Genomic DNA, 72089 nt, shown 5'->3' on the forward strand with positions numbered 1-72089 from the left:
CATCCAAAGGCTCCAGCAATTTTCTGCGGAGGACTACTAATGTTGCTTTTAAACAGCTGTAGCAGATGGTATGATTCACTTATCTCAAAATACAAGAGCTCAGGGAACCTGATGATATTATCAGGCATCAAGTTAGAACAAATAAAAGAAGTGCCTTTCATGCAAATAGTGAAACTATGGATATCATGTTGCAGGGAAAAGGCTAATATCTAACACTTTTTTTTTTTTTTTGAGATCAAACTTGAAAACAGACTATTCTGGTAATATTACACAAATGCAGCCCTCAACTTTTTTTTTTTCTTTCCTCCCTCAAGGATGTCCTTAAACTACTGTTGGAGCATTAAAGGTAATGCAAGATAGAAAAACAATCATTCTCTATCTCCCCCTTCTGCTGCTGTTGGCCACCGCCAGTGACTGGACACCTGGTCAGGTATAAATCTGATGTGAACCAGTACTGTATTACTGATGATCTTGTGATTTAGCAAGATCTTTAGATCTATAGAGCTTATGAGAGAGGAAAAACTGCTCACAAGGAAAAGAATATGTAAACAAAACATCTTCTACCTCCTCAAGTCTCTAGAAAGACATTTCTTCACCATCCCAGTTTCAGTATTTATCACATATGACAATTGCAGACAATTTCTGAAAGTTCAAAAATATCGTCTCAAAGGTTTTAAAAATAAGAAACGCAGTTGCAAAGACAGCAACCATCCATTCAAGTTTTCACTCCTCAATCCTCAGATGGAGCAAGCAGGAGTCATACACAAAGCCAGCAAGGGTTTTTTTAATAATGCAAATGATTTAAAAAATAATAATAAATCAAACCATGCTTTTCTGTCAAGACCCTGAGGCTGTGGATTTTCTTCTCTTAATGAAAGACAGACAGCTTTAAGACATGTCCTGTTCCCCACTGCCCCTCATCTAGCTCTTTGCCTCCCCAAGCTGTACCATGGAAAGAAACACACACACCAAGAACTGAACAACAAGAGGAAGTCAGGCTCCAACGATATTGTAAATCACTGCCATCATCTGGGGATGATGGGCAGGCACTGGGATAAAAAAAAAAAAAAAGCCATTCATTACTATAAAATGGGGTACAAGACAAGATGAACATTAGAAATGAAAACTAGCAAAACTGAAAATGTAATCTGAAGGTCAACAAAAAATACACTTTTTAATTTTTAAGAAGTTTTGCATAATGCTTACAAAAGTTTAGGAAAAGTAAAAAAATATTCATCAGTGCTAATAGGACAGTTTTAATGAAGAAAACGTTAAAAAAATCCTCAAAGGACTCTAAACATCTGTAAATCCACAGGCATGGTAAAGAGGATAATTACCGAATATGTAACCTAAAAAGGGAAAAAAATTATAAATTAAAGCAAGTACTATAAAAATCATAAAGAGGATAGTAAAAGATAATGGCAATGGCAGGTCTATTCAACAGAAACAAGATCTTAAAACATACTCATTTTAACAGCAAAGAACAATTAATGTAAGTTGCTAAAAACAAAATACTTCAGTGGGATGTCAATCAGTAACACAGAGCTGACAACTGTGCTTTAATTAAATTTGAGACTGTTACCAATTAGTTAGTCTAGAGCACTACAGGCTTCATGCTGCCTATGACTCAGTGCACTGACTCATCCAGTAAAACTTTTCTTACAGAACTATCCAGGCACCCACAAGGATGCAAGATCAAAAGGAAAGTAGTTTCATTGACCTTCTTAGCAAAAGTCTTGTTTTAAATTTAGATGACCAAAAGTATATACTGACACAACTGCTCAAATAGGTTCATGAGGAGGAAATTTCAGGAGCGTTGTTTTAACTCCATTTCAGATAGACATCTTAAAAAAAAAAACCCAAAACACAAGTAATGCTTTGTACAGTCTGAAGCTGAAGCAGCAGATTTTAAATCTGCTTTTTTGTAAACTGCTCAAGTAGCATTATTTATTATTAATAAAATCTGTCATTTTTCATTGAAAGACCCTGTTTTCTGCTGCTTAGAGCAGAAAAATCCTGACTGATTTTAACAATGGGAGGTCTTCAGCTGATGGGGGATGGGAAAGTGTGACAAAAAGTCTTCAGCCATGTCCCTGTTCAGGGAAAAAAAAACCAAACATGTTTGCTTAGTTTTTAAAATTATAACAATTCTACCACTGCACCAATCAGCAATGGCATTTTCAAGTTTTGAAATAAAAACAATGGAAGAATAGTTCTGAGTGATAGACTCTTCTACTGCTATTCTCATGGACCTCAAAAAACATTAGATTTAAAAGCAAGACTTCTCTCCCAGCTGTTCTTTGTGAATGCTCAGGCTACGATATCTAAGCTGCCAAGTGCAGAAATCTCAGAAAAGGAAAGCTGGCTCTTGCTCGCTCAGATTCCGCTCCAATTCTTCCAAAACAGAGGGAGCAATCAAAAAACAGTGGATGAGAAGTGTCCAGAACCAAGACAGGAAACCTGTTGCAGAGAAGCCTGACCATACATGTGTACAAACTGATGTAAACAGCCCATTGTTTCTCAAAACAACTGGCTGCTCGCTATCATCCTAAGTGCTAGCTGCACACTGGTACTGTAGTCATAGGTGGAATCAGCTCCCTTTTTCACCTGAAAAATCAATGGTAAGTAAATTGACAGTTTTGGTGTGAGCTCACTTCATGGCTGTGCAATCAGCAGAGCAAGAGAAGATGCAAGAACGTATACCCAGATAGCAGTGTGTGCAGTGCAGTTTGACATGAGTTAGGCCATCTGATAAGCAGGGCCAGACAAACTTGAAAAAGAGTTGTATTTTACGCCTGGAGCCAAGGGTGGAAGAGGTAAAGCTCTTGAGGGTTAAAATTATAGAATGGTTACAGTTGGAAGGGATTTTAAAGATCAATGTAGTTCCAAGGCCCCTGCCATGGACACAGACACGTTGCACTAGAGCAGGTTGCTCAAAGCCCTATCCAACCTGGCCTTGAGGATAAAACAAGCATGAATGTTGCAATTAAGAAAGAATCTTAAATTAAAGTATGTTTTCTCCAGATCCTACACTAGGATCTACAAATCTCAGTATTTAACATTCACTTTTAGCAACTGAAAAAGCTGGAACTTCTCTGTGAACAGGCATACTTCATCTCCTTGTCACAGCGAAGACAAAGAATGACAACCTACCAAAGATCAGTACTAAGAGTATGGTTCCACAAGGTGCTAACTATTGGGGGGACGAAAAAAAAGGAGAAATTCTGCACTATATTCTCACATGCAAGTCTTCCTCCTTCTAGTTCATTTCTCACAGCACTGGTGAGCACTGGCTTCTTCCATAAGCCAATTTACCAGCATGTCATAGGAAACTAATACAGAAGAAAAAGCTGTATTGTTTCCTGCCATATTCACGTCTTTAACTGATTTGCAGAATGACCAGGGAGGGACAGGGAGATGGAGATTTGTGGGGAGCAGGGAAGCTGGACTTGCCCCCTTCAGTGGCAGCAAGACATTTCACTGGCTTACCTGTTCAGCCTGGCTCTTCCAGCAAACCCTGTAGGAATTAACTAACTGCTTCAATTTGAGCTTTCATTTCAAAACCAAAGCAACATTGGAAATTGCAACATCCAGCACAGTAATTAAGAAATGCTCTCATGAACACGAACACTGGAACGTCTGCCATACAGCTCTTGTGTGATTCTCAGAAGTCACCCTACCAAGCAGGTAGGTCACATTATTGCTTCTCATTCTTATGGCTATAAAACTTAGGAAGTCTGGATCTGCTTCCCAGACATACTATGATCACATTATTGCTTCTCATTCTTACGGCTATAAAACTTAGGAAGTCTGGATCTGCTTCCCAGACATACTATGATCTCAGCAACTACAAGTGGGTGTTCACTCCAATGCATTTCAAAGCTTTAAACCAAATGTTTAACTCAAAACGTTAACTTCTTTGAAAAAGCAGAAAAGGGAGCATTTCCACTTGGGCACCCAAAGCATAATTTTGCTATTGATGCCTTTAAGTTCCACAAAGTATTAGTAGTATTACTGTGCTACCTTATAGGACAGCTGTAAAGATAAATTCCATGTAATGAATTCAAATGAAACAATTTATCTATGAAGACATGCGAAGAATTCAAATGTTGTAGGGATATAATTCAAGAGATAAAAGTCTGAATTCAAAAAACAAAATAAATAGCTTATTCACCCACTCTCTAGCTATGCCTACCTTAGCAGGCCAGTGGAAGATTCTCAAAGGGAAGAACATCTGTTCTGTGAGACACGTGTCCCAGTGCAACTTTCTTCAGCCCATTTCTACTTTGGTTCTTGAGGCTGAATATTTATTACCAGTTGGAATATAAAGGTGCACTCTCAGAATCCATCTCCTGGCTCAGTCTGAAGAAACCCAGTTTGTGCACTGCAGTGTGAACCATCTGCTTCAAGCAGGGACAATCAATACATTCTCTCAAAAGCAGATTCTGTACTCAGGAACTGACACACTAATACAGATGAACCCTCTATTGTGCTAGAAAAAAAGTGGAGTTTGAAATGTAATAATTTAAAATATAATTTTAAAACATAATTATGTTTTAAAATTTATTTTTTTAAATGTAATCTAAAAGTATTTTCCAAAGGAAGCTCACAAAATACAGACACGATGCAATTTGGAAAACCTTTCAATGCCATAATTGTAAGTGACAATTAAATATTTCTGTTATGTCTACCACATTACTGAAACCCTACAAATTGAAAAACAGATGATGTAAATTATATCTATCATGCCAAGATTCATTTTTCATGTATTTAGTTTAGTATTTTGTAATACATATATGATGTTCCCAGTCAACTTCCTTTCTCCTGATAGAGTTAAGACTGGATATAAAATACAGACGACTGTGTAATACAACTTTTGTTAGGTCTGTATCTGTACAAACAATACCTGTTCAACCATAAACCAATGGTTAGACTGGTAGATGTATATAGTCTTGGGTTTAAAAAAAAAAAAAGTATTTTTTACAAGTTTGCTGTAAACAAGATCTTATTAATGCCTCCAGTATACAAACTACAGAAATCCAAAAATACTGCAGTATGTCATCCTAAATATTACTTTTATTTCCATAAGCCAAGTTCTTAAATATTTTTGCTATAGAAATCTAGTGTATTACATGTTTCTTCATGGTTTTATTATACCAGATCAAAACTGTCTGTAGTGAATAACCATTTAACTTATATTAAGCCCTGCTCAAAACATCTGAAGAAATTCATAAACCAAATTCTTTACAAAAATTAAGGTAAACTTTTCAATGTCTCACCAAGAAGTAATTAAAGAACTACAGCAGACCTTAATTACCTGTCTGCAAAATTCTTCAAAAAGAAGTCAAACCATATCATCTCACCATGATAAAATAATCCAGATAAGTCTGCAAATATTTTTGACTCCTTAAAACATTACAATGAATCGCATCTTGGACATTATCCCAAATGACCTATGCAATACGAAGGAATCCTATCAGTGTTAGAAAATGTGTATACTAGAAAGCTCTCTAAAGAAGATAAAAGTACCCTAATATTGAGTAAAAAAACCTGCATAACTAATTAAGTGCTAGTTATGGCCAAGTAAGAGCTTACTACTTCAGAAATTAGTGGTTTACATTCTACTAAGCAGGGCTTTTCAACAGGACACCATTTCCCAAGGTCACTTTGTCATTGCTATACCTTCCCTAGATAACTGTTTGCTTCAAGGCCAGTAAAGAGGTCTGCGTTCAGTCCTGCTGAACAATTAACCATCTACAAAACTCTTTATTAAAAGATAAAATCCCTCTACTCTGTGTAAGCTCACCTCAGACTTCACAATAGCCATATTGCTGTTTTCAAAAAAATGGCATTTGTCAAAACTTACAAAATGTTATCAGATCATATTTTTAGAACTATTAGAAATCTAGAACTGTTTTTGCTAGAGCAAAAATATTCATAAAAAGATTTATCAATTTGAGGTCTTTTTTTTTTTCCACGACGTTAACATTTCAGTCATCAAAATACTAGCAGATTAGAGGAATTATCCATGAGAAAAAAAAGGAAGCTTCTATGAATCTTTCTCCTCTTCTGGTCTGTCTCCACCTACTGCTCTGCTAGAAGTAACATCTGTTGAAATAACATACCTCACGTAACCTGAAAGACGTACAGCTTCTCAAAGACATTTAACAAGGACTTTAGACTAATCCTGAAAAGCAAAGTCTACCTACCTCTGATTAATTCCAAAGCACATATCTCTAAATTTTAATTGTTATATTTATCAGTTTTAAGCGCTGCTTCTTCGGTTGACTCAAGATATGGCTCACAATGGATACGGCTCCTGCATCCTCCCCATTTATCCCAAATCTGTTTATTGCACCTATCACTATGTCCTACAGTGAATGCATAGATCAACCATGTAGAGAAAGCAGTATCTTCTTATTTTTGCACAATTAGTAAGAATTTGTCTGTGATTCCTGTTAAATATACAACAATTAAAATCGCATACTTGTTTTATATGCCTGCCAAAAGGCAGGGCTTTTAAAATTATTTTAAATAAAACAGAATGTTAAGAAACGTTGACACAGTGAGACATGCTATAGAAGTTGGTTACTCATGGGATCACAAAGATTTGTTAGTAGAGAAATCTACTTTTAGAGAACTGCTGGAAGGGTTTTAATATTTCTCTAAATAAATTAAGAAACTGTACACACTCAAAGTCACAGCTGAAAAAAATTATTAAAATACATACTTTGCTGTTATTCACATGCAAATAAGAAAAATTATTCTAGGACTAAGGAAATAAGAGGTCAAAGATAGTCCAAAATATTTTTGCATTTTTATCAGGATATTTTTATACTATTGCAATTTAGTAAGAAATATTATTTAGCCTTTAGCAGACCAATAACCTTTCCTCCTTCTTATAATTTTAAATATTTTGCAAAGATGTCCAGTTTCATAAGGTATATCAGACATATCTGTTTTTAGACAAGAGAGTATCTATTTTGATTTTTAGTAATTGTTTCAAAACTATTGCCTCACAGAAGGGAAAATATTATAACAAATCTAGAGAACCACATACTGTACACAGACATCTAGATACTCTGAAGTCCCTACCTCCCTTTCTGAAAAAGTTGCAATTTGCATTTTGTTACTTCTGTAAGAAGCTCCAAAAAAGAAAGATGACTTACTATTCGAGTATATATTCTAATGTCATCTCAACTTTAATCAGTAACAAAATACTGCCATGTTATGTGATAAAAATATTTAACAATGGAAAAGGAATAAAAAAAATAAAGAAACTTCTGGAAAATAAAAGCATCTATTGGAAAAAGTGGTCAAGGTTACCCCGTAGGGACACTGTAGGGCAAAGTAGTCATTCCGAGAAGTTTCCCTGTGTTGAAAACACATGCAAGGCAAACAAGCTTTACAAAACTCCACACCTACTACCAAAAAGGTGATATTGATGACACTGCTATGAAACGTACGAGCAGCTACATTGCACAGATTAAGTCACAGATCGCATCCAAACCTTGCTCAAGTATGCAAGAGCTCAACTTGTCAGTGCAAGTGTGTTAAAGGGATTAAAACACCTTCTGCATATGACATCACCTGCTAAAAAAAATAAAATTACTAAAAAAAAAATCTTACTATCCTATATTTTTGCTAATGCGAACTGTGAAAAAGAATTTTAGCTGCAAGCAAAAAATATCTCCTATCAGTTCCATGCAGTACATGTCTGTCATATATGTAACAGAGTTATCACATGTAATTTAAAAAATATAAGCACTTATATTTAAAATATAAGCAATATAAGTGGAACATAACTGGAGTGTAATTTTTTCCAAAAGCACCTGAGAGAATAAAAAATGATAAAAAAGTTGTTTACACTCCAAGTCTAACAATCTACATTACAAAAAGAAATCTAAATAGTTGGCATTTTGTAGGAAAACAACTTTATCACATAGTGCATTAAGTACAATATAAAATGATTTTCCAGTACTAGTCTATTCCAAAGTCAATATAAAACAACCATTCTTACCCATTTTTCACATTCAAGTCACTGGGACACTAACAGAGGATGCTACTAATTTATAATAGTACATTGCATATTGACCGGCTGAGAGAATTGGGGTTGTTCAGCCTGGAGAAGACTCCTAGGAGACCTCAGAATGGCCTTCCAGTACCTGAAGAAGGCCTAGAGGAGAGATGGGGAGGGACTCCTTAACAGGGAATGTAGTGATAGGATGAGGGGTAATAGTTTTAAACTGAAAGAGGGGAGATTTAGATCAGATCTTAGGAAGAATTTCTTTACTGTGAGGGTGGTAAGACACCAGAAAAGGTTGCCCAGAGAAGCTGTGGATGCCCCATCCCTGGAGGTGTTGCTTTGAGCAACCTGGTCTAGTGGGTGGTGTCCCTGCTCACAGCACAGGGCTTGGAACTTAATGATCTTTAAAGCTCCTTCACCCCTAAGCCATTCTATGACTCTATAGAACTTAATGATCTTTAAAGCCCCTTCACCCCTAAGCCATTCTATGACTCTATACCCAAGCATTTCAGTAATTTGCATACTCCACTGACCATCTCTATATCACTCCACACAGAGGGGAAAAGAGACTTATGACTATGATATTTTGAAGCACCTATCAATCATAATCACTCAATAGCCTCAAAATTAAATTGAAATGTATTTTCTTCACAAGCATTCAATTTTCTGATTACTGCTAAATATGAAATAGTAATTTTATAGGCACCACACTCCCTTCTTATTAACATTTTTTGTATTAAAACATGAAAAAAGACATTTTTACCTTTTATTATTGTTTTGCCACCTTCACTTATTTTCTAAAATCGCATACCTTAATTCATGATCTTGATTCTACAGAACATAGTGCATACTCCACCTGTAAACACCTACACTTGATCTTAAAATACATGACGGGTTTCTCAGTCATCAACTCTAGGTCCTTCAAAAAGTCCATTTGCTGGTAAACCACTCGAATCCTCGCACATCCAGAAGCAAAGGAAGCCATGACCCAGAGCCTCTAAGAAACACCAAGTGGCATTCCTTGCCTAATGTGACACCTGCCAGCCAAACCTTGCATTTCATGTAAATGAGTGAACCATCCAGAAAGATTATTACGGGGAGCAAAAGGTTTCATTGGGGCAGAACACAGCTGAGCCCTTTCCCCCTTCCCTCGCAGATGAGAGGTAAGAGAAACAAACAAAACCCACCACTACCTGCGTTTCTCACCTGCCTCCAGGCAGCTCCAGCAGGCCTTGCTTCAGTATGCATTATTTACTGTACTCATTTTCCTAAGAGTAATGTTGCCTGGAATTAGATTTAATGACATTATGACTCAAGCACACCATTATTAACATTTCCATAGGAAATTAAAATTTCAATGTCTGAATGACTGCAGCTAATCACTAGACTTAGCAAGACAGAGCTGATTTCCTCAGCTACCTCAGAAGAAACTTCTTTCCTCAATTATAACTGAGGAGATATTTAAGATGCAATAAAAATTTTACAATGGCTCAACTGAAAATCTAATCCATTCTTTAATATTTATGGCTAGCCAACCCAAAAAAACCATGAACATGTTTTGGATAAGTCCTGGCTGCCAGGTGCCTACAGCAATTTGACATTAGACAATACAATTTTTTATAAAGAGGGAGCTTGAAACAATATTAGCTGATTTCAGTGTTTAAAACAGAATTATTAAAAAAGTCTTTTCCCAAGGTGCTGAGCACCAGCAAATACCACTGGAATTAAGATGACATGCTCAGAAACTCTGAGGAGGAATAAAAATAAAAATAAAAATTAAGAAAAACAGAATATACCTTTTGATGACTTCCAATACTCAATTTTAAACATAAGATTTGGTAACCTTTTAATTATCTCTATTAAGAACAAGCCCATGCAAAGCTACTCAAAACAGGATTACCTGGAACAGAAAGGCGAGAAAGTAAGGAAAAAAACCCATGCAGATATTTCCCATACTCCAACTGTGATTTGAAACCCCAGTAATATTTTGTGTGGCAGAAAAATTCTGTATTCCTGTTTGCAAACTCAAATTCAAATATTTAATAAGAAAGCTTAGCCAAAAGGCTGACTAAATAAGACACACAGTACTAGATGGGGAGGAAATGAGTAGCTACATATATTAATTATCACCCTTTCTGGGATCGCAGGCTCACTCAAGTTAAAATTTAAAGGGCTTAGATTACTTTCTGGTGAATTTTATTAGTTTTCCCCAAGAGGTGCAAAGACTAATGCTGTCACAACAGAAAAGGAGAGCATATACAGCGTCATTACAAGCTGAGTCACCCGAAAGCACTGAATCTTGCTTTATTATAACACAGCATCTTAAATAGTCTCCTGAAGCACTATCATTTGTTATGCGATAGAGTGATAACAGTAAGCTAACCCAGTGTTACAATAAAATGAGATCTGGCGCATCTGCAGAGTTGTTCTCAGTAGGCAGACCCAGTTCCCTTGCTGGTCTCTTTGGAGATAGCAGCTGCAGGCTTCCCTTCCTCTACTGCAATAGAGAAAGATGCAGGACAAAGCTGGTGAGAGCCATCGCCTCGTTGTTGCTGATGATACCATTTAGACAAGCCTGCAGAGAGCCATGCTGCAGGTGGGAAGAAGAGGTGGTCGGGCGGATGTCCAAGAATTACAACCAAAATATTCCTCCCTGTGCAGATGTAGCCATCAAGTTATTCATGTCCCACCCGGCCCAAGTCTTTTACTCTCTCTCTCTAAAGAGCAAAATCTTGAAGTATGAAAAAAAGTAAAATCTGAAGGGACTTCTTCACCATGCCTCGTTCATATCTTGGCACCGTTCAGATCCAATACACAAATATTTTTCATTTCCTGGTACCACAGTCTAATCACACAGCAGTACCAGCTTCAAAACAGAAAACAGTTGCGTGGTGCTCTCAAATAAATCGTCTGTGTTTTAATTTAACTGTCATTAGGGAATTTATGATCCCTGTATTTTTGGGGGACCCACTACAAAAGATAGCAAAGCAAGAAACACTAGATAATTGAAGACCATGACTGGAGTTTCTCTGTCCCATCAACTGACAAGCTGCCCATGAACACCACCTCCTGTCTCGTTTTCTTCCCCATCTCCTTCTCTCCTCTCTCATCTCGTGATGGAACTCACCCAAACACAGATATTGTAGAACCTGTATGACATTTGCTGGCATCACACTGTTAAATAATACTCCTTCTACCTTGTTACTTTTTTATTTAGACTGCTTGTCACAGCAGAGAGCAATTAGTTATAAGTTAAGGAATTTAAGCAAATGGCATCTGGTTTTCCAAACACCCACATAGACAATACCATCATAAAACCACATAATATTAGTCCCTCAAACATCTATTATTATTTAAAGTAATATCTTGTGCGTATCTTAATCAAAACTTTTTTTTAAAATATTTTCAAAACGTTTTCCATTTTCATGCACTACCTTCAAATGCTAATTTCACCAAAAAACCTCTTTTAAATTACAATTTTAGCCAAATATTTTAAACAGCACTCTCTATTTGATGAGATTCCATTTAACAATTTCCCTATTACACATCATAGAAACTGAATACGCTTCGCATGCATACATACACACTACACCTATTTTATTACACATCTCCCTACATAGCTGTGATCTGAAACCCGGCTGATCTCTTTTGGAAATTCAGGATATATATAACCAAGAAATCAGGCAAAACAAAAGTGGCTGAAAGGGTGTTTTACAATAACAGGTTATCCTTATCAATCTCCACATAAATTTCTGTGCTGCTGCCACAGAAAAACTAACCATACAATTTGCATATTGAAAGATATTTCCAGCATGCTTCTCACAAAAAAACCCAAACATATGGTTGTTTCTACTATAAAAGAATACTATATAAATCACTTGCTTTATGTCACCTACTTTCATTTTACAAGTCCAGTGGAAAATAGACTAAAATGAGAAAATCAGTTACTATGTCCATGGAGTGTTGTGCTTCTCCAAAACAAATATTTCAGCATTTATCTCATGATGTAATTAACATTCTGTGTCAAACTTGGAATTTTTGTTGCGCCCTCCAAAATACCTCATACAACTTGAGAACTCAGCATTAATTTTTCCAGGTCCCTTTTCAATTCCTGTTTATCTTGGACACCCTGCAGAAAACTTCCATTTTGAGAGTCTTTAGTGTAAATGGGTTGTTCCAGATATAAATTATTTGCAGATGGCTTTGGAAGTACTATGATAAGTGCATTGGTCACCAGCATAGCCACATAACTATTTATACACCGTGATACTTGGAAACCCTTCTCACAAAACAGAAGTCCACTCTGCAGGGTGCTGTACAGAAAAAGGTTATTTTTGTCCGTAAAAGCTTACGCTCGGTATATGGCAGAAAAGGAATACCGACATATGGACAAGGATATAAAGAAACTAAGACAACAATTTCAGAACAATAGACTCTGCTCTTGGGTACCAGCAATCTATCTCAGCTTCCTTTGAGTGTCATCTATTACTCAACTAACTAGCTCTGTGGAACAGGAAGGAAACAACGATGCTCCAGATCAACAAATCTGAAGGGACTTCTTCACCATGCCTCGTTCATATCTTGGCACCATTCAGATCCAATACATAAATATTTCTCATTTCCTCTTTTTTATAACACTGCCTTCAACCTAATTGCAGAGCTCAAGAAGCACTTCAGCCACAAAAGACCAATGTTTGACTGTCAGTGATGTCTTGTTTCCTCCTGTTATTTTGGAAGGCCGTGCTCATACCATCTCTCAGCTGAAAACGAATCATTTGACATTTGGATACATGAAAATAGTAGCTATCCTGAGAACAATGCAATATATACCTGAAAGACTGAAAGCTCATGGCAAAGCTGGATGTTTTTAAGAAATATCTGACTCTTTCTAGAAGCTAGGCATCACACATTATTTCCAAGACAAAGAGGATACTCCTCTTCAATGAAAGCTAGGCAGTAAAAATAATCTGAATAATTTTATGAAGAATCAAAGAGGATACCGCCACAAGAAGTCCCAACTAACTCAAGAAGATTTCAGAAAAGATTTGTTTGGAAAAAACTACCTGCTCTTATTTTTATTTTTTTTTTACACATAAATTAACATAATGAGATAAAAAGATCACCTGATATTAATTCTGCTTCCGATTAATTGCTTAAACATTGGAGAAAAGGGAAGCTCTCAAGTTTAACTTTCTCACCTCAAGTTTAAACACCTATCATTTAATTTACTGCCGCAAGAAGTGCCAACTAACTCAAGAAGATTTAGAAAAGACCTGTTTGGGAAAAATTACCTGTTCTTTTTTACACATAAATTAACATAATGAGATACGCCACAAGAAGTCCCAACTAACTCAAGAAGATTTCAGAAAAGATTTGTTTGGAAAAAACTACCTGCTCTTATTTTTATTTTTTTTTTACACATAAATTAACATAATGAGATAAAAACATCACCTGATATTAATTCTGTTTCTGATTAATTGCTTAAACATTGGAGAAAAGGGAAGGGTCTCATTCATTCTCTCTCAAGTTTAAACACCTATCATTTAATTTACAGGTATTAAAAAAAGGCTCCAGAACTATCATGAACCAAATAATACTCCTAGAGCTTACTATATCTCAATTTTAGTATATTCTAGACCATATTTAGTGCAAAACCATAGATGTCATAGATTACAGACTTCACCATAAAATCTGAGTATAATATTACTTTTTCTTCTAGTTGGAGTTTAAATATTATACATAGAAGTGTACTGCTTGCACTGGAGTACTATCAAAATAAGTCAGATTACAGGCTTCACCATAAAATCTCAGTATAATATTACTTTTTCTTCTGGTTGGAGTTTAAATATACATAGAAGTGTGCTGCTTGCACTGGAGTACTATCAAAATAAGTTTCCTAGAGCTTTACAACCTGTAAGAACCTTTGCTATAAGGCCTCCATAAAAATAATTCAAAGTTTCATCCTCTGGCATTCGTATTAGAACTCACTACTAATTAAATTATTTTTCACATCACTATACCTGTATGATGTGGAAGAGATCCACATCTCTAGTTAAAAGGCAAGTGACTACTGCAAAGGAAAAAATAGGAAGAAGTAGGGTGAAAACTGGGAAACACTTCTGGGTGTCCAAACACATTCATTCTGAAAATATGCTTGGCTCTTCGCTATCCTTAAACTTCGAGAGAACAGAGAAAACTGAAGCTGCCCAGACAACTGCAGAAACCATGGTCAAATACACATAAAAAAACACTAATGGACTGTGAAGACTAAAATGTAGTTAGTCAATACAGTGAAGTTAAAGAGGAAATTACTTGGGCGTGGATTTACTGCAATAGATTTTTTATTGAGAAGTGAGATAGATCAGTAAAAACTAATTTGTACAATGTGTTTCAAAGACAACACTACTACAGAAACTCTGTAGAAACAAGCTCTAAGACCATAAAAGATGACTCAAAGGTAAGTGGAAATACTACTGCTTAAACCCCTGACAAACAGATTCCACAAAGGAGACAGTCAAGAAGCATATTCAATAGGAGGGTACTAACATCTTTATCACAGCTGTGACTCACTTCAGCAACATTTATTTTCTTAGGAACCCCTATAAGTAAAATTAAACCCCCATTAACTGACCAAAACCACCAGGAAAATGTTGTCTTTCTAATTGGATTTTCTTCGTATCGTCAATTCCTTGTTTTAGGATATGACAAGAAAGAAAGGCCCAAATCAGCTTTTTTATAACACAGAATATAACTATGTTAAAGCTGAGTATAGGAAGTCTTTGTGTAGGAAAGAAGCAAGCAGAAAAACAAAATCCAAGATCAGAACATTACCATCCCTGTGCACAAAATAAAGTGTTCATGGAATTCCTAGTCATGACTATAACCTTAAGTATGTAAATTGATACAACAGTCCCAGTTCTATATCCATCTTAACAGAAACTGTACCACCACTGATGTCAGTGAGAAAGTCTCAGTCTTTGTTTAAAATTTCACTGATGTTTAGTCTGGCAAGACTCAGTTGATACATTGCATCCTTTTGCAGGCTACTTATTTTCAAAACTTCAAACTTCAGGAAGTGCTGCAAATACATGATCTAGCTTTTAAAAAAAAAGAAAAATGGAAGTACTGTTTTCATTTTGAGTTACACTAACAGGTGAGCCCTATTATAAATGCTTCTGTTCAAGGTAACATACTTATGCTCTATTATATCTGTCATTAGTGGTTCACCACTAGCTTAGGAATCTGCAAAACCACGTATACACAGACCTGAAAAAATCCCACCTCAATGATAAGCTATTTACATTAGTAAATATTTAAATTATCAAAAAGCCTTCAGGGGCAACAATAGTTACTCTCCACAGTTTATAATCACAAACAGAATTTCTTTTGCAAGTTCTGTTGCCAAATAAGAGGGTTTTTTATATCAGCAAACACAGTTTAATAAACAGTCACTTCGTCAGCCTCTTAATTCTTACTTAAGTAGAAAATTACACAACTGGAAAAAATACTTTACATACAGTGTCACAAGTTCTATGTTCATTTAATTTATCATTACAGTTCTGACATCTGAATGAAACCTGAACTTGAAGTCCCTTAAGTATTTCACCAGCTTAGGCGTCTTCAACACTAGGACACATGCACGAGCAATGTGTATGTTACAATAATTACACTATTCCAATTCTCTCTGGTTTTCAAACCAGTTAAAATCATACATTATCTTCCAAACTAAAGAAGTTCTCACAAGGCAATGTAACAAGATTTGACCACAATTTTTTGATTTCTGAATCCACCTCAAACGTGCTATTATCCCCTTACCATTGTAAGACGATGTTGTTTTCAAGTAAAAATAAACAAACATAAATACACATAAGGAAGTGGAAAGTTCAAAGTATCATTTCAGTCTTTGTAGTAAAACTACACATTGGCAAGCCTAAATAAATAAGATTCTATGAAAGCACCTGACATGTGAAAATCATTTAACCATTAAGTTGTATAAGCAATCCTTTCCACTTAAAACTGTATTTAAAGTCCCTCAGATGAAACCTATTTCACTGTATACAGTTTTTGTAAAGGGAGCGTGTAACAGTATGCTGTTGGGCATGTTTAGTTTGGAGAAGAGGAAGCTGAGGGGAGATCTAATTGCCCTCTACAACTACCTGAAAGAAGGTTGTAGAGAGGTGGTGTTGGTCTCTTCTCCCAAGGGAATAATGACAGGAGCAGAGGAAATGGTCTGAAGTTGCGGCAGGGGAGGTTTAGATTAGATATTAGGAAGAATTACTGAGAGGGTGGTCAGACACTGGAACAGCCTGCCCAGGGAGGTGGTAGAGTCACCATCCCTGGGGGTATTTAAGAAACATGTAGACGTGGCTCTTCAGGGCATGCTCTAGTGCCCGAGATTATTGGTTTGTGGGTGGGTGTGATGTGGTGGCGTGTTGTGTTTTGTGGTGGGTTTTTTTTGTTGTTGTTTGGTGGGGTTTTTTGTTTGGTTTTTTGTTTTGTTTTGGGGTTTTTTTTGTGGTTGGACTCGATCTCAGAGGTCCCTTCCAGCCATGGTGATTCTGTGATACACTGCATACACCAGCACAATGGAGATATATCAACACTTCAGTGTAGAGAGACCTGAGCTAAAAGGAATCTGCTCACAGGGCTGCAGCCAAGTGAGACAACTTGTAATACTTCCATCTTACTGATGCTAAACCATTTCTGGTACCATACACAGTCATTTGGTAACTATAGCACCTCTACAGTGCAAGCATATCCTAAGGAAATAGCGCCTGAAAATAAGTGAAACGATTGAAATAATTATCTCACAACAAGCTATGATGATGGTTTTTAAAACCTACCTGCATGCTACCTCTTACATAAAAGGAAGAGAACTCTTATAAATTGATGACATAACCATATATGAGAACTCCCTGCTACTGTTAGTAATTAACACAACCCTAGAAATACACAAGAATGATCCAGAAAGACAAACACAAAAGCAAGAGATTATTCAAATAATTACTACAGTTGTAAAAAATACCGCTTATTTGGGGACTCAGGCATATATATACACCAGATTTTTATTACTTTGAATACAGAGCCTTAATTTGGAATGCAAAACAATTTAGAACCTTTAATAGGTGCAACTAATTCTTAGAGAGCAACCCTTTATTCCTATAATCAAATTTATCCCTACAGTGCATTTTTTTTCTTTTTGCTGGACTGCTACTGGATCACAAATGTCAATTTATCACTTAACTCACCTGGCCTGGCTGGGGGGATAAACAATTAACAACCTCCTCTACCATCACTGGTATGTGCAGTCTTCCAAAGTTACTGTTTTCTGTACTTTGAGGCAACTCTTCAGCTTCACATTTCTGGAGGGTTTGTTCCTTTAACTCACAGTCAGAAAGGTTTTTTGCTGAAGAATGGATCCTTCTGGCCAAAGTAGCCACATTTACTGAATTCAGTTTTAAACTGCGCAGAAACAAACATTTGTAAACTTGGCACAGGCACTGAGATAACATTTTGGAGTTGATCAACCTAGAAAAACAGTAGATGTGGGGAATTACTTCAGAACAAACATTTAAAACGGTAGGTTTCTTTAAAAAACAGTATGGAAATGCTGTAAGTAAAAGCATTACATGGTCCAAGATGGAAAGTTTTATAGATACGTCATACCAGCAAGAAGTGAGACTCTCTAACTTGTTTTCAGAATTTTTAAGGTTATCTACCAATCCATCACATTCAAGCAGCAATGGTTTTCTTCTCATAAGGATCACCACCTTTTCCCTTTCATTGCAAGGACTCGAAACAGCGTTACAAAGTCCCAGAGATGCTAAACAACTAACCAAATCTGAGCCCAAACAGAACAGTGACTTGACTTTAAAAATGTTTCCCCTCCTTTTGCCAAACATAATGAGACAACTGCTGTGAATACTAGCACCCTGGTAGCCAAGTTTACCACATTTCTAGTTAAAATGGGAACGGACAAATCAAATACTGCATTCATATTTAAAGCAGTGCTGTCAATTATCGTTACATATTTAATAAATATATAGTTTTCATCATGCATTGCATCTTGTAATAACAAATATGTCAAGCACAGCCAGAAGTAAGAATTCTCCAGAGTATAGCTAACGGAAATAATCCTCAAAACCTTCGAAAGAGCAGAGTAGCTACCTAGGTAGTTTGTCTTTTAACTACATGGAGAACTAATGATTTTTTCCCTCTGTCTTAAAACACTCCAAAACAAAGTCAGTAACCTACTAGTAAAGGCTACATGACTTCAGTAAATTTTGGCATTCTAAAGTTGAACATTAGTGATAATACAGCATTATTTATAAGATAACTGTATTTCTTTATGGAGCTGAGACCTTCTGTAATACTGCACTGCATACTCTCTCCTGCCACACAGGAAAGATGCAAACTTTGACATAAAATGATTTGAAAAAATGCCATCCTATATTTATCCCATTATCAGAAGAGCAACTATACTTTAACTATATTTATTGCATGCTTTGGTAGGATTTACCTAGCCAGAGGCTTCACATATTTGGTCTGCATAGATAAGAACATGCCAAGTCACCACCTCTGGAAAGTTATTCTCCTGATAATTTAAGCCTCAGTTGAGCAGTTTTTCGCCTTATCTTAAACTTGGAAGCATGTATCACTCTAGAGCCTTGCACAGACACGCTATAGCCTTGAAGTTTTCCAATGAACTACAATGCCTTTATAGAAAGTACCGTATGAAGAGGCTGAAGATCAACCATCACCATCCACCTCACACCACCTGACAGTGGTATAAAGCACAGGTGTTGTTAACACTAGGGACACACCCTGCTTACCCCAAACCCACAGGTGTTAGCACTAGGGTCACACTTTGCTTACAACAAACCCTATTCTACCCAAGCAAAGGGGTTTTGGTTAGAAGTGAACATAAAGCGTTCTTTCTTACAGCACTTTCTTAAGTGCCGTTCAGGTAGAGTTTGAGTCCCACCTGCACAGCGGGACTTGCACTGAAGCTGATGATAAAAGCAACCAGAGAATAAAAACTCAATTCCATAACCCTTTTGCCCAGAGATGACTGGAACAGCGGTGCACAGCCTGCAACACAGACCAAGCCAGGCCCCAGGGGGCTCCGTGGGAGGCTGAGGGCTGCTCCGGGAGACACGGGGGGCGGCCTGCCCACCCCACCGTACCTGGGGGGAAGCCCACACCCCGCACTACGAACTCTGCCAATGCTCCTCACCCTCCACTCCCAACAGGGCTGTTTCCCCACGCACCTCCCCCTCACGACATCTCCCCTCCGCCCAGGCCTCCCCCTGAGGGCCCGAAAAAGGCGGAACGTGCCGCCCCACGCGGTTTGGCTGTAAGGGAGCCTCCACCTCGGCCTCACACCGGCGGAGCCGCCACCACCTCCTCCACCCCAGAGCTCCCCCCACAGCATAGGTGCCTGCAGCCTCCATAGTGCGGGTGAGGCCGAGCCCCACAGAGAGAGCGGAGCGGCTTGGCCCCAAGGCGCTAAGCGGCAGCGGCAACCAGGCCTCAGCCCGACCCGAGCTGCGAGTCCCCACGCGCTTACCGTCGGCGCCGTCGCGCTGCTGACATCACGGGGGCGCCGGCCAATGAGGAGGCGAGGGGGGGCGGTCCCTCGTATTTGAATTGGGCGGGCGGGGCGGGCGGCCGTTGCTCGGCCGCGGCGCTGGGGTAAGTTGGCAGCTTGGGCAGGGGGTGGTTGGGTAGGCCCTCGTATTTGAATTGGGCGGGCGGGGCGGGCGGCCGTTGCTCGGCCGCGGCGCTGGGGTAAGTTGGCAGCTTGGGCAGGGGGTGGTTGGGTAGGGGTCGGGTTCTTCTACGGTAGCCTTGGCCGTACCGTGGGGTTGAGCCTGGCTGCGTGTCCCGGGGGAGAGATACGCTGTGGCGGAGTGAGGAGCGAACCGAGAGGGGTAGGCTTCGGCCCCTTACTTGCCCGCTTGTGAGTGTTTCTTCCGCGTTACGGCCTTGTATCCGTGGCCGCCTCTTGGTCAGCGGCCTGGCTGAGAGAGGGCAAGCCTTGCCCTGAAGCTGAAAAAGTATCACTGAGGGCCTTTACCGTGAAGGCTGTTGCCTGCTTTTGGGAATGAACGGCCTGCAGTTACCAGCGAGGAGAGTCCGCTAAAAGGAAATTCTGTTCTGACATCTCTAGGATGTGTTTCTGTATCCCGTACAAATCACGTTCACGTGAGTCTTACTTTAACTGTCTCTTTAAATCTAAGTGCAATGCGACTAAGCCAGTAAGGCAGAGAAAGCAGGTAGGCGGCTACTCTGTATTTTCTGAATAAGAAAACCACTCTATTTCGTCTGTGGCAACTTATCTGCAAGCTAGTTCTGAAATAAAGGAAAGCTAGTAAATAAATTAGTAGTTTAAATTGTTGAAACAAGCATGCGAGTTTCTTAGGGAAATGCTACTTACTTTTCTTAAAGTTGTGCTGAATTAGGTCATCTCTTCAGGCTAGTTACAGCACTTTCCAAAGTTCAGTGATCATTGTAGCAGTCTAGAGGGCTAACAATGAATGGGCAGATGTATCACAGGTGCAAGATGTTAGTCCCAATTAAAGGTGTGAACTATATGAAAAGTTATAGTTGAAATATACAGCCTTTCACTTTTTTCTTTTCTCGCCATTTGCAGAAAAGATTCAGCTACTTGATCTGAAAGAGTCTTGGAAGTGAAGAAAGGGGGACAAAAGAGACATTGTTATGTCTGCTGCTAAGGAAGAAGATGTCTGTAATCATGTGAAAGTGGCAGTCCGTGTCCGTCCAGAGTCTCAAAAGGAAAAAGATGGCAACTTTAGCAAAGTTGTACATGTTGTTGACCGGCATATATTGGTCTTTGATCCGAAGGAAGAAGAAGTTAGCTTCTTTCAAGGGAAAAGATTGGCCCATAGGGATATTAATAAAAGAATAAACAAAGATCTTAAATTTGTGTTTGATGCTGTTTTTGCTGAAAGTTCATCACAGCTGGAAGTTTTCGAGCATACTACCAAAGCTGTAATTGATGGCTTCTTAAATGGATATAACTGCACAGGTAGGTAACCTTGCTATTTATCTTCTTCAATTCAAAAGCTTCACTAAATTCCTTGAAATTTCCACTATCGCATTTCACTGCTGTAGAGGTCTTAACAAAGGCTGAAATATAGATAAAGCATTTTCTTTTAATTTATGTATATAAGAGGCTGAATTTTTAGACCATGGGAGTTAGAATAGCTCTATTCTGTAAGAGATTGCATGTTAGGGCTACAATAGACTTCAGAATTTTACCTGTATTTTTAACTGAAAATTCAAAAATAACTGTGACTTTGAAATAGTTTTTTGATTGTATCTGTTAAAGGTAAAGCCTGTGTAAGAAAGCTGATCAGTTTATGGAAACAGCTGTGCAGAATGACAGTGGTGTGTGAGTGTCTGTTTGACTTTTGCATGCCTGATTAGCTTACTGGTATAAAGTGCATCTTTTTGCTTTGTTGTTTTTTGTGAAAATTCAGTGCTAGCATATGGTGCAACAGGAGCTGGAAAGACTCACACAATGTTAGGTACCCCTGAAGATCCTGGAGTGATGTATTTAACCATGATGGCACTTTATAATTGCATGGATCAAATAAAAGAAGATAAAATATGCAATGTTGCTGTCTCTTACTTAGAGGTAAGCCAGTACCCATATTTGGTATGTTGCTTCTAATAAGGCATATTTTAATAAATGTGTTCCTCTTAGGAATGGGATTGAACCGTGCTCTACAAATTTTGTGTTATTCAGGTGCACCTGTTACTGTTTACAGAAGGCTGCCCAAACAGGGCAGTTTCTTCTAATATATTCACTAAACATTCTAATGATTTCTGTCTTGCTGATCAGTTACATTCCTCTGAACATTTGCTGATGTGTACAAGAAAATGCCTTTTCAGGGTTATATGCAGGACTTCACAATAACATCTTATAAGCACTGTGAAATCACTCAACAAAAAAAGATGCACCTGTTACTGTTTACAGAAGGCTGCCCAAACAGGGCAGTTTCTTCTAATATATTCACTAAACATTCTAATGATTTCTGTCTTGCTGATCAGTTACATTCCTCTGAACATTTGCTGATGTGTACAAGAAAATGCCTTTTCAGGGTTATATGCAGGACTTCACAATAACATCTTATAAGCACTGTGAAATCACTCAACAAAATGATGTCTAATCCATTTTCAATGATACTTTATGGTTTTCAGTTTATTTAAGTAAAACTACTTGAATTAGAAATACTATGCCCCTTCAAAGTCAGAATAGAAGAGTAGTTAGTGTTTGGGGAGGAGGGGAAGGAAGAGGGGAAAATTTCCTTTTGCCATGTACTATTCCAAGTGCTTTCACAGACCAAGAAATAAGGTAGGTACTCAAGAACTTTAAAGTACAGTTGGACAAAGAAACCTCTCTGAAGTGTAATCGAGGCCAATAAATGCTTTGGATTCATGCTTGCTGCAAAAGCTTTTTGTAAAAGGAGTACACTTTTATTTTTTAAATAATGAATTAAGATTATTTAGTAGGAAAGAGTGACTTCTAAACAAAAATCAGACAAATTGAATTTACTGAATATTTCAACCTCAGTATAGGAAAGCTGTTTGGCAAAAACACTACAGAATGAATTTGTTACTTTGTCTTAAAGAAGTATTTAAAAAAGCTGTGATGATTTCTGTTAAGTTTAATCCTCTCAAGTACCGTAAGATGGTTTCATTAAAAGATTTTAAATTCCCTTTCAAAGGTCTACAATGAACAGATCCGTGATCTGCTGGTAAACTCAGGACCTCTGGCTGTTTGTGAAGATACCCAGAAAGGGGTGGTAGTTCAAGGGTTAACATTACATCAGGTATGTAAATAAGATACTGAGGTTCAGGAAGCCTCACAATGCCTTTGAGAAAATGGTGATGTTCCCATTGATCTGTGAAAGTTATATGCGACTTAATAACTTCCTAGTGGGCTATTTTCTGGCAATTAATCACCCATACCTTAGTAACTTGTGAACCTAATTAATGCTTCAAAAGCATGTTGGGGAAACAACACCTGCTAGTATGCTTAAACATAAATGAATTAAAGAATCTAGTCCTTACTATTGAAAGGGTACCATTGGTTTGATGCTCATCTTTAGGTTTTGGAACATTTGGGTTCTGGCTAATACATTGTAGCATTTCTTAAAGAAATTCACTGCCTTCAGTGTCATCTCAGAGTGTTCTACACCTTTGCAAGTCTTACATCTACATCTCGGGGTTGGTTTTGTTTTTAAATAAGCACATGTGAAAAGTTTCACTTCAAATAAGTTTTCTAGGCCAGTATAGCAATTCTTTGGCAGTCAGTGACAGAATTTAGTTTTCCAATCTGAAAATCAACTCTTGTGGACCTATTTTCTTACATACTTTTAGTGTATGTTATGTACTATGGAGCTTCCAGCTTTTGCATACATAAGTTAACAATTCAACAAGTAACAGTGTCATTAATTTGGTTCACACTGAACACCATCTTTCCCAAAGCCTGGGTCTTGCAGGGAAAAAAATTAGTGTATCACTGTTTAATAAATTAGTACAAGAAAAATTAAGTCAGTCATTCTTAATTAAGACTTTTTTGACTATAGAGAACCTTTGGAGATTAAGTTTTTTACTAAAAGATCCTCTGATTTAGATTTCTGCGCGTAAGTGTATACCTTCTGTGCCTTACTACTTTTTTGCTGAAAGTGCCTCAATTCCAAAAGAGGAAATTTATTTCTAGATAACTAAAACTTAAGTGTATACTTTCTGTGCCTTACTACTTTTTTCTGAAAGTGCCTCAATTCTAAAAGAGGAAATTTATTTCTAGATAACTAAAAATTTAAGTTCCTTTATTTTGTTTGAAGGTGAATGTTAATTTATTTTAGTATTAACATAGAACCTCCTACAATTGACAAAAAAAAAACAACCAACAAACCAAACTGTGCACTTATCTTTTGCTCTACCCTCAAAGCCGAAATCAGCAGAGGAAATCCTTCACATGTTGGATTATGGAAATAAAAATAGAACACAGCATCCCACAGATGTAAATGCCTCCTCTTCCCGGTCCCATGCCGTCTTTCAGGTAAGACAATATAGCAGGCACACAGGGGTCATTACTGTGAGGTGAAGTTGTTTAAATTTGAATATGATGGAAGCTTTTTCTTTTAAACTGTGTTGAACCTTAGGTTGGGTGAGAGGAGATTAAAGTTTTCCAGTTTACTGTTCTTGTTGACTTCTCAGTCCTTGTAAGTTCCTTGTAAGAACCATGTAAAGGTTCATAGTGATTATATTTGAGAAACCTAATGCAATGAAAAGCTCTCTAGTTTCATTAGTCTGAACTACTATTCCTTTGAAGAAATATCTTGTCTGTATCTTGTGTGGCAGGCTTTGAATTCTTCTCAGTTCGTTTCTAAAAGTGGCAAGCAATTACATAAATTAGGTAAATGTTGCAAACTCATAATGTCTTCAACAAAAAGACAAACAATTCTGAACAGGGATGCTGGCAAGTTTGTCTTCTCCAGCCTACAAATTGATCTCACTGTAGATAAAGCTACTTGTTAGCAGAAGGTGCATATTCATCAAATACAAAATTAGTATACCTGTATCTTACTGCAATTTTGTTTGATTATATGACAAAAAAATGGATGTGTATACTTAGTCAGACTTACACTTTTTTAAAATTCATAATTTCAAACTATTTCCAGCTTACAGACAGTGAAAGTAAAGCATATATGAATGCCTGCAGGTGAAAGGATTGTTGTTTTTTTTCCTCAATATAAGTAAAAACATAATGAAAACAAAGATCCCCTTGTGTCTAAATATTGTAGGAACAGCAAATATATTATTTCTGTGTGTACAAAAAGTACATCTATAGGATGCAGCTTGTTTGAAATGAACTGAATGAAAACTGTCATGCTCAATGGCTTTGTAAATGCATTTTGTATTATGTTCTGAAATGAACAAGTGTTGGTGTTTATTTTTTGTTGTGTGTGTATTATATCCACATTGTAAAGTGATGTGATGCATGAGAAAGTATAAATCACAATTGTCTGAATGCTTACAAAATACTGTTACAGTAAGTCTCTTAGCCAGTCTCCATATGCAGCTGCGGGCAGTTAAATGACGTGCTTGATTGAACTTGATATTCATAGACCAACGTCTGGATGTTAGAGCCTTTTCATGAAGGAAAAGACCTTTCAGTGTAAAGCTTAGGTATTGCCGTGGCATAAAGCATGTTCTGCTGTGTACTCAGCATTCAGCCCCAGTCCACGGTTCATTCACAAAAACTGCCAGACTGATTCTGTTCAACGATACTGTAGTTACCAAAAACTTTCTCTGGTGATCTTTGCAATGTTCCTCCTGGAATGACATAATTCTGAATGTTTGCTGCATTTGTGTTCTGAGTTGCTCTAGTTGTCAATCAAGATATTTAATTGCTTTTGCTTAAGTGTTATTTTCTTAAGTGCACCTATTATTGCTAAAAGTTATTATGTTTTGTTAGACAGTTGTATCTTTAATCTATGCCTTACATAAATACCTACTAATACGGTGTGTTATCAAAGATAAGCTAGTGCAGCCTTTGACTAATAGCCCATTTAAGAGTGAATGGGTTTTAAGCCTTTTTCACATAAATGACTCTGTACTTGGGAGGTGGGAGGTTTGTCACATATTTAGAAGAATGAGTGTGTAATTAAGTGCTTAACATAAGTACTATATCTGCCTGTGGCACTTCAAAGGAATATTGCTGTTGCTAACTAGATTGGTCCAATGAATGCAACTGGAAGTTTCACAGATTGTAATTAATGAACACTGGTTTAAGCTAAGCAAGTTCACAACCATACGTTTAAAAAGTAGGCTGTTAAATACTCCATCTACCTGAGGTACTTATTGGCAGTGTTGGCATCTGTAAGAAATAATGACGAACTAGTCAATTAGTACTAGAAGTAATCCCTTATGTCAGTTTATCTATTTCTATAAATCTGTGACATTCTGCAAAACATGTCTTAACCAGCTTATGCTTTATTGACTCCTTGGTTCCACAGATATAAATGATGAGAAATCCCTATTGATGTCTTGATTCCTCTTCATTTTAAAGTTTTCTGTTATTTTTAGAGTTGCTGTTTGTAGTGAGCGGTTATCTTTTATGCTGGCTTTTGGTTTTTGATAACTTTATTGGAGCAGGATGTTTTCTGGAACTGACTAGGAGAGTAGTAAAAGTCTTGGCCCAGGACGTTTAGAGATGCAAGTCTTACCTGACTGTACCATCTGCCTTAGCTTTGAAATCTCTATCTAGGTCAGACAATTGCTGCATCTGAAAGTAAAATCCCGATTGCCACACTGTTCTGTTGAGAGTGTTCTGCTGATGGACAAAGAAATAGAAAAGATTCTGCTTTGGGCATTTCCTCTATCTCTTGAATTTTTATAAAAGTTTGAGTCATACAGCATAGTTTGGCTGTCACTCCATCTTTCTCTACTTCATTAGTGATAGTTACTGGGTTCTGGTAGCGTGCTACCAGCCTGAGATAGTTACTTTATCTAGATAAGTACAGGGAAGTGACTTTTTTCTTCATTTTTTTTTTGTTTGTTTATTGTGCTAGAAATAGTGCAATGTAACTTAATTGTATTGTTTGCTATAGACATAGCTTTTGTGGCAAGTCATAAGATTTTTATTCACTCCCAATACTTGTCACTTTTTCTTCCTATTGCAAGTTGCTGTGAAGACTTCATTTCCCATGCACAAATCTTAATGCTGGTGAGATAGTATATTTATTAGTTAATCACCTTATATGTACAGCAACTCTTTCCCAATTCACTGTCTAAAAGTGTGTTGGTGAACATGTCAGTAACCATTAGCCTTAAAAATGACAAGGCACTCAACACAAAAGGGGAAATTTATGGAGAATCCTGAAAAAGTAAAAGCCACCTAAGGATAACTGTAGTTCTTCGTGTTGACTGTATAATCATGCTCTACCGACGTGCTCATAAACCTGAGGAAAGAATTCCTTCACTAGCAGGAGGAAACAAAAGCATTTAGTTCTTTAACTTGTATTCTTTGAATGCATAGGGATGAATAAAAATTTCTGAAAGCAATTGTTACACTCTAAAATTAACTTACTGCTTAGAGTAACAACAGACTGGTTAGTGGTTACTTTTTTATTATTTTCTTTTCTTGTTTTTTTTAGATTTATCTAAGGCAGCAAGATAAAACAGCTAGTATTAATCAAAATGTTCGCATCGCCAAAATGTCTCTGGTTGACCTGGCAGGATCTGAACGTGCCAGCATGACAAATGCCAAGGGGGCTCGGTTTAGAGAAGGAACAAATATTAACCGCTCCCTGCTAGCTCTTGGAAATGTCATTAATGCCTTGGCAAATCCAAAGGTATGTGCAGCTTTCCCATGAAATCTTCACCTCCTACTGTTGTGAAAATATTTTATTTTTTTTTAATGGATAAGTATTAAAAGTGGCACTACTTTATCATATCTCATTTGAACTTGAACTGTGTCTTTGAAAATTATTCCTGGAATATCCTAATGGAATATATTAAATGAACGTATACTTAAGGTGTTGTGTAGAGTCATTCTAATTAAAAAAAAAGTCTCTGTAAACTTTGGGCAGAAGAAAAAAAAAATTTGCCTTATCTCTTCTGTTGCTGAATCATTTGATGCAACTTCACTTTTGCTACATTAGCAGCAGTGTCAAAGTTAACTTTTACTTGAAACAACTTTTTAAGTATGTATTACGTATTTCACTTCTGCTGATACTGATGTTGGAATCAGCATCCCTTTGACTGCCTTAAGTCTTGTTTAAATGAACTACATGGAGATTTTTGTCTCTGTAAGAATTTTGGAGGAATACACCTTGGGTTTTGGTGCTTACACTCAGAATAGAAACACTAAAGCTTTAAACAGTTTTAACTGCTTTTGATTTTTGCCTTAAAGGCTGGTCATAGATATGAATAAGTTTTGTTTGTCCAACAATCAGGAAGCCTAGGATTAATATAGTTTTAATTAGAGAGATCCTTGCCCTCCAGTTATATATATGCTGCTCCTGGTCTTACACTGCTCCTGCATATTAACAAAAAGCCCATTTTTTTCAGCATTAATGAAGTGATTATTTCTTTTATGATTCAGTCATTTAATAAAACATAGATGCTTTTTAATTTCCTGCGACAACTAAAATTACAATACTAGAGTTACAATACAACACCTATTGCAGACTTTGGGTTGCCTGGAAAGGTGGTGGAATCTCCATCCTTGGAGGTATTGAAAACCCAACTGGGCATAGTCCTTGGCAGCTTGCTATAGCTGACCCTGCTTTGGGCAAAGGGGTTGGTCTAGGTGGATCACGAGAGGTCCTTCCCAACCTTGATTATTTCTGTGAACGGAAAGTGGTTTAATGTAGTTTACCTTTTATGTTAATTTCCCACATCACAAAAATAATTAAGTATCTGGATATCAGAAAGTAACGTGACTAATACATGTGTTAAAAAGGTATTAAACAGTTCCAAGAGATTTAAAACCACTTGAGATGGATGTGTAATTTGGAGGAAAACTACTTGTGTCAAAGACAAGTTTGTCATGTTTTGTGGCATTGTTGAAATTCTAAGCAGGCTTTTAGACAGGTGAATATTTAAATCTAGTTAACTAATCCATAAACATCTAACTCTCTTTTTAGAGCAAGAAACAGCACATTCCTTATCGAAACAGCAAGCTTACTCGTTTATTGAAAGATTCTCTTGGAGGAAACTGCCGAACAATAATGATAGCTGCTGTTAGTCCATCTTCTATGTTCTATGATGATACATACAATACCCTTAAGTATGCCAACCGAGCAAAGGATATTAAGTCTTCTGTGAGTATTGGTATTTATTGATCTTTTGTCAAAGTCTCTTAATACAGCATTAAGAGAAGGAGAGTTCTTTCTTTTAATAATTATAATTTCCTTCATCTTTTCTCTCAATTTTGTTCAGTTACCTCTGTCTTACAGTTACCTCTTCACCATGAGTGACACGTGTAGTAGATGCAGAGACAGTACAGCTGGCTAGTTCTGGCCTATAAGCAACACAGCTTCATTAATGGGATTATGCTGCCAGTTTGAGAGAGTTTTTGTGAGCCTCAAATTTTGAAATAGTCTTCAGCTGGTAGAATTCACAGCCAGTTTCAGTATCTTACTATTACATTCTCAGAGTGCTGTAAAGCACATTAAAGAAATGTCTGAGTAGTTGTACAAGAGCCAGTCCAGGTTTGTTACAGGTAGAATTCTCATTGAGCTTCATGGCTCCAGCTGATTATATTGATAAATGAAAAGTTACTGGGGTGTCCTGTCTTCTGCTCTTAATTATCCAGGTTATTCTGATATTTTTTCATAAGTTCCTAACTCTTATGTAATATGGTGTTGACTGTTGTTCCCATTTGTTATATACTTAAAAGATAGTTTTTTATAATAAAATGCACAAGATATATAGCAAAACTACTCTGAATAAATATAAAATGTGCTTGCACGTGTTCATGTAATACTTTTTTTAATTGTTCTATTGAGGGAAATGACATGGCCATAGGCACGTAACAGATTGAATAAATATAAAATGTGCATGCACGTGTTCATGTAATACTTTTTTTTATTGTTCTATTGAGGAAAATGACATGGCCATAGGCACGTAACAGATTATTGCAAAAGCTGAGTCGTATTTTTGTTGTGCAAGTCAGGATTGTATTCACCATTCATAATCTAGTGCAAGTGTAATTATTTGCTATTTATGCACAGTGCATTTATTATGCAGGAAGGCATGAAGGAGCTTTCTTAAATTCTAATTTGTTTCTTTTCTTTAACAGTTGAAGAGCAATGTTGTTAGTTTGGACAGTCACATAAGCCAGTATGTTAAAATTTGCAACGAACAAAAGAAAGAGGTATGTCAAAATCTATTGTTAGAATTTTGAAAGGTTAATTGTTATAAATTTGAATTTAAAAAAAAGTTTATGGGATTTCATCAAGAAGATGATATTGTCCTAATTTCCCCATATGGTCACTTGAAGTAAGAAAGATCTTTTGTATTCTAAGAGGAGTGTCACCTACTACCATTTGTAAAACTTTTTGAGACGTAAGCACAGAATGATAGGTTTAAAAAAAACCCCAAAAGTATATCTCAACTACAACGTACTTTTTTTGCTTTAGATCCTAATGTTGAAAGAGAAACTGAGGGAATATGAAGAAAAGCAAGCAAGCATTCCTGAAAATCATACTGCAGCAGTACTTTCAACCAGCCAGCAAGTGGAAATAGAAAGGTAAATTAATCATATTACAATCTTGCTTCAAAAATGGAGTTTGCATAACTCGTATTTGTAAAACGAGCTTACTCTTTTCAATATTGGTTTCCTCATTTTTAACACTGTATTGCTTAGACTAGGTGTGGCTTTGCATACCTTATCACTTCTTTTCAGAACTTGGCGGTGGATTTAAAGTGAAACAAATATTGTGTACTTGAGGAAATATCCTGATATTAACCTACTAGGTAAATTAATCAGTAAAACACTGCAATATAACCAGAAGCTGACATAACTGACTCTGACATCACGATTTAGATCAGTGGTAAAGACTTTGCATCTGTCATTACTTTCATATGGAGTACTTAATAAATTGACAGAAGTGCAGCAATGTAAGTATTCCGTGGATAATATTTATTCCTGTCAAATTTTAATTACTACTGCTGATAGCAAGAATATTTATTTATGAAAAGCAATTGAATCTTACTAAAATTATGAGCTTCATCAGTGTGCATGTGTTCTGTGAAATGCTCATGTACTGGATTTTTTAATAACTTATCAATAGCTTCATTATTGTAATGAAGATATTTCATGAGAGAAGTATTTTTTTGTCTCAAGGCTACTGATGTTGCTCTCTATTAATGTGCAGATTAAATTCTACCATCACTAAGACACAAGATTTTAAGACAAGTGTTCTCCTGGGACACTCCAGAGCTCTGTAGGGCTAAGAAGTTCTTTCTTGTCTCAAGGCTACAGATGTTGCTTTCTATTAATGTTCAGATTAAATTCTACCATCACTAACACACAAGATTTTAAGACAAGTGTTCTCCTGGGACACTCCAGAGCTCTATAGGGCTAAGAAGTTCTTTCCTACAATCAAAAGCTAAACATTTTTGGAGAAAAAAATAAACTATCTTTAATCTTGGTTACCATATTGCAATGCAGGTTTTCAGAAAAACTAAAATTAAAATGTAAATCTTATAAATTTCTTTTTTGAGCCAATATTTACCAAAATTGCTTTGAATTGATTTTAATTCACTTAGACTTTTCAGATCTTATTTCTATTGTTGTTCTTGTGTTGTTAGAAGGATCCCCATATGAAAGCACTATCTTTCAAAAACTGAGTGCACATATATGTGTATACATATATACACACATATATGTGTACACACACATGCAGTGGCAGATAAAAATGAAATGGTGATTGTGAAAGGTTTGGTAGCAAAAATATTCAGTGGAAATCTGTATTTGTGAGAGGTACAGAGCTGGGATAGGTTAATTCAATGAGGTTTCAATAAACCTCTCATTTAGGTTATTTAAACTTAATTTTCAAAAGAAGTGTAGGTTTCTAAGTAATGTTGATAGTTCTGACAGTTTTCCTGTGTATTTTTGCACTGCAAGTCTTTAAGGTTAATTTAATTTCCTGTGATTTGCCCTTTATTTCATTCTATGTGTGTGGGAAGAATCAGTCAAGGGCAAGATCTCTAAAAAGTCTTTTCAAAATGCCGGACATAATCTAAGCTAAGATTTGTGGTCAGAGAATGTTTGGGTTTTAATTTTCTGGAATATCCAGACACACATGTAAGCCTACCCAAGTCATTCTAGATATCACCAATAAAGTGAGTGTTTCGTTCCCTTCTCCCTCATGAGGATCCTGTCAGGTTCATTCTTCTGATGGTGTGGGTGATGAGTTGATTTCTCCCACATTCACTTACAGATTTTGAAGGTATTCTGCTGTCTTCTCCCTCATGTTTGGGACAGGGTAGAGACCCTGAAAGAGTGAGTGTAGCTCAAGGCAGGAGCTTTGTAAAGGCTTCTCTATTTGATGCTATATTTGGGACGCAGGTGACTGTAAATACACGAAGGGTTGATTTAGTGGTAATGTAATCTGAATCTACAGCCTCTCTTAAACTATGCCCAGGGTTTTACTCTAAGGGAAACTGAGCGAGGATTCACCTTCATTTCTTATTGTTGTGTTTCCCAGGCAGCTGGGAAGAGTAGTGTTTCTATGGATACTATGGAGGGAAAAAAATTCTCCAACCAGTTGTGCGATAGATAGTACAGCAGTGCAGATTGTGTGGATAGTGACAGAGTAGGCTAAGAACCCTGATACTCGGCAGCTGACTATTTTTTTCCTTAAAGAAATATTTCTAAATTCTGTGTGTGTTTTAGCACACGTTTTTACCTAGATACAATAGCATTCTCTGGACACTTTTAGATAAAACTGTTGAATTTCCGAACCTGTAGAGAAGAATTCTTTAGTTAATTCGCTTTGTTTTTTAAATGAGAGCAATAAAACACTAGAATAAAAGACTCGGAGTTATTCAGACTGTATTTAATTTTACAATCTCTTATACTAAATACTGTATAATGACCTTGAATGTTGCATGTCTTAAGAATAAAGGCACAGCAGTATTCTAACGTAAAGTTCTAACAAATCAATAGGATGTTATGAAATAGCATGTATACAAGATTAGTCATTATCGAGATACACGGTATCTTTTTGGCTATTCTGTACTGCATTTTCAGTATTTAGTGGGGAAGTGAAAAAATACCACCACGGAAACTTATATTGCAACATGATAATACTTCCAGGCTCTCTTATCTTTCCTATTCTGATTTGTATTGCAGTCTAGGGATAAGCAGATTTTGAGGCCATTTAAACATTGGTGGTCGTGGGATAACTCTTCTGTCACTAACTCGTTTGGGGTCTTTTCACCCCTGTTAGCCTAGTATGCATTAAATCAGAACGTGCATCATGGTTTTTGTCATCCATTAGTGATTAAAAGAGTACAACAGAACTTCAGAGACAGTGAGCGACTGAAGATTCTCTTATGATTTTCCTTCTTTGAGAGATAGCAGGTTTTTAAAGTACACTTTGCATGTGTCTGTGGCAACAGTAATCTGATCTGTTTAATAAATCAGTCTAGGGATAAGCAGATTTTGAGGCCATTTAAACATTGGTGGTCGTGGGATAACTCTTCTGTCACTAACTCGTTTGGGGTCTTTTCACCCCTGTTAGCCTAGTATGCATTAAATCAGAACGTGCATCATGGTTTTTGTCATCCATTAGTGATTAAAAGAGTACAACAGAACTTCAGAGAAAGTGAGCAACTGAAGATTCTCTTATGATTTTCCTTTTTTGAGAGATAGCAGGTTTTTAAAGTAAACTTTGCATGGGTCTATGGCAACAGTAATCTGATCTGTTTAATAAATTGGTTTAAGTAGAGAACATAAGTATTTACTATCTTTTGGAGACAGTTATAAGTTATAAGAGAGACTTACGTGAAGAAGTTCCAGATATCTTTCTTTTGAATCCCGGTGTCATCTTTGCAAACACAACAAGGTTTCTTTCTAGTGACTCCTTCAAAATTTCATATCCCATTTCATCTTTGCAATCACAACAAGGTTTCTTTTTAGTGACTCCTTCAAAATTTCATATCCCATTTCCAGTTTGAGTACATAGTCTTTACTGATGTACTGATACTTTATTTAGTGCTCACCTAACAGGCTTTACTTTTTTCCTCTTAATTTTTCATATTGATTTTATTAATTTGAAATTGGAAGTTCCAGTTGTTGGAGATAGTTGTAAAAAAACAAGTCTTCAGTAAGTAATCCGTTATTTATTCTAATCCTTTGGTTCTATTAGATACAAAGAAATCCTTAAAAATGTGTTTGCAAACCGTGAGGAAATCAGAAAAGAATATCTCAAGTTGGAAATGCAGCTGAAAGAAAATGCCCTGAAGACATATTATCAGAAACAATGTCATGAACAAATTCAGCTGATGTGCTCTGAAGAAAGAGTAGAAAGGGTGAGTTTTCTATAGTGTAAAACAAGGTATCATCTCACTTTGTTTTGCTATACTAATGTATGAATCTTGTCTAAGTAATTATATAATTAGTTAATGCTTAAATATTTAATTAAAATGGGACGCACTGTTTATCACTCAGCTAATATTTTCTAACACTAATACAGAAATGTATTAATGCCAGGTGTGTTGGGTTTTTTTCCCCGCATCGAGACGCAGTGATTATCACTCAGCTAATATTTTCTAACACTAATACAGAAATGTATTAATGCCAGGTGTGTTGGTTTTTTTTCCCCCGCATTGCACAGAAAACTGTTGTGCTTCCTGCTGCCAGTTGTGAAAACTTCACAACTTGTCCTTATGTGGGCTTGATTGTCATAGCTCCTGAAGACCTAACTAGACGTAGGGAGACAATACAGAAATGTATTAATGCCAGGTGTGTTGGGTTTTTTTCCCCGCATTGCACAGAAAACTGTTGTGCTTCCTGCTGCCAGTTGTGAAAACTTCACAACTTGTCCTTATGTGGGCTTGATTGTCATAGCTCCTGAAGACCTAACTAGACGTAGGGAGACTCCTGGTGCTCTAATCAAAAACCAAAGCATGTTAAAGTATGAATGGTACAGCCATCAGGGCTGGTTTCAGGCTGAGTAATCCGTGTTTCATAAGGAAAAGCATGGACCATGTGCTAAACAATTCGGATTCTTATCATTGGTGTTTTCACTTGTCACCAGGAAGATGTTTGGGTAGCTGTCTAAGGACAGAGTTATGTGAACCAAAATAATTACATTTAGTTGTCTTGAATTTTAAAAGAAGAATTTTGGGGCTAAGTCTGTTGTGCAGTGATGCCCATGTCTTTCTAGAAGACTCATAGTATAAACAAGTAAGCATGGTTGTAGACTATCTTAATTTCTCTAATAAAAGTAATCTTAAAGGAATATATATGTTATGTGGATATGAAGTTGAGGGTGGGGCTGATTTTGCTTAGTCACAGTAACAATCTGTATTTCGCCAAAAATGAGTTTACCGTATGACTAGTTTTTTTCCCCAGTGATTCACATGAAATTTGGCCCTTAGATAAATGTCAAAGTGAAAATATATCACACGGTTTTGCTTGTCATTAATGAAGATATTTCAAGTGACTAATGTGTTCTAGAATTCTCTTTTATGCCATAGAAACTCTGAAGTAATAGTCAAGCTGAGTATTCTGTGTTTCATAAGGAAAAGCATGGACCATGTGCTAAACAATTCGGATTCTTATCATTGGTGTTTTCACTTGTCACCAGGAAGATGTTTGGGTAGCTGTCTAAGGACAGAGTTATGTGAACCAAAATAATTACATTTAGTTGTCTTGAATTTTAAAAGAAGAATTTTGGGGCTAAGTCTGTTGTGCAGTGATGCCCATGTCTTTCTAGAAGACTCATAGTATAAACAAGTAAGCATGGTTGTAGACTATCTTAATTTCTCTAATAAAAGTAATCTTAAAGGAATATATATGTTATGTGGATATGAAGTTGAGGGTGGGGCTGATTTTGCTTAGTCACAGTAACAATCTGTATTTCGCCAAAAATGAGTTTACCGTATGACTAGTTTTTTTCCCCAGTGATTCACATGAAATTTGGCCCTTAGATAAATGTCAAAGTGAAAATATATCACACGGTTTTGCTTGTCATTAATGAAGATATTTCAAGTGACTAATGTGTTCTAGAATTCTCTTTTATGCCATAGAAACTCTGAAGTAATATTTTTCTATCTGTGCTATACTTCTAAATGCTTCTTACAACGGCACGTAGTTGTATATCTGTTCATAATGAGGAGCTATATCTTCATACACTCAGTTTCATAAGAATGTTTTCTATGAGCTGATTTAACTTTTACTTTGAATGTTAGCGGAGCTGCACTCTGGTGTTGGTTATGCCACTAGTTAACTTAAAGATGTGATTTACTAAGGGTCAAGAGTCGCTGTCCAATATCTAGTCTCACTGGTCAGAGTCTGCCAGTTAACTCTTTCTCCTGGTACTTTCTCTAAGGAGCTGCTCCTTTACAGAGTGACTTTGTCTTCTCTGGATCCTCTGTCATCTTAGCAGATAAGACAGTGTAACAAGAAAGCAAGGTGAAATTCTGGCCAGAATGTAGGCTTTCACCTGGTAAGCTGCCTGGAGTACACGTGTAGCTCAGGTGTCTTTACCATGCTGGTTCTGTGCTCTGTGTGCCATGTGTTGAAGTAAGCATTTGAAAAATCACTTTGAGAAATGCAATCTGCATCTCTCCAGATACTGTTCCTGTTTTCTACAGTATGTTCAAAAGGCCACCAGCGAGAGTAATTTCTGCTTTGTGCAAAGTTAGGGTGGTACGTTCAGAGTTTCTTATGACATTTTATAAAAGAAATAATTTGGCCCGCTATTCTAAATGCATAGGTTTATTCTAATTGAAGTTTTCATTTAGAGAGTTAATTTCAGAATGTATGAATGTAGATATTTAGGTTATATAATTTTTAAAAACCAGCTAGTTTCTCTGTTTGGGTTTGTTGAGTGTGACAATATATTTCAAATGTTTGTGATTTTTGTTTTGCTTTTAACTAAAAGTTTAGGCAAAGCTGAACTCTGTGAACTCCATCTAAAGTTAATGTTCTCTATGACTAGTTGAGTTAGTGACCTGATTTTTAAAGTATGTTGCAAACTGTAGTTGTCCTTTGAATAGTAAGAGTCTCCTTTGCCTTGTTAGGATACTACCTCGTTCACATCCAGCTTCCAGTTGCTGGTTTTGTGCCTGTTTGTTGTCAAATTTCAGACAAGCATCAGAAGGATTTTGAGGCTTGAAAATAGGAGTTTTCCTTTTGCCAAATATTTATCCTTTAGTGGGCGTTTTCTAGGGCATACTTATTAGGAAAAAAAAAAGCAGATAAAATTCTTTTGTTATATTCATACTTGAGTTACTGGAAATTGTTAGGTTATGTTGTATGTAGAAGTGTGTTTGTATGTGCATGTGTAGTTTTTCCAGTCTTTCTGACTTAAGATAATTATAGCCTAGAGCAGAAATTGATCAAACCCAATGTATTATTCTCTAAAGGAACAATCAAGCAAATGACTATATTCTCTGTTATATATTTATATGTGTTTAATTCAGTTGTAGGTTAAAGGAGAACGTGCTACTTCACTTTTATTAAACTGGTCTAAAATGCAAAATGTTTGTTATGCCCAGTTGAGCACAAAAGTATTGGAAAAAAATAATCTTTTTTAAATCAGAGATATTTGTGAACATCATTTGAAAGTTGTCCCCTTAAATGCTGATTTTTAGGCCACTTGCAAGCGGGATCAAAGGCTTGCGATGCTTAGAACCCACTGCATACACATGCAGAAGAAAAAAGAAGAGGAGGTCCAACATTTTGAAGAAAATACCAATTGGCTGCATCGTGTTGAAAATGAAATGCGCCTCCTCAGTCAAGATGGGTGTATTCCAAAGGTAAAATGCCTTTCACTTCAAGGGCAGATCTCATGCGTTTAAGGCAACATCTGACTATAGTTGGGAATAGATGGGTTTTTTTCCTCTCTGTCTTGCTTCTACTTGTGGCTTCTGCTTCAGTTCTTTCAGGGTGGCTTCAAATTGTAGTTTTAGCTGTTTCTGTTCTTCTGCCCTAAAAATACTTCATTGCTTGTGCAAGTATTCCTTGTTCATGAAAGAATACAATTACATGCAAAAATGCGTGCTAAAGGGGAATAAGTATGATGTGGCTGAGCAGTTTAGATGGCTGCCAGAGAGTTGATCCTGCTCCTGGCCATACACTTCTATTCTTATCTTTACAGTAGCTCCTGATACTCATCTAACCATGTGACAATCTAATTCTTAGCCTGGCCGAAAACCACTTCTTTTTTGAGAGGATGTTAGGGAAGGAGTGGGAAGGGGGAAAGAAGTGGGAAGTTGGGTTCTCTGCCAAGTTTTAGCAAGTAGAGTCAGCTCAGTGCAGCCTCAGACCAGCACCAGATCTGGGAAGGGATGAAGGTCTGTGCAGGAAGGAGGAGAAAAGTGGGCTGTTGTTTCTACCTGCCCTTTAGTTTCAGCCAGCAATTGGAGTGGCTTAAATGACAGTGTAATGAGAACTTATGTGACTCATAATGTAATATTTCAGTACCTGTATTTTATTGAGATGACTAAAGTTTGTTGGCACCTTAAATTAATTCTGATATTTCAAAGAAGATATTGGCATCTCAGGTAGATGAATGAATACAGTGAAGACTTATGCTAGACAACGTCACTGAAATTCAGATACGGAGCAAGTGCAGAGGAAATGAAGCAAGCATGGTTTTGGGCATGCATAGATAAACCTACATGTGTGCCTGTTAGATTCTTAATGCTAATTACAACATGCCCATTATTGGTCAAAGGAAATCTACAAAGCAATACTTATGAATGTAAATATCAAACAATCCATACTTTTCTACCATAACACTTTGCTATAATAATATAGATCCAATCCGTCTTTACTTTTCAATATAATATTGGTTTAGTTTAAATTTTAGTTTATTACTTTCTTGTTTGATGTGCAGTTGTTTGGTTTTTTTCTTGCTGATTTCCCAAGGAACTCAGTAAAGATCTGCAGTGTTGCCATTTAAACCTAGAAGTTAAGGACCTGAAAGCCCAGATTGAGCACATTTTATCTCTGGTGTCGCTTCAAGATCAGCACTATAAGCAGACAGAAAAGTAAGTATGGTTTCACATCAGGCCTGGTAAGACTTCTATTCTGACTTGTAACTTCAGAAGACATATCTATAGAATTTAGCTTCAGTTCAAACAGAACCAAGATTTTTCTCAAACTTTTTCTCCTAGGTTAGAATTGTGTTTTGTTAAGCAAAAAGATGTGTAAAACAGTAATCACTTCATCAATATTGGTTCGTATCCACTGTTGTTTGATCCTAGGTTAGAATTGTGTTTTCTTAAGCAAAAGATGTGTAAAACAGTAATCACTTCTTCAATATTGGTTCGTATCCACTGTTGTTTGACAGAAACCGCAGGGATACTCTAGTGCTTTGTATTTCTATTTAATTTTTTTCTTTGCATAGTTTTTACAAATTGTTCAATAAATCATGGTATCTTATTTTCTTCATCTGTGTTGAATAGCAGTATTGATTTTTTTATAAGTGTTTGTGTTCTCTTTTAATTCCCTGCGCTGTAGGCATTAATTTATGTGTATTAAAAAATGTTACCATTAAACTCTTATATAGCTAGTCAGACTGAAAAAAGCTGAATTTGCAGGTAAGCAGCAGCTTTTTTCTACTATTGATCTCTCAAAAATGTTGGAAACTATCTCTCAGAGCGTAACATAAGGAATAGGAAGTAATCACAAATCTGAGGTAGCTAAGTATATCAAATTTATGATTAAATCATTCCAAAATGAAATCATGAGTTTTTCTTCCTCCTTTGAAGAAAAGGCTGTTACCACAGACATTACAAAACCTAATAAATAAACCTGCAAAACTGAAAGCAAAATTTTCAAAGCTATGTTGTTAGTTATTACCAAGTTTCTTCTTGGGTTTGTATACATATATCCCTTTCCTTATTTCTTGAACCTACTGTTTAGTCTTGCAACTGACTCCATAGTTAATGAATTCTTGTGTTCAGATAAATTCCTAAACTTTTGTCACTTTCATGCAGAACTGCAAGCCAAATTAATCTTAACGTATTCCATTCTTTAATTAAAGATCCTGATATCTAAATTTATTTGGACTAGGCTTTTAATAAGGTTTTGTACACATATAATTAAGAAGTGCTTGGTTTAAACAACATTATTTGCTTTATAAGTTTCTACTTTTATCTGATCCATAATTTCAAAAGTCAGAACTCAACCAAGATATAATGACTATTTCTGTGGTGTTTGAGGGACTGAAGACCTTGCATGAGGAAAAAACTATACTTCGGTAGTAAATACTTAGAGTGAGAGATAACATCTTGCAAAAGAGAAAAATCACTCTACTTAATAATGAAAAATTCCTCTCAGTTTTATGGTATTACCCAAAAATAAATTAAAATAAATGACAGCAGAACTTGATGGGGGGGAGGGGGAAATCCCTCATATCCCTAATAGTGACAGTGCTAGTAAGGATCAGATTAGTTATGATTTAGTCATATTTGTCTCACCTCTTGTTGTTTTACAGAGTACTAAATACTTTGCTTCCAGTTCTTCGCAAGCAATACCTCACTTTGAAAGAAGCTGGGTTGACAAATAATTTAACTGAGACTGAATTTGGGGAGGTTGAGCAGTTGATTCAAAGACAAAAATCAGTAGTTTGGGCTGACCAGACTCAAGAAAAGGAACAAAATCAAAACCATGAACTGCAGTTGTCAGCCATCTTTGCATTCCCACAACTTGTGAACAGATCAAACACCCCATGCCGTAAGTATATAATTAATGTATTTTCTGTAAGAAATACTTTTAAATGTCTCCTGCAACAGGTATGTGTCATCCATAAACGTAGTGCATGCACACTTCTGCAGATACTGAAGCCAAATGCAAAACTGAGCCTCAGACCCACTTTCTATAAATTATATACCATTCTTAACTGGATATAGGAAAAAAGTTTACATCTCAATGGCTAGGCATACTCTGCTAACAGATAACTCCCTTATTCTCTTGTTGTAACGTACACCGTATATCGATGTGCCTAGATCCAATGAGTGTTATTAATTCCATTTGAATCTTTCACATGACGTTGATGGAAAAGGCATCATAGTGTCAGTCACTGTTAGTGATTTGAAAAGTTAAGCAGCTACTACAATTTTGCACAGTTTAAAGTAATAGCCTTAAGGGCAATGCGATTCCCCATTAATTACAGGCTGACCTGGAATCTCTAAGTTTATTTTTCTAAGAATCAGAAGATTCACCATTTATACCATGGAACTGACTGCTTTGCTGTATCCTGATGGCCTCATTTCTTCCCCATAACTCTCATGTTCCAGTTAAACACTGGAACAGGCTTCCTAGAGAGGTGATTAATGCCAGTCAGTAGTTGAGGCATTTGGACAATGCCCTTAACATGCTTTAACTTTGTCAGGCAGTTGGAGTAGATGATCATTGTAGGTTCCTCCCAAATGAAATAGTCTATTCTTAGCTCTAAAGTGAGTTGCCCTGAAGTGTAGCCTGGGTAAAAAAGGAAGAAGAATCCTCACAGGATGTACTGGTCTGAGGATGACAGGCAAAATCTCAGCCTGATAGTGCAGCTACTCCAGGCCAATGCTTGTATCTGGTGCTCTGGATAGGCAGCACTCAGCACACTGGGGCTTTCTGATCATAGCTAGTAATCTGTAACACTGAAAGACAGCCATAGGTAGCAAGGGAAAAACAGATAAATAATACTTCAGCTTCTCAAAAGCTGGTAGTCATGGAAGGGCATTGAACCCTGGAGCATTGTGAAATTAGTTCCCTGCTTCCTTTAGTTTTCTTCCTCTACACAGCTCACTCGGGGGTTGAGAATTATTCTGCCAAAACCATTTATTACCTCTGCTCTCATTAAGTTTGTATGTGACATTGGGCGTATGTTTGTATTGTTATTGATCATACCAGATAGTTGATTCCCAGAATTTCATTAATTAAATTGCAATAAGACATAAAGATTTCATTTCATTAGAGACATAGAACTTTCAGGAGTCATCTTGAAAGTCTTATGTAGAGGTTTTCCAATTATTCTCTTGTTGTAAATGTTGTTGAATTGTACGTTCACCTAAGTAGATGGACACCATATTTTTCAGTTAAGATGGACTTTTTTTCAGCTGTTAATGATGTCTTTGCCTGAAAATGTCCATAGACATCTTTTGTGGTATTTTTACTTTTGTTTACTTGTTGTGCTTTGGAAAAGGAAATAGGACACATTACTTTCACACCTTTCCCCTCTTATCAGATGCAGGAGGAAACACAGTAGAAAAAAATGTTTTCCAAATTTTATAACCTTTACAGGAAAGGTTATGATAACTTCTAACAAGATAGTTCTCAATGTTTTTTTTATGGTCTTCGTCTGATTATGTGCTCTTTCTATTTGGTTTTGACTAGTTGCATAAATGTGTTGATGCTTTTAGGGGATATTTCCAGGGTATTTTTTTTTCCAAATTACTGAAGGCTTTTAATCTTCACAATGAAAATATATCTCTCATTGGAAGTTTAAACTGGTGAGCTAACATAAAATAAGTTTTCTTCAGCAGCTTTTTTCCCCTCAATACTGCTTGTTACTATAAGACTTAGTGCACAGGTAGCCAATGTGCAAAAACTTCTAAGCATAAGTCATTGTACAGAATAAGACATATTGCTACTAGGTACTAAAATACTGAGAACTTGATGTTAGAGATTTTAATTTGAAACTGAGTTGCAATTTAATTGAGAATTGGCTTTGCATACTGGAGGAAGTTAAAATAAAGTTCTAAAAATTATTAATTGGGCATTCAATTATTTAATTTTAAAACATTGAGATAACAAGTAAACACAAACAGTAGCAGCTCTGCTCAGAAGAAATAAGCTCTATTCAAACAATATTTTTATAGTATCATTTTAATATTAATGTGTCATTACCCAAAATGCTACTGGTGTTAACAGAATCATTTCCATACATCTTGGAAAGAGTGGTGGAAAAAAGTAATCCACTTACCAGTGCTTTTAACAATTTTTCTGTTGAACATGAAATAAATGCAATGAAACACCTCTTCTTCAATTGTTGGTTTGAATTCACATTAAAAATGTTTTGAACTTTAGCTGATACTATGTTATGGAAATCCAATTCTCTTGCACCAAATGTCTATAACAAACTATTAAGAAATAAAACATAAATCAGAAAAAAAATACATTAGCATGGGAAAATGTGAAGTAGTACAAGGGCAACATCCCAATCAGAAATAGGAAGGATGTAGTAATTTCTTTTTTCCTTTAAAGATGAAATAAATTATTCAAGAATCCAATTCCTTCTCCCTAAAGTCATCTCAGAAGTATGCTTCACAAATGTTAGCAAGAGCTGACCTAAGAACTTAGTGAACAAATAAAGAGGAAGATTTATACAGATCCCCCTCACACCTTTGGCGCATTGATATTTTATTATTTATAATTTGTTCAAGATGTTGGGAAGGAAATAGTGTTTTGCACTATTGCAAAGATGAAAAAGCAGCATTAGCCACGTGCTACACAATGGTCATTATTCCTTATATAAAAATCCATATTTCACATTTAACATAATTGCATGGACTTCTACTTGTCAGGAGGAAAGAGCAATGCGGTTATTTTCATGTTATATGTTGAGAGCAGTACTTTTTGAAAATCTCCAATTTAATATAAATATATGTTGCCTTGTCTTAGTGTCTCGGAAGTTTCTTTTTAAATAATTTGGGGGAGAGGATAGAAAAGTTAATTGCTGGCAATGTAATGTTTCTTTCATATGAAATGTAAGCCTAGAGCATCTAAGAGGAAGAAGAGTGTACTAGATCTGTTGGTAACATGTGATGTATTGCTTTTCAACCTATGTTAACACATTTATTAGAATTTTTTTTTTGAGATTAAGTCCCTCTGCAAACTCATGTAGAAAACAGTAAGACTTATGAGGGGAAATATGAATTCCTCTTTAGTGTAAGCTTATGAAGTTAATAAGGATGTTTGCAGTATCCATACATTATCCGTATTTGGAAATTTCAATTAATTACCAAACTACAAGTTTAGTCACTGTACATTTAAAATGGCAGTGATGCAGAAAACACCTGTACCTAAAGGAAACTGCTCAATTTTGTATGTCATAAAACATGAGGCACTAACCATTGCAGATCTGTTTTAATGACACTATAACTTTTTGCTGGTAATTCTTTGAGAGAGCCATGACATTCTTCAAATGCAAATGAATTGTTATTGAGTGTTTTCACATAAAAATTAAAATTCTTTAAGTCATATAAATAGCTCTTCTGATTATAAGCACTGTCCCCCAAAGCAGCTGAATCCTTTCGGTAGAAAGGTAGAAAAAACATCTAAAAGAGTAAAGGGAAAGATAGTAAAGGCGGGTGAAAGGGCAGAGATTTTTATTTGTGGTTTTGTTGAAAGCGTTACAGAAATAAGTTTTGAAAAATATATTCAAATTGTGCTTAGTTTATTGTATCAAGTGGTTTTTGGTATTACCTTATTATAAGGTCTGTCTTTCTGTTGGGAGGTTCAGAATACCAGAGAACTGCAGCTGAATTGCGCTCTTTGTTTCTAATGAAGACTTCTTCCTTGGAAAGGTTCTCCTATGTATTAAATACTAGAAAGTCATAGTAGGAGAGGAAAATATCAATATACTCTCTGGCCACAACATCTGTTTCTATGGTCAAGTTATCAAGATAACCAATTCTTGTGCTTGAAAACTCTGATTTTTAGAGAAAGCTAATTAAAGCTCATAAGCTTTGCCAAAACACATGTAGCCTTCACTACAAGAACAGGCCTCTTTCTATCTTGTTTATCCTTTAACCTTTGAAATGTTTAAATGCCTTCTGTAAAATCCCTTGCTCTGAGAATCAGAAATGTACATTACTAGCTGACTGTTAATCATCATGTCAACCTCATCCAACCAAGTAACATTGTAGACACAGATAGATTCTCAAGCAGTAGCACTACTATGGGTACGAGAAATAATTCTCAGAAAAGTCACAATTTGGCCTAAGCTGATGTCCCTTGCTCTTCTGGTTTGTGAAATGCCCTATTAGCACAACTACGCGTGGCGAGTAATTTGATCTAACAGTTGTTTTGCAGTGCATGCTAACACTATCTAGGTGTGACAATTCAAAGAGTGTTTTCTGAAGAGCTTAACAGAGTATCTGAATCTTGAATTTCTGGTTGTGCTTATTTGAGATGTTTTTTTTTTTCTTCCTCCACCACTTCAGGATTTTAAAAGTAAAGTTAAATATGCTCATATTTAATCTAAAATGAAACATTTGAATTTTCATTTAATTTTAAGTCACTCAAGTAAAAATAATTTTAAAGTATTTACACAACATTAATTTATCCCACTGAGTGTTTTCACATTATTTTTTAAAATACTATTTTTCCTTGGTAATTTAACTTTTGTTTCTTAAAATATGACTGAAAACATGTTATTTTCAGAATGTCTGCTCTTGCTCACTTTCATTATAAAGCCTTAACATGTGGTTTCCATAACATGTCTTACCCATGCTTTCTACCCTGTATTAATAGGGAAAGTATTTTTTTTAAACACTTGTTTCATCAATGTATACTCCTATTTGTAAGCATCCACCCAAACTAAGTATTTATTCTGACCTTAATTGTAATTTATAGTTATTGTTTTGTTGAGGAAATGTTGGTTTTCCGCTATAATTTTTGTTTACAAAAATATAAGAAAACCTAGTTTAAGCTTGAGTATGCTTCATGAAATTGTAAATGTGCAACCTTGTGAAGAACTCCTATTAGTATGAAGTAAAGCAGAAGCTGTGAAAACAACATAGTTCATTTAAAAACGCATTCGGGCCCCCATTCTTGAGTGTTGGTTAATGGTGAGCCATACACTATTCATAGAGTATGGGCTGATGGGTGGAGAGCCCTGACTGGTATTTGCAAGTATTTCTGTGAATGGGAGAGTTCTTGGCATCGTTTCAGGCATCCCATTTCCGGAAGCCTTACTGTACATTACCATTGAGAGAATGGAATTGATTTACAGGAAGAAAAACAAAAGGCATCCATTACCTCTCCTTGTCAAAAACATCCGAAAGTAAAGTCAATTTATTTTGCATGGCAGAAAAAAATTAGGGTGTAGTTGTATGCAGTAAAAGATTTGATTAAAAGTAGGAAAAGCATGTGTCTTGTGTATAGGGAAGATTTGTCTTATATTCAGCAGCTTTTTCATGCTGTCCTATATGACTAAGTATTTTTTTTTTCTTGTGATGTGTAAAATAGTGCATGTGACCACTGGGATTCAGTGCAGCCTGGATTGTAGCCTTTTTCAGTTCACCACTGTTGTTTGTGAAACTGGCCATCACAGTGACGTCTTTGGGTCACATGAATATTAAATAATTGAAATGCATTCACTAGACTTCATTTGCAATTTGGAATTCCATGAGTCAGTTGTTAAAAGAATGAAAATGTATGATTAGTATTGTAATTGGATCAATCATTGGTAGCCCAGAAATGTTTATTGAAATGAATACATTAATATTTGATTTCACTTAGCAGAACAACCTGGTAGACTTAATTTAGCACAGTTTCCAGAAATAATCGCCTTATGCATGTATTAACATGAGTTCCAGAAGAAGAGAAGACTTGGCCATTATTTTGTCCCAAGAATCAATTAGAACTAACCCAATTTATCAGAGTAATTTCATCATGGACTCTGCTCACTTTTGCTGTGAGTCATGTTTCACAAATACCTTGGTCTGCTTTTCATATTAACTCCCAGGGCTGTAAATAGCTAATATTGCTACGTTTCTCTCCTGATAAATCAGTTCTTCTGAGTAGTCTTCTGGGATAGATAATGCAACAAACTAATGACTAAACCCACCTCCACCTCATACTGTCTGGTGGGCGGTGGTTGGTCAGTGAAGAATAACTCTTATTTTTAATTTCCAAGTGAATCTCTTGAAGAAAAATAGTAGTTAAAAAAATCTGGCAATTCTCTTCTATAATCGTCAGCCTAAAAGGAAAGATCAGAAAATGTGATCTGTTCTCTAAGATATATTTAGAATAATGCTTATTTTTAAAGAGAAGCTTTGTAGCTGAAAGCACTAGCTAAGGAAATACAACTTCTAAATTTCTCTGTTAAGCTACTCCATCAGGTTAACTGCGGATGTTTCTGTAAAGTATATGGTGATTCATTTTTGTATGTGAAATAAAAAGTAAACTTAATATCACTGAATCATGATGATCATTCTGATGCAAAAGATTGAACTGGCTGCAAAACGTGAAGCAAATGTGAACTATAACCATTCTCATTTCCCTGCTTGATTATGGAGTGGGTTTGGAGATTTTCTTTATAGAGTTGGAATGTGTTGTTTGTCTTTCAGTAGAAAAGTAATGACAACACTTGATGATTAGCATTAGATACCCATTCAGGAACTATTTAGATTTGTTCCTTAGGAAAATAAGAATAGCTGTACTTGGTCTACCACTAGACAGCAACACACTCCTAAGACAGACAGCCATAACAGGACAAATCTAGAGTCAGCTGACTTGGAGTTTCCAATGCAATGGGAAATCCCCCCAAACCAATCACACCTAATAATTGTCAGTAGATATCTTCCAAGTCTCCGAATTCTCTCTTTTGTAACCCATTCATACTTAGGGGATTTGCTGCAGCGAGCTCAACAGTATAATTGCTCTGTGGGAGGTAAGTATTCCTCTTAGTGTTGAAATTAGTATGTGATACAGAGCATCTACTGTTTGTTACTGCAAAAAGTAATATAATGCCTTATTAACATTATCTGTGATATGTTATTAAGGTATTATATATTGTCTCTGTTGTTCCTAATTAGGAGTGTACTGTTATCTCAGTTTTCTATGTTTACTCACTGGAATATTTAGGCAATAAGATAAAGCATGTTCTAAAACATAGACATTCATCCCACCTACAAACACTTAACAGTATCTTGTTAAAATTTACTATCCTGGGAGAAAGCATTGTCTAAAATTATCATACAAATCCTTTGGTTTTAGTAAGCATGACCTGCTAGGAAACAAATGTCTCTTCTGTGTTGCTTTAGTACTGGAAGATCACATTTGCCACTTAAACATTCAAGTCCTTTGTTCTGAAGCTTTGTCTCTTTCCCTTCTTGAGTAGGATTTAGGGGAACTAGTTGCCCCCTAGTTTTAGCTGTCCCGTTGCAATATAAGCCATGTACTGACCATATTTTCTAAAATTATTTGCTGAAATATTCAGTGCTTGTTTAGAGCTTGTTTATGCTAAAATTGTATGAATTTTGTTATGTAGGAAAGACAAGGCGTGGTGTTCAGTTTGAGGTATATTACTTTTGTGTCACCTCGTGGTATTAAATTTTCTCTTTCAATAAGAATTTATAAGATGATGAGAGGCATACTTAAGATTTATATGTGTTTCAATAATATTGAGTGGGCTTTGAAGTATTTGAAAATAGGTTCTCGCACACAAAAAAATGAAATAAAAGTGTTTCTCCTTAAATAAAATATCATTGATATAATCATTTGAAGTCATCCAAAATCTACAGTAGTAGTTTTGTAGCAGCTATTGTTGTCTGAAACAGGTTTGTTGGTTTGGGGTTTTTTCAGGTGCTTTTAATAACTGTCATTGAGAAGTTTGAATAAAACTAACAACTTTCTTCGATATCTTGCTTCCTTATTAAGACAAAGCCACTGGCATCCCTTTATTTTGTGGGTTTTAATTTTTTTTTGCTGTATTTATATTTACTGTAGATCATAACTGTTTGGAGCTATATTCTGTATAACAGCAAGCTGACATAGAATTGGAGGGATTTTTGTCACATCATACTTGGTTGTTATTTAGTGAAACCAAGTTAAATACGATGTTGCTGATGATGCTTTTGTTTACTTTTTCGTTTACTGTGTTAGGAGCAACTTAATGCTTTCACAAAAAGCTTTGAGAAGGGACACTTCTTGAATATTTTATATGGCTTCCAATACTTAACTGGCAAGAAAAGCTAGTTTTGTTTTAACTTCATTTTACAATGGGTTTCATCCCAGAAATAGATTTTAAAAATAGATCTGGGTTTTTACTAACGGATTATATTTGCCCTATATAGAATCACTGCAACTGTCTTTTCATTAATGTACTGGTATTACTGTATGAAATACTGTTCATTATGATGAAATTCAACAAATTATTAATGTTGGCAATACTTTTGTGTTCTTTACCTATTTAGTTCATGGTTTAAATGCTTGCATTTACAGTTAATTTAAAAATGCTTCCAGTATTTAGTCCTGGAGAAGCTTCTAAAACTTGGCACTTGCCAAATGTTTCTCCACCAGACTTCCTGCTCAGTAGCTTTAGGACATTAGCAAAACCTCAGTGTCTTACAGTAAGCAAAATTTCTGAAACTGGAACCTCCCTGTCCTAATATAACAACAGACAAATAGAATTCTAACCATTATTTTTCCCGAAACACACACTTTCAGATGCATATAAGCAGGGGGAAAACCTAAGAAATTAGTATTTTAAAATTAATCCTGAATTAGTCTTTTAAATTAGAATTAATCATTTTTAAAGTAGTGCTTTAAAAAGTCCTGAAATGTTTAATGGATAGTTATTTCAAACACTAGATTGGAAGCCTAAGATAAATCTTATTCTTGTATTTAAGAATATAATCTGTCCCAAGATTTCTAAAAGAAAGTTTTGGTCTGAATTTTTTTTTGAAGGAAAGAAATATTGGTCTTTAACATAGAAAAATAATATTCTACTCATGAAACCAAAATTAAAGAGCAAGCATATTAATGAAGGATAGCATTGTTGATAACGTCACAGATGACATAAGTTTCTTGCTTGTTACCAATAGCTTAATTGAAAGTACGCTTCTATTATTTCTGGTGCAGGTAAACATTATTTGGGGAAAACACAGTCTGTGGTTTACTACCTTTTCCATTTCATTGCTCATGGAGAATATTCTGAATTACCTTAATGTTTAGATTAAATTCAAACTACTGTGTCTCAGCAACCTGTTGCACTTCACCTGCTGAATGCTCACCGTGAATGAGACTAAGATTATGTATGAGGAAATGTATTGTGCGTTTTAAGAAAAAAAGAAGTCCTTTACATATATATAATGCAGCGAACTGTGCATGGGCACACGCATACAGAAACTCACAGTTCAGTTTTTTCATGTCAAGTAGTCCTCTCAGGCCTGAGTTTCCTGTGTTTGTGTTTCTTCAAAGCTGAAAACAGCATAATAGAATTGTAATTGTTCATGTAATTATCCAGGCATCTTTTCCCATAAGCAGTTAGCTTAAATTAACCTGCTTTTATTGTTTATTCATTGTTGAATAAGGTGTGGTGTATTTGTTAAACCATACTAGTTTAAACATTGTTCTTCCTAAAACTGAGCCCTTAAGTGAGGAGTACATGTTTGCTTTGTTTTTTCAATGGTTTCATTATTGAATTAAGTTCTGGCAACATAGAATAGGTTTGTGGTCTATATATTAGCATCTAATTCACTTGCTACTTGTACACACTTTGATACCACCCATTCCATCCTCCCAGGGTGGTTTTAGGTCTCATGGTAGTCTTTGAATCCTTTCCTGTCTCCTCACAGCTCTAATTTATATATTCTAATTGGGCATCATCTTGTGTAGCCAGGCACGAGGTATCCATCATATGGCTTGTTTAGATCCAGAGCGTGCACAAAAAAAGTGCTGCTGAGACCATCCTTCATCCTTTGATGGCTTTCCTACAATGAGGCTCTTATTTGGGCCTTTTCCCCACAATATCTGATTTCTGAGGGTACTTGGGGAACTGGCATTCTTACAGCTCTGGCCTGTGGCAAATTGGGCTGCAACTGGGTAATGATGTCAAGATGAAATGGTGGCTGAGAAGTGGTAAACAGAGAAAAGATTACAATCAATTAAGCTTTACTTCTAGTAAGAAATCAAACTGGGGGATGGGAGGGTGTGGATAATACAATCCGTGTTTTTAATTGATTTTCCTCCGCTTCAAAGAATTTTTATGGAATGTCTAAAGTGCCGTTACGTGTTAACACAAGAGAGACTAAAGAAGCATTCAGACTGAGGAGCTCAAACTATCTTTCTTACTCTGAGGCAAAAATAGAATGGAGGAGAGAATAAAGAAGCATTCAGACTGAGGAGTTCAAACTTTCTTACTCTGAGGCAAAAATAGAATGGAATTTTAGAAGAAATAAATATTTATCAGCACTGTCATACGAATACCATAGTTAATTCCCGAGGAGATCTTTTTACAGTTTAATTGTCCATAGGAATGGAGTAGGCAATGCAGAAAGGGGAAGTATGATGCTGTGGCTACCAGCTGAAGTGAGGCCAATCTATAGACATTTTAAGGATAATAGTCTTTGCTATGTTTCTTAATTTGCACTCAAAGTTAAATATTGAAGCATTTGGGGTTTTGACAACCCTCTCCTTTTCTGGATTCGTTTAAAAGAAAAAAAAAATCCTTAATTTTTTGTTATTAAATACTTAAGTCACCAGCCATTTGAACAGTAGTCTGTGTCTTAAAAAGGTTGTCCCTTACTGAAAACTTGAATAAAAGAAAAGCCCTTCTCTCTTACTTCGGAGATTTCCTTCATTACCACCTGCCCGAAAATAAAAATATTATGACATATCAAGAAAAACAGTATAAATCAGGATGAATGGGGATGGCCAATTTCTGCTGCATTGCTTGCTTTGTTATTTTTAGGGGTAGTGGTTTTAGTAAAGTGTAGATTTCCCTCATTACCACCTGCCCCAAAATAAAAATATTACGACATTTCAAGAAAAACAGTATAAATCAGGATGAATGGGGTTGGCCAATTGCTGCTGCATTGCTTGCTTTGTTATTTTTAGGGGTAGTGGTTTTAGTAAAGAGCTCTTTTCCAAAGTTTATGTATCAAGATGACAGGATCCACGTAACTTCTTTCTTTTTCCCTCTTCCAAAATACTACTTGCTCATTTGCAATGTCAAAGAATTTTGTTCCTTTAAGTGATTTTTATGTCCTTCTTACAGCAGCCTCTCTCATTCTGCTGCATGGTACTTGCAAGGGGAAAAAATGGCCATGATCAAGAGGCAGCTGTAGATTACTGTGATAGTACCTTCTACAGCAGCCTCTCTCATTCTGTTGCGTGGTACTTGCAAGGGGAAAAAGTGGCCATGATCAGGAGGCAGCTGTAGATTACTGTGATAGTACCTTCTTAAATTAAGAGTTGTGATGATAATGCGATCATTTTCAGTGCTCTTACTCTTCCATTCCTTGTTGTCATGTGTCATATCTTGTGACTGCTTGTAATATCTCTGGGATTAACTATATCAGCCTATGCATATTTATAATACTTTGAGTGCCACAGAACAAATGCTACCATCTGGACAATGCTGCAGAAGAAATAATTTCAGTTACATGATCAAATTAATATGTAAATGAAACAAATAGTATTTGTAATAATTTCTGCTAATAAATGTATTTCAGCAGGGAAGACGAGGGGGGAAAAAGCAAAATTTTAGTAGTAAATATAGGTAAATGTGCTAACTGTCATTGCCTATGTTGCACAGGTACAAGTTTTGGTACACCATCACAAGAAACGAGTACAAATACCCAACAAATCACAGACTGTGCAGTACCCCTACAGAAGAGAACCAGGCGGAAGCTGATGGACTCTCCCCTCGCAGCTCAGAGTCCTGCTGCATCCAAGCAACCAACTCTCCATCATCTGGAGGATTCTCTTACCAAGGAGGTCCGCCCTATTGTGTACACGCCAGAATCTTGCAGAAAGCCAGGACCAAGCTGCTGTACACAGACTGTGGTAAAGAAACCATTATACCTCGCAGGCCTTCAGGAAGCCAGTCCATATAATATAGATATGCCAGTGAAAAAGGCGAGTATTACGGGCTCTACGTGTTACAGAATCCCAGAGTGCAATGAAGATGACATGAACTCAACAGTAATTCTTTCTGAAGAGACAGATGAAACGACCGAAAGGTCTACTGACTCATCCATGAAGGAGTCACAGCCATGCAGCAATAGCATTCTGCAAAGGTATTTTCCACTTATATGGGCAAGGAATGTTACCCAAACAACCTAATCCTGTTTATCTTCATAGCAGGGTTTTGCCATTGATGTAAATTTTATTTGTAAAGCCAACATTTTGAAAATCAGTCCCTGAATTTTATTCAGCCTTAGATTTAATTCTGCCATTACTTGAAATCAACAGATGAAGTTGAAACTTTATCCTGTTTTACAAGATATGTACTGAAAAAAGAAAAAAAAAAAGCAAGACTTTTGAAATTGTTTATGATGCCTTAGCCTAGTTGCTTTCTCTAGCCTTAATTTTCCTATCTGTAATGCAAGACTTTTGAAATTGTTTGTGATGCCTTAGCCTAGTTACTTTCTCTAGCCTTAATTTTCCTATCTGTAAAATAGATACCTTAACCCCTCCAACCCTGAGAGATGCGATTGTTAAAGCTGCCGTCTGATGAAGCTACCTCAAGTAATATCATTGAAAGAAATTTCCAGTATTGCTTTTCAACTTGACATATATTTACTTACAGTTAATAACAATTTCACTTGACCCTTATTCAGAATAGATTTTACAAAAACAATTTCTTTCATTTTAGACTTGGTCTCCCTTCCTTAAAAGGCAGGAATCCTACTTCAGTGCTTGAAAAGCCCTCATATATGGCAATGACTTCAGCTGCTGAGAGAAAAAGAAAGATATTAAGGTAAGATTAAACTAACTCTTCTATACAAGCAAGTTTGTATTAATTTATGTTCTCATTTCAATTTTGGTATTGTATTTCAAATCTGAAATACCTTATCAATCATCTGGACCTACATATAAAATGTTCTGGCTTAAATATGTTTGACAATTCAATTATTTCTGTTTTTTTCCTGGCAAGTTGGGTAAAATCTTTTTTACTCTGGGTTTAGGAACTTCTGTTGTTTTAACAGATACTAATACCATGTCTTCCGTTTCTGCTGTCTAGTACAAACTAATACCATGTCTTCCGTTTCTGCTGTCTACTCAAAATAGAAAGATGACACATAATTTTGAAAAGAAAATTCCATTGTCAATTGAAAATGTAATTTGTTTGAAAATGTTATGCCTTTGCTGAAACACATTAGAAGCTACCAAAATAGAAAGTGGAGAAAATGTTCAAATTATGGCCAGTGCCTTTGTTTTTCTTCTAATTAATTTCCAGTCTGTTATTATGACTTCATTCTTGTGGTCTCCTCTGGGAAGATCTCCCATTTCGTCACTTCTGTTTTATGACCCTGAAAGAGGTTTGTTAGTAGGAGCAGCAAAAAAGCTGCAGCTAAGTAGTCACTAAGTGGAATTGTACTTTCTTGTTTGTTAATATATGTAAGGATTAGTTTTACACGAAGTGGAATTGTACTTTTTTTGTTTGTTAATATATGTAAGGATTAGTTTTCAGGTCAGTACTGATGGAACATAGGGTTTTTTCCTTTTATTTTTCTTTCTTTTCTTCTTTTTCTGAAAGCAAAAATTGATACAATCTTTTTAAAATCATATTTAAGTCACCTGTTGCTAGACAGCGAGTAGACCTGCCAGCTCCTAGGTCTTCAAAAGAATGTTTCAAGACTATTGGAACAAGTTCTAGAGAGAGATCACAGGGCATGGAAGAAACTGAAGCACTTTTTTGGTTTATTAGCATCTTTAAGATAGAAAATCTTCCTAGACGATCACAGATTTACCTGATGCAATTTCGCATTCCTATTCTAATTGTTATTAACTGTTATTCTAAACTGGTTTGCTAGAATTGCTGTAGGATGAGGAATAAACTGTATTGCTCTGTGGTGAGAAAAAAAGGTACATCTCAGGTTTTCAGTTTTTCAATTGGCTGATTATGAATCACCTGTGTTCTGAAACTGAGTTTTCTAGATTCTTTAGGGAGAGGTATGAGAACTTGCATAGAGCTGATTATGAATCACCTGTTTTCTGAAACTGAGTTTTCTAGATTCTCTTTAGGGAGAGGTATGAGAACTTGCATAGCCTGATTTATCTTAAGGTAAATGTTCTAAGGTAGAATTTAGGAGTACTTTTTTTATAATAACTGTAATCATTTCCCAACTTACATATGCTTATGTCTTCCCAAAAGACTAGCTCTTTCTGCTCTTTTATCTTGTTCCTTCTGTGTCTCAAACATGTATTTTTCAGTTTCCAAGTAAGAATCACACTACAGGAAAATCCCACAACTCTTATTCCTTTTGGGGGAATTATTTCTTTGGCCTCAGACTGTAAACTGTCTGTAAAGCAAACTTTGTTATGGCTTTGTCTAGTGGTTGGAGATGAAGAAAGGGAATGAAAGCTTCTTATTTGTGAAGGAGGAAAAGTATATGCTCTTACTTCTCAGTGCCTCCTTTCCTTTCTCTTCTTTACTTTTACACCCTTTCTCTCACATGCTTTCCTGGTTTGAAGTATTCAAATTCAGTCATTCATATCTTACTAACATTAGAATTCAAATATAAATTTCAGATGTATTCTGCACACTAGAAATATAATATGAAACAGTTGCATTGCTAGGGCAAGGGATAAGAGACAAGTCGGTCATACAGAGACTGCTTTTACTAAAGAGCAATACATTCTTACTTCTTGGAGGAGAACTTATGCCAGTATGCATGAATAGATCTTAGGACTTGTACAAGGCAGGTCTTAGTCTTTACTGTTCGCTATATATTTTCATTTAGGCAGAAAATTATTACTAAGAAAACTAGTGTAAGTTAGGGGACAATAAAGTGGGAATAATACAATATCATTAGAGGAATGGGGAAAGCATAGGAACTGGGGACATAAATAGAATTAGCTTGTTTATGAGGCTGTATTACAGAATGGAGCTGGGGAAGTTAGTGAGGCAAGTGTAAAAGGGTGAGATGAGACAGGTTCATGATTTTCACTGTAGATCTTAAGTCCATCTTATAAAAGGCTTTAAAACATAGAGGTTCTGTCTTAATGGATTTGAAGCTATAACAGCTTTCTTGCAGCTTAGCTAAAAGGCCTCCCATCAAGGCACCCCCTCCAACTGTGGTGGAGGCTGTAGAAGAATTATTGTAACATTAAAAAATGCAATTTGTTTAATAAACATGACTTGGGCATTTCAAGGATTTTGTGCATGCATTCAGATTATTTCTTAGTATAATTTGTGTGCAATGACCATCCAACTGGCTTCTGTTATTTCAAAAAAAACCTGTGGCATATTGGTCTGCATTTTAACACAAGTTGCAACATTTTTCCAAAAAAAAATTGTGGCATATTGGTCTGCATTTTAACACAAGTTGCAACATTATTTCTTATTTTTACAGTTGAAACATTCTTGTAAAGTTCTAAAAAGGAAAAAGAGGAACAATAGCCCTGTATATATATACGCATCATAAATAAATCAGTTTACTCTTTGCATTCAGTTGTAGGCTACCAATACTGGAAAATATCATTTAATATATTTCTACATTGCAAGGCCTAAACTACTGTAATGTAGCTTAATCACTTTACTGAGAGCAAACTCTTTTCTGGCTGTTTTTCTAGTCCTGCATCAAACACTGGGTTAGGCAGCCTGCAAGACCCTGTTTCCGCAAAACGCATGCGACAAGAGAGCCATAGAGCTTTGAGAGTACCCAAAATGGCAGGTAAGTGTCAAAATTGTAATGTGTGGCACTGCAATGGTGGCTGTGTTTGTACAGAAGGTCCAAAATTAAGGTTGGTATTCAAGGTTTTGTCAATTTAGCAGCATGTGATCAGTGCACTAAGGCATTGTTTTGAATAGCATTCATTAAAAAAATGACATCTGAATGTCTAACCACTTCTCTAGATAGTACCTTATCAAAGCTTGATATTACTACAAGTTTCTTGGGAAGACATTTTTCTGAGAGTTAAGGTCTTCCACCAAAACGTGTTTGTCCACTTACTGAGAAACGTGGTGGACTTTATTACCACTTTTATCTTTGCTAAGTGTGGTTTATCAAGAAATAAAAATCCTCTTATCATTTCCCTGCCTGTTTTTAACTGCTTGCTTTGTTTTATAACCCCTTGCTGATTTTTTTTTACAGATATAGAGGTTTTTTCAGAGATTTATTTCTTAAACTTTGTGGCTATTTTGGGCCAACACAATAGCTAAGGAAAAATTATTTTAAATAAATATTTAGGAATGATTTTGCTTCTAAAAGATTGCTGACAGAAATACTATCAGGTGGTATTCCACGAAAGTCTGCTACAATTGCATGGCTTCTCTCTGAGGTACATAAATCCTTACTGTTACAAAATCAGTTAAAAATAATTTTTTGAGTAAATGTGCACAAAGGTCTTTTGTTCACAAATCTCCAAAAACCTCTGCCTTTCCTAGTGTATGGCACAAAGTTGCTTGGCCCCTGCAGTACATTTTAATCCGCAGAATGCTTACAAGCTTCCTTTTATCTCTACCCACTTGTCACCTTTTCCTCTCTATCTTCAGAAATACATGAAATGATCTTTCTTAACGCAAGGTCTTGGGCAGTTTAGAGGAGATCTAAGGTGGTTTAAAGTTTTAGTCTGCTGTTCTTTTGAAATAGTCCAATCATAGCAGTTCTCAGTGGAGTAGGCAATACACTAGTTTTACAGCAAGTACATGTGAATTTGCATTATTCTCCATTAATGAGAAGTGTTGAGGTTCTATTACAATAAACTTTCTGAAAAGTGTAAATCATGCTAAACATTGTCTAACCAGTAGTTACTTACTTGGCAAAGTGTATACACAGTTACATTAGTATCTATTTCCACTAATAAAGACTGGGTTATAAAGTTGCCAAAATCAATCACTGCTCAGGTATTATTAAGAAGCTATGTAATGAAGCAACATGTTCTGAAATAAAAAATAGATTTTTTTTTTTTTGATTCTTCAAAGTTTAACTGAATGTAAACTACTTTATTTTCAAAAGCACGCATTACAGGAGAAGAATGAAATATGACCAAATACCTAAGAGGAAGAACTGCTTTCAGATTAAATAGCCACAACTTTATTGACATAGTGTTCACTTTTCAATACTGTTCTATAGTAATAAGGATTTATAGAATTTTCACATATTTCTACATGTTTATGTAGACCACTGTGCCTTTGTAATAGCATCTCGTGTCAATTTGGGATCTAATCATTGGAGTTTCTAGGCAATTAGCACGCTGGATTACTGAGTTGAGAATTATTTAGTTTTTGCCTCTCACAGTTAGGCTTTCAGTAAGGAAAAGAAACATGTAAAAATTCTTAGACATGCTCTGAAAAGGATAGCCAGACAGGACCTGGGTTCTGCTTATGTTTATTGAATAAGTGTCTCCTATTTATATTAACTTTTCTTTTTTCACTAGGAATTAAAACGAGGAGCCGGAAGCAAGAACAGGATGTGCCAAGAAACCTAGTTAGAAGCCTTTCTGATGGAAATATATCATTGGGTGTTAAATCAAGGACATCAAAAAATCTTTTACTTCACGTTTGTAAGAAAAAAAGTAGGATCTAGGTCTGAGTTCATCCATATTTCAAAGCAGGATTGATAGATAGCAAATGAGAACTGAGTGACTTTCATTTTCCTCTTATGAATTCTTTTGTCTTAAAGATATCTCTCTCAGAAATGCACTATTTCAGAAAGAATGACTTTTTGGAAATTGAAGGATTTTGTTAAATTCTAAAACAAAATAAGTTCTACTTTTGTCTCCTGTTAAAGCTTGCAAACACCTCTGTATATTAACAAATGAATAAGGAATTTCATTTGGCTTTGGGAATAGAGAAGTGCACAGTAAACCTTTTGCCACAATCTTCGTGAGCATTTCCCTGTGTTTATGACTAACAGACTAATACTTCGTACAGTGCAAGTTTTTAAGAGGATCAGTGGTGGTGTAATTTTTAGATGCTAGTTTAAATTGCTTACCTACAGTCAGTCTTAATTTTTTAATGAGAATTTTTTAATAAAAAAGTTTAAAAAATTGTTTTAACATGGTAAGTTATTTTCACTGAAACTTCCTAATGTTAAGATTGTTTTTCATTTGGAAGCAAGTCACACAGATGTTAATACTAAAATGAGTTTGTGCTTAGCATTAGGATGCCAGTTTATTCTTAGATATGTTCTAATAGATAGATATTGGCAATGTAGTACCAGGAGACATGTAATTTGCAAAAAGTGTTTGTAACGAAGTATTATATGTAAATTATTTTAGCCTTTCTATTTTCAGTCTGTTACTTGGTTGTAAATGTTCTTGTTCTATTTTTCAGTTTTTTAATTCAGTTGTAAATAGATTAATTATGTTAATTACTTTTGAATAAACTTTTAATAAGGCCCATATAGTGTGAATTAAACTCCTAGGAAAGAAAACATAACTTTTTGCCTCTTTTTCTTCTGTTTTGAAAAATGTCTGGTGTAAGTACATGTAGTTTATATTGTATCTTCTGATAAGTGATTAATATTCAGAGTCAAAGTAGTTAATATCGTTTTAACAATATAGTTGTATTGTAGCCCTGACAGCCTGCCCACCTTTAGGAACATCATTCTAGTGTATAGTCTTATATTTGGTCTGTATAAACATAAGTCCATACATGGATTTTGCCAAAACTAAGGAGAACTAGAGGAAGAAGTCCAGTAACTAGTTCCAGTGGTGTCCAACAACCATCTAAAGCAAGGAGCTTGCAACGCAACCAGTTAAGCAATGTGAAGTGTGCTACAGAAGAATGTCCTGGCTTTCAGCAATAGCAATGGCTCAAAAAACCTTCACACGTTATCATCATTATCATTCTATCACAAGCTTTCCTGTGATCCTAAGAACAGGATTCCATGATCTAATAGCTCTTATCAAATTTGTTCCTACAATTGTTTTGGTATTGCGATGGTTATGGTTTTATACATTTTAGTTTTGTTCTCTATAGTCTTTGATATTTAGACAAACTAATATAAACCTTCTTCCTAGTTACATCTTCCCCTAGCTATTGAATGTCGGCGTGTTTACTGCAGGGGCATTTTTCAGAAGGCTTCTGGAGAAGGAAACGATTTTGGGACCGCTTGTGGGAGGAGCAGGTAATATTGCAGAGGCTGACCTCATCAGGGAAGTTCAAAGAGGAAGGAATGATTCCTTGAGAAATAGGCATTGCTAGTTAAAAATGAGATGAGGAAAAATTGAATCCTCCTATTTGCATTTTAAAGGGAATATATGTGATATAGTTGTGGTGAGCGTGCGGTCATGCTGATAGCATAATGAGGACAGAGGAAAAGGCTTTTATGAACACAGTTCTAAACATCAGAAGAGCCTAAAAACTAGAACTTGGGACTTGACAACATATCAGCAAGGTGATATAAGTAATTTCAGCAGAATGAAGGGGGGTGGAAATCATTTTAGTACTTCTCCATCATGATGAACAACAAGATGTTGAGATTAATTTTAACTTCTTATGGTTTTCACACTTCATATAGCTAAAATTGTAGGGACCATAAGCTTTTGATTTATGGGATTTCTTTCAAACTCTCAGTGTTTAATATAAAATGTGCATGTGAGGCTTCTTTTGCTCATACTGCTTCACATCTGCAAGTGGCATGTTGGGCTTTGCTCATAAATATAATTATATTTAAGTGCATTGCTCTTGTGGCATGTGAGACTTTCAAAACTGCTAGCAACACGTATGTGTAAGGCTTTTAGATGAGCTTGTGCATGCAACGTTTTGATACTCAGTCAAAACACAGAACTGATGAAATCTTGTCTTTTCTTAATGTGTTTTGCATACCCCAGTGGAATTGATTTAATTGACTTACAACACTTCCAGGGACTGAAATAAAAAAATAAGTATGTTGAGAAAATTAGCAAAATTAGCATGCTGAGATGAGAAGTGACTCCTTATCTGCTGACCAGATGTTGATTACATGTTTGTTAGCTGAGCATGTATTTACCATTTATAACTAGCAAAAAGTAAAATATTTCCAGAAATTATAACAGATTGAAGCAGGATTCTCGTATTTTAGAGTGTTGTTGGTTAATATCCTGCTCTATTAATTGTCCATTTGATTTGTTGCATACCATGAACACATTTAGACTTCATAAGCCAAAGGTGCCTCAGAGCACGTTCCCCACACAGTGCTGGTACAGAACTTTTCAGTGCCTAGGAAGTTTTTTGTCAGATTGCCAGTTTCTTCTTAGGTGGAAAGCAAAGAGTATCTGAGAGGCAGAGGGAGGTATGATACAACTCATTCCATTTTCTTGCCAATTTACGTTGCCTGTTACCTGTTGGCCTGCCTTTACAAACTAATTTAAGTAATAGCATTTATCTGAAGTATACATTTAACTGATTTCACTCCGTTGTACCATGCAGTGTTAAATCATGCCAGATGGGATGTGATGAAATATTGCACAACATAACATGACTCAGGCTGAATCAAGAATTCAAATGATTTGGGTCAATTTAATCTTGTTTAGTGTGGGGAAAAAAAAGAAGCAGTAGGTTTAAAATAAATTCACTTGCAGAAAGTGTTGTGCTCCCTAACTATTCTAGAGTCTGAGATCTTGGGTACCTAATACTTTATAGGTACTGAGTTAATTGCCAGCTGAGATGCATGACAACTTTTGGTTTTTTGAGCATATACACAACAATAAGAGTACTGGTCTTGGCTCATCTTGCATTTTTATTTAATACAGATACCTAGTTTATTTAAAACAAATATTAGCCCAAGTCAAAAAATTAGGTCTAATATTCATGTTTCTATCTTAATAGAACGTTCCTGAGTTTAGCGCTGTATGTCAGCATTGTGGAAAGAAGTCCCTCATACACAAAAGTCTTATTTTAGTGTTATGAAAAGTTCATATGCCACATTATCAGAGTATAAAAATCGCAGAAAATCTTTGAATAGATAAATTGCAATGATGTGGTATATCTTGGAGAAGGGTGAGGAGAAAAATATTTTGTAACATTAATTCTTTGTAAAAGTTTCTTTCTCTTTAGAATATTTCTGAATATATTTTGCAGTACAAATCTTAAGCCTCTTTTTTTAAAATAAGGGAAGGTACATATGTTGTTGCCATAATACCCTGTGTGTGTAATTGGATATGAATAGCATATTATCGTTGCTTTTTCCATCAAACCAAAGCAGTCATGAAACCCTCAATGCCTAAAAATATTGGTGTACAACCAGAGGTATGTTGTCCAGACTCTCTTTAGCCAAAAAGTTTCCTTTCCCTGCAGTCTACATCAGGAATATGTCATGCTCCAGTATGTCTTATTTTTAATTCTGGAAGGGATTGCAATCCATAGGGAGCCCTATGGTTTATTCTAGCTGCAGTGTTTATTTGGTTGAACCCCTGTTAGTACAAGCTGGGAGCTCTGGTAACCTCTTCCTGGTCCCTGGCTGGACTTTCAGGACAGCTTGCTATTATCAGCTTTTCAAAAGAGCTCATTGCAGGCTTTTACCAAGAGGCTGACATTCCCATGACCAAAAGGGCAGAATTTTTTTCTGAAAAGCAATTTGTTGCAAGTGTGAAAAAGATGTTAAAGATCTTGTCCCATTGGGAAATTCTTAGGAAAAAATACAAAGGCTGTAGGGTATAGTTTGTACTCTGACTCATTTACTTGCTTATTGTCATTACAGGAAAGTGAATTTATAGGATCTATCTGAAGCATAGGCTTGGGAGGCTGTGAATATTTGTTATTGGGGATGGAGTTGTATACAGAAAAAAGAAATATACAGAAGAATGAGAACAATATTGTCAGTAAGGCTACAGAGACTGAGCCATTTATAACGCACTCATTACATCTTCATACCCATTTTGCAAAACACGGTTTTCATGACTAATTCCACGCTAGTAGCAAATATTTCAGTCGTTCCTTTTGAGAAACTACCTTTAATCATGAGTATGGGCCCACCAAGTGCCTAGACATGTTGAAAACCAAACATGCCCATGGATTTTTGTAGAATTGTAACAAGCTTTGTTATCCTGACAGTACACAAAGACTTATGCAGACTTATATCTAGAGGCACCTGTAGCTTTCTGCAAGTTCTATGGAAGGTTAAGATTATACAACAAGAAAAAAAATCTTCTCTGCTGTCTTGTCAAACTGGCAAAGTACAAGAGCTTGATTGGGTTTATAGGGAAAGCCATTTGTGGTGGTGGAAGAAATTTCTGTAGCAGCCTGAAGGTGATGAGGCATCTGCTTACTGAGACAAATATTTTGGGATATCCTCTGCTGAAGCAGGTGAGTCTCTTGACTTTTGAGTTTTGACGCTCTAGCTGCAGAAGATAGCAGGTGCTATTTGGAAGCCCAACAACAAAATGCAAAAATAAAAAGTTGGCAAAGCAGGCCACCTTGAAAATCATTTGGACTCCGAAGTAGTCTGATTTCACTTTTATTGGCTTTTTAAAAATGTGTGTCTGTAAGTAGACATGAGGAAATTAGTTTTAACAACTAGAGAAAATAAACATTCTTAGAAAATTCATCTACTGGAAGTGTAAGATACGTAATCTTCCCTGCAGGAAATTCCAAGAGCTGCCTTTAACAGAAAGTAGATGTGTAATGGTAAATGGCCCGTTTTATTTCTCTGCTATGTAGCGCTCTTGGGAAAATTATTCCTGATTTCCCCATTGCTTTAAGTTTAATTGTGCTATAGATATTAGGTCTTAAGGTTTTATGTAGCGTGACTATCGTGCTTCTAAGTTCTACAAGGGAGTGATTGAATCTAGCATTTATTAGAAGCTACAGTAGAGTAAATCAAGCTTTAAAAAGTGTTTAACTAAAATAATTTTCATTTTGTGGTTTGAATTTTAGCGTGCCGTCATTGCTGGCATTGATTTTAACTGAATACCTGTAGTTATATTTCACAAATTGTTACAGTAAGATGATGAAAACAGTTTCCACAGCTAGCTAAAAATGCACTTAGAGGCTACTGTTCTTGGTATCTCATTGAAGCAGGCCATTCCTTTACTTAAAGATGTCTTCAAAAAGAAAAGATATCAGAAAAAACTAACTTTGGATATTATAGCAGTATTCTGTATAGCAGTATAGAGTATTCTGTATTCTAAAGGAGGCTGGAAAACCAGTGAATGAGTTAACAATATGATTAACAGGAAACATCTGCATTGAAGTTCAGTAGCTAAATTCCTGTTGTTCATCCCAACCTGCATCAGGACAATGACAGTCTTGAAAAAGCAGAAAGCACCATAGTAATTAGAGACTTAATCGTGTGTAGGTAAAATAGTGTGCAGGGGGACACTAATGCAAATTACACTTCTAGACACCAGAAACAATGCTTCACCTACCTAGGCCTGAGCAGCATCTAGGTGATGCCTCCAAAGTTTATCCATCACTTTCTAATATGCTCACATTCCACAGCATTTATAGGAGAAAAAAAGCCTGGAATAGTCACTGAAGTATTTAACTGGGGAAGGGAAAACTGAACCTGAAGAAAATATTTAAAAATAAACTAGAAAGGGCAGATAAATGCTGAAGTTGTTCACCTGAGGTGTCTATCAAATCAGTCTTTCTGGGAAAGAGGGGAGAACAAATGCTTGAAAAGCCAAATAAAGGACACCGTTAGAAGTCAAAATGTGTACCTTTCAATATTGGAAGTAAAAATGTGGAAACTATGTTTATATGAGGAAAAACAAAGAGAATTTTAAATACAAAAGAATTTAAGTCATTTGCTGAATGTGAAAGTTACTAGTTAAACACTTTCCCTCTTGTGTAAGGGCTGACTCATAGTGGTTCAGTAAAAATGTAGTCAAAGAGGAAAGGCCATGGTGGAGATCTTAAAGGAGATAGAAATCTTAAAGGAATTCCTAAGATACGGTAAATGAGACTTGCATGTCAGAGCTTTTCTTGACAAGAAATAGATAAATTGTAATTTGAGGTTGAAGAGATCAAAAGCAGCCCTATCAAGTTTGCAGGAGCTACTGACCTGGGGGTGCCGCTGGCATGCTTGGGGGCAGGACTCCCAGGACTCCTAAAGGAAACGACCAACAGGAACCTTTGCAACCAACGTGGTGTGGGGTTGGAGTACAAGACAACAGGTGAGTAGGGTTTGCTTTTAGCTTGGGATTGAGGAGGCCTGATAGCAACCTTGCATACATCAGAGGAAGCTGAGAAGATGGTAAGACTGTCTGCTGAGGTTCATGGTGGAAGAAGAAAAAACAGTAGCCCTAAATTGAACTGGAGGTGTTTCTAATGGTGAGGATAACTAAGGACTGGAGCAAGCTGCCCATGTGACTGTGGAATCTCTGTCCTAGGAGGCTCCAAAAAGAACTGAACAAAACTGAGTGACGTGGTCTCAAATCTATGTTGACCCAGCTTTGAACAGGAGGCTAGATGACCTTCCAAGCTCTCTTCCAACTTGAACAATTGTATGATTCAAAGGAATGGGATGAATTGTCTCAAACTGAGGAGCCAATAGAAGGTATTTTATAAACGAATATTTAAAGGACTACTAATAGATATCTCTCTCTCACTAGTGAAAAGCACTAAAGTTCAAATATAAAACAGTTGAGTAATTGTGACATGAGATCTATTGCTTCAGTTTTCCTTAGTGTCAGTGACTTGTGAAAAGGCAAAATTGGTTGTTTGGTTTCATTGGGTTGTTTTTTGGTTTTTTTAGAAGGTCTAGTATTCTACACAAAACAAAAAAAAAATTAAAGAGTTTAGAAAGCAATCTGTTAGGAAATACGATCAAGAAGGGGGATAGATAAATCTATGGGCAGGTATAATCTTTCTCTAGAGGGAAGTCATGTCTCACAAATCTATTTGAATACTTTACAGACTCTGAGCTTTTAATTAAGATAGAACTGCTTAGTGTACTCCATTTAAATTTCAAAAAAGCTGTCAGAAGGTACCTCTTGGTACCTATTAAAAGAAATAAACAAAAGGTAGGAATCTGTGGAAGAGTTAAGTGCTTTTAAGATCAAAACCAAAGAATGGGGAATAAATGGTCAGTTTTCAGAATAGAGGAAAAATTATTGGTGTGTTCCAGCTAAGTGTGCTAGATCCATAGGGTTTAATATATTCACAGATTATTTCAAGAAGGGGTTCTAAAGTAAACTGCCAAAAACTATTGATACTGAATTACTTGGGTAGCTGAAACAAAAGCTAACTGTGAAGAGTTGTAGAAGCATCTCCAGCTATGAAGTGACTGGGCAATAAAATAACAGATGAAACTGAATGTCAATGAATGCAAAATAATGCACAAGAAGGAAAACAACCCAAACTGTACATACATGACGGTGGGTTCTCAAATAGATATTATGACTCAGGAAAGAGACCTTGGAGTTATTGTAAAAATACCAAGAAAACATCAGCTCCGTGGTCAAAATAGCACGAAAATGAATAGAGAACAAATCATTGTGTAAATCCTTGGCATGCTTGCGTCTTACAGTGTTGTCCCACACATTTCAAATAAATGTAGTAGAACTACAAAAGGTATAAAGAAGGATGAGAGGAGTGATTAAAGTACTGAACAGCCTGAATACAAGGAATGATTAAATAGATTGGGACACTTCAGCCTGGAAAGGAGGTGATTGAGGAGTTATGATAAAGGCGTATGAAATAATGAGTCATGGAGAAAGGGACGAGGCAACAATTATTCACTGTTTCTTACTGTATGAGAACTAAAGGGCAGGTTCAAAACACATGAAAGTTCTTCCCTGCGTGGCATATTTTATGACACTGAGCTCTGTAATTTAAAATGCGATGGGTGCTGAAAGCTTTGAGTTCAAAAGTGATTACGCAAACCTGTGGAAGAAATGTTTATGGGGAGGTATTGGACACAGAAGCTGGTTCAGCAAGTGCTCAGAGCAATAAGCTGATGGGGGGGCAGGAGGGAAAGTTTGGTGCCATTAGTGTGTTTGTTTCTGGTGTTTTCGTTAATATCTGCTATGGGGTGCTACTAGAAAGAGGAGACTGCGTGCATTGTACTTTTCACTCTAGTATGGCTATTCTGAGTTTTTCCTTAATATTTTTGGTGCTCCATGCTAAGAGGCTGCTCGTCCTGACACCCTGTGTGGTCAACAGAAGGAGAAAGAGGCTGGACAAGACTCTCTCCCAGAAGGCAGTTCAGAATGGCAGCCTGGCATGAATTCCTTTGGCGATACACTCACCTGGCAGGCAAATTTTGTTCCTTGAGGACCTTCAGGTTTGGTGCTCTGTCTGGATATCTCCTCCCAAGTGAAGTTTATATTTAGTCTCCAGGTACTCTGTAGATTTATAAGATTGCACCCTAATGAGGGACAGATTTAAGTTTCTGATCTTTTACCCGCTTTTGGCATTTTTTTGAGATTTAAAGTCCTAGGTGAGAGTCTACCCTAGTTGAGATGTAGAAGTCCAGGAACTGTAGTGGGCACCTAGTAGGCTGGCTTCTGAACTCAGCACTGTAACAGCTTCACGTAAATTAGGATTTCCCATTTTGGAGAGAGAGAAGTAAAACAAACCCTCAAAACCCAAAACCAGAACAAAAACACAGAATCCATAAATATCTCAATATTGCTATAAAACTTGGAAATAGTGATTTTCATATAATCTTCTTGCAGTCTGGCTTTCCTCTTTGAGCTGATTCACAGAGCTGTTCTTTCCTCCTGCTGACCTTTAAATCATGCATTTCTTAACCTTCCTAACATTCCATGACATTCGTCTGCTCTTGTTCACATGTTAGAGAAAAGGAGAAGAAAATTTGTATGTTGGGCATTCTGAAAGATACAGGGAGATTAATTTTGTGATTGTTTTAGGGTATTTAATCTGAGACTCACTGAGACATTAAAGATTAAGAAATTATGAGTGAATTACACAGTAAATATTTTTAAGCACTGACGAGTCCACTGGAGAGTTCTGAGAGCTGTATTGACTTCACACAGGTCTTACATCCATAAATCAGAGATGCTATGGAAATTCACTGAAATATACACTCAATATGATAAAATATACTGAAATGATAAACCATTTTTTTTTAATAAACTGACTCCCACATGCAGGGGAACTGGCTCATAGGTTGGGAAATTTTTGTCTTTGAAATTGGTCTGAAATATGTTAAGGAATACTTTATCCGAATACTCTCCCACAACTTAATGTGTTATATATTTTTTCTCAAAAAGGGTAATTTTTATCAGGTTTTATATTTGCCTGCAAATCCATTTAAAGGCATTTCAGTCATCTTGGCTCTTTTAAAGTTCATGAACTATTATTTTTTTTCTGCTAGTTGTTTCCTTAATTTTATTTTCTCTTGTTCCTCCCATGCTTCCCTTAATAACAGCCCCACACCACCACGCCTCTTCAGTTCTTCATTGGGAATTGCAGAAGCTTGAGAAATCAGCACAGGAAGCAAGATTTTATCATTTAAAACCAATACAGTACTTCTACTAAATTTTACAATGAGGAAAATGCTTGATCAGAATCAATAGAAGTTTGACAAGATGAGTTTGTCAGAATAGCATACTATTGTGACGTGTTAAAAGCTTTTTAATGATCTCCTACTTTACTGTATGTTGTACATTCATTTCTCTTAAAACACAAATAGCCTCATTTTGTTCTTCTAACTTCCCTGTTGTGTGTAAACCTGTATTGCAATGTGATATTTCTCCACTGGGCACATGCTGACTATGCTTTCCAGGATTGCTCTGCAGAAATGGATTAAGAGGGTTTTCTAATTTTTTATATTAAGGTAACTCTGAAACCCGACTTTTTTCTTTTAAAGCAACAAAACCATATCTGTATCTTCTTAACTTGGCATTGTTACTTTGCACTCTGGATATAGTGATCCTGGGGCTCTCCGCAAAGCAGAAAATAAAATTTGAGTAGATAACTGCTGGACAAAATAAATGATCATTGTGAAAGTTGTGCTCCAGATCTTTGATTGAACAGCACTGCGTGTTAGATTCCCCCAGTTCCTCTCTTTTCTTCCGGTAGTAGGAACTAGGCTAGTTTAACATCATGTTGAATTTATTTGTATGAAGAATTGTGCAAAAAAAAATAGAAACATCCAAGAGTTATTCTGATTGCTACTGCCATACACAGCACAACTCCTCTGTGTCTGTTATATTAATGCTTTGCATGCATCTTGTGCTGCTTAGAGGTGGTTCTTATGAGCCCCTTGTGCTCAGCCATGATGCACCAGTGCAGAATGCAAATCAGTGCTTTCCTTTGCTGCTTAATCAGATCTGCTTTTCTTCCCCTCACCAAGTTCAGCTCTTCCCTTTCCGTTTCCCAGTGGCGTAGGGTGGGGGCACAGCTGTCAGTAGGAGTCCTTTGGATGACGTGGTTTGTTACGGTGACGAAGATACAGCTCTGTATTTTTTGCAGTACTTCATTTATTGCAAAACGTTCTTTGGGGTTCTTTGAGACGACTAATCATGGGCTTGGATTTAATGGTGATATCTATAGCTAGAGCACAGAAAGTGAAAATTACAAATCTGAACAAAACATAAAAGTTACGCTTTTGATGGTGAAGTGGGGAGAGGCTCTTTGAGTGTCAGGCATTTCTTATTGCATTCAAAAAATTTCTTTAATAACCAAATGGTTCAGTTTTGCATTTTGGGAGGTGGGAAGGGAAGGAGGGGAGAAAAACAGACTGTTTGTCTTGGGCTGAGAAAAGAAGGAGCTCTTTAACTTTTTGGTTTAGCCCATGGATAAAAAATTGGCATTCCTTTTGAATCTGTCATATTTTTAAACTCATATGCTAGAATGTTGTAAAACTGTCAATACTTTGGAGGGATTAATACCGGTATCTTTCCATTTACAGATAAGGAAATTCATGTTGAGGCAAGTGAGGCAAAGCGACTCAGTATTTTGGTGACAGGCCAAAGATTAGAACTGAACTCTCTGGGCCCTGCTCTTTGTGTTTTAGCTGGTAGGCACCTCTGGATGGTGTATGTTTGACTTCATGTTTTGAGTAGCAAAATCCCCTGTAATGTTTCTAGAGGAATCCAGCTGCTCAGAGCAGTGAATCTGATGTTCCATTGTGTTGTATTCAGAGAGAAATTATTAGCTGTGTTTTGCTAAGTACTTGCTGTACTGTTTTTAAAAAAAAAGTTATTTTTTAAAAAAAGTTAAAAAGTTTGAGTTACTTCAATATGAAAATGTATCAGTTCTGGCTTCTTTACATCAAAATTATCAGACAGATACTTTAAAATATCTAATGATTTCTCATCCACAGATCTTTCTCTTGGTACCTTAATCCAGAATTCATACTTTCTTAGCAAAATATTTATAAGGGAAGGTATAGTAGCGGAGCAGAGCTGCAAACAGAATTTCAGGGAGAACCTTCAGCAAGAGGAAATTTGAGCAGCTTCCCTCTGGGAAACTGACAGGAAAAACGAAGGGAAGGTTAGATAGCCTGTTTCCATCTCTGCCAGAGGGCAGAAGAGATTTGTGGCATAGAGGACAAACTAGAAGCTGCTCTAGAGGAGAAAATCAGCAAATGCACAAACTTCAATGCCGCATGAAATTTGAGGGAATGCAGCATCTCAGGCAAGTGCAGTCCATGCAATAGGTCCATAAAAAGAAAGGCCAGCAAAAAAAAAAAAAAAGGGGGGGGGGGGGGGGGAAAAAAAATTGGAAGAGGGTGAGGGAAAGACAGTTGGTGTTCAGGATCTTACATGCCTTGAATTTCAGCACTTTTCCTGGTTTTGGCAATCTTTAGATCAAGAGCAGGAAATAATGAAGTGGGATTAGAATTAGTGAACGCCTATTTGACTAATTAGCTAGAACCTTGTGTCCAAAGGCTGAGAAGAAATATCTGATGTGCATTTCTTGCAGTACAAAATAAGAGGACAGAAATGTATGTTCTTAAAACATTTTATCAGGCAATAAGTTGATATGGAGTTACTAATATAAGCAAGGAAGATGTGATTAGTAAGGGAGATATTAATAAAAAGACTATATGCTATTTCTCTCCAGTGAAAATACAAGACTTAGCCTTGGCATAGATAAGCCAAGTGATTTTATTATTTCTGATGTTAAAAGAGCCACCAGATTTTAAGACAGTCTCTTACAAGAACATAAAGGATTGAAATCTGACCTGTCAGCTCTAGCTAGTGACAGGGAAATGATCACAGTATAAGGATTTTTCCAGTAAGGTTCTGTCACCTGGGGAGAAATAGAAATATTCTGCCAAACTTTGTGAAAGCTGCAGAGGCTGGCAAAATGGTAAATTATGGAGGGAACTTTGCACTGGTTCAGAACAGAGCTGGACAACTGGACCCACTCATTAAAATCGTAACACAAATTTACATCTGGAGAGAAGGAAGCAGACCATTCCTACTGGGGAAGACAAGCAACAGCTCTGAAAAAACTCAGGGACCAAGCAAGCTGAGAGGAGTTCCCAAAGCAGTGCTTGCAATATATTTATTGCATCTTTCTTGATGAATGCTGGATGAAAAGTAGCAATTTTACATCTCTTTGTGGTCTTGGTGAGCCCAAAACTAGAATGCTGTGTCTGTTTATAATACCCAAGGATGTAACTATTAACAAAAAAAAAATTATATTGAAAGACCAAAAATCTGTCATTCCAGGAGAAGGAAAGTACCTTGTAGTAAGGGATATAAAAAGACTTCTCTGCTTTAGATAACAAGAATCAATTTTTACGAGGAAATATTGTTTTCTTGTTGTAGGTACCAATAGGATGGGTGTTAGAGGTTATTTCAATCTACAAACCAACAATTCACCACACTGCCAAAAAAAAAATATGTTTGACTAATATAATTGCAGCAGAGTCAGCTTTTTTAACATATTTTCTTTCACTGTTACTGTATATGTCATACTGACTTAACTTGAAATCTAGGTCCTGTTGAAGCCAATGAAAAAACTTATGTATTTGTCAGGGAGTCAAGTTTTTCAATCCCTGCTTTTAGATGGCTGCTTTTGCCTTTGATGAAGACGCTTTATTTCTGTGTCTTAATGAATGTGTCTTTTACCTGTTGCTTATTGTTATGATCAGCCATCGGGAGCTACGCCAAAAAAAGTGTTTTCGCTTGTGGCTGGCAGAGGTGTTTTGCTCTGTTTGCATGTTGTCCATGCACATGGCGTGAGCCTCATGGGCATGGGATCATTTTTTACTTCCTTTTCATTTCCCTCTTAATGTCATAACCTAGTTTCCTCCAGTGAGGTCTCTAAAGACGCTGTTGACAGAACACTGAAATGACAACTGAAATCAGACCTAAAAAGTCAGTTTGTAGAAAGAAAATTAACTTTGCTTTAAATATTTTAAGGTGCATGTTGTTTAGCAATTGAAATGCAATAGACTAAAAATGTAGCCTGATTTTCTGAGGTTCCCCTTAAATCCTTCCCTTTGTATCTGAGGGTTATATGAGATTGCCTTTTTACATATGGGATAAGAAATATATGAAAATCACAAAAATGTTGGTGTTTAT

At 36.2% G+C, this 72089-nt stretch overlaps 1 protein-coding gene across 4 annotated transcripts; it reads left to right on the forward strand.

Annotated features, from left to right (window-relative positions):
• Nucleotides 1–19704: 19704 nt before the first annotated feature.
• On the forward strand, nt 19705–59057 carry KIF18A (kinesin family member 18A). 4 transcript variants are annotated; one of them, XM_014953775.1, is made up of 17 exons: nt 19705–19720; nt 20682–21077; nt 21532–21689; nt 22783–22887; nt 24012–24122; nt 27223–27420; nt 28717–28893; nt 29874–29948; nt 30214–30323; nt 33952–34114; nt 37406–37570; nt 38685–38806; nt 40258–40496; nt 52300–52783; nt 53362–53466; nt 56286–56386; nt 58092–59057. In XM_014953775.1, exons 2-17 carry the CDS (start codon nt 20750–20752, stop codon nt 58238–58240), a joined length of 2790 nt encoding a protein of 929 aa, XP_014809261.1. In that variant the 5' UTR covers nt 19705–19720; nt 20682–20749; the 3' UTR covers nt 58241–59057. The 4 variants fall into 4 exon arrangements, with proteins under 4 accessions (XP_014809261.1, XP_014809262.1, XP_014809259.1 ...); XM_014953776.1 differs by lacking the exon at nt 19705–19720 and adding an exon at nt 19794–19816; XM_014953773.1 differs by lacking the exon at nt 19705–19720 and adding an exon at nt 19865–20233.
• The last annotated feature ends 13032 nt before the right edge of the window (nt 59058–72089 follow it).

This window comes from Calidris pugnax, unplaced genomic scaffold (genome assembly GCF_001431845.1).
Source record: "Calidris pugnax isolate Ruff unplaced genomic scaffold, ASM143184v1 scaffold268, whole genome shotgun sequence".
NCBI lineage: Eukaryota > Metazoa > Chordata > Aves > Charadriiformes > Scolopacidae > Calidris > Calidris pugnax.

Excerpts from the sequence above, each read along its gene's own strand:
- KIF18A (XM_014953775.1), top strand. The coding sequence starts at position 20,750 with ATGTCTGCTGCTAAGGAAGAAGATGTCTGTAATCATGTGAAAGTGGCA. Across the intron at positions 21,690-22,782 it reads TTGCTGTCTCTTACTTAGAG|GTCTACAATGAACAGATCCG; the intron begins GTAAGCCAGTAC and ends TCCCTTTCAAAG. Across the intron at positions 52,784-53,361 it reads AGCAATAGCATTCTGCAAAG|ACTTGGTCTCCCTTCCTTAA; the intron begins GTATTTTCCACT and ends CTTTCATTTTAG.